Below are 68,689 nucleotides of genomic sequence, written 5' to 3' on the forward strand. Positions count from 1 at the left end.
CTCACTGCGTGTTTCTCTTCTCTCAGCCATCATGTTCCAACCAGTGGAGCATAGGACAGCAGATAGCCTTGATAAACTTATCCAAAGAATGACGCCAGCTTCTGGGTCTCAGCACCTCGCCTCAAAAAAAAAAAAAAAAAAAAAAAAAAAAAAGCCAGAATTGACATATGGAGACAAACATGATTGAGTTTGCTTAAATATACAGCCAATCTTTCTTTGTTTTGTGTGATCTTGACACTTGAAGAACGCGGGTAAAATATTTTGTAGGATGTCCTTGTCCCAATTCGTTTTTTTTTCCTGCTATTTTCTCATCATTACACAGGGGTTATGGGGTTTTGAGGAAGAATACTATGAATGTGAAATGCTTTCTCATTGTATCACTTCCAGGGATACCTGACAGCAATGTGTCTTAGAACTGGTGGTGTTAACTCATCTCTTGGTTAAGATGGGGGTCTGTCAGATTTTTCTACTGCAAAGTTACTGTTTTTCACTTTCCTTACTCTTGTCTTTTGATGCAAGTGACTGAGCCCAGCTTAGATTCAAGAGGAGGAGAATTAAGCTCCAACTCTTTTGGGGGTGTGTGTGTGGGGATCAAGTATTTAATAACAATTTGGGGGACACCTTGGTGGCTCAGTCAGTTAAGCGGCTGCCTTCAACTCAGGTCATGATCCCAGGGTCCTAGAATCAAGCCCCATATCAGGCTCCTGGCTTGGTGGGGAGCCTGCTTCTCCCCCTCCCTCTGCCTGCCTGCCTGCCACTACCCCTGCTTGTGCTCACTCACTCATTATCCCTCTCTGTCAAATAAATAAATAAAAATCTTTTAAAAAAATTTTGGAGTGATACTTTAAGGCCTTGCAACTATCCCGTTCACCTTAAAGTTTTGCCCACTAATATTTGCATTTAGTGGATCAGGTCCGCAGCAGTTATTACTGTGGTAGTTTAACAGTAATTTTCTATTTCCCTCATTCCTTCTATAATTATTATTATTTGGAATTCTTATGCATGGAGTTGTCCAGTAGCCAGCATTTATTTATTCAATCATATCACTGATTTATATAAGTGTGGCATCACAGATATTTCATTTTGGGGACTATAAACCAATACTATCATTATTTTTTTATTGCTCAAGCTGGGCCAGCTTTGGCCATTGGGATTTCAGGATGGCTCTTCTATCCTTAAGACATGTTCCTTTTTTTTCTTTCTGGTACTTCCTTACTCTGTGGGACTATAGGAGGCTCCTGTCCCATCCTGTACTTCCCTACCCTGGCCTTATGACCAGCCATTTCTCCAGGGATCCCTGGTTCCTTTTACTGGATACTGTCATGTAGAACCCAAGATCTGGGTACTAAAGATGCTCATTGTTTTTAGAAGAGCAGCTTCTAGCCCTTCTCTGCGGACAAAGCACGAAACTGTCAGAGGAAACCAAGATATGGCGGCTAAGTGCAATGCGGTAGGGAGCTGCTAAGATGGTCCCTCAGTGGTCCTGACCTACTGATATTCATGGTCTTTTGTAATCCCCTCCCCTGGAGGAACTTGATTCTAACCAAGAAAATGCCTCACCTTTGAGGAGGTGTCACTTCCTGTGATTACATTACAAGAGACTGCAACTTCCGTTTTGCTAGTTGACTCTCTTGCTGGTTTGACAAAGCAAACCACCATGCGTGAGCCGCCTCATGGAAGGAAAGGAACACATGTGAAGGACTGGGAGCTCCCCAGCTGATAGCCAGCGAGGAACGGGGGCGTCAGTTCAGCAGGCTACAAAGCTGAGGCCTGCCCAAACTCATGGGAGCTCAGACCAGATCCTTCCTTAGTCCCGCTTTCCAGAGGAGTCCTGAATCCTGCCCAATACCTTCCTTGATAGTATCCTCGGGAAAGCCACTGGAATAGAAGACCCAGCTAAGCCAGCCTGGATTCGTGACCCACAAAATCTGGGAGAATGTGAACATGTGTTGTTTTTAGCCACCAAGATTGTGGTAATTTGCTACACAGGAAGAGATAACAATTTCCTTACTTGGATCCTAGAACAGAAAAAAAAAAATTCGTGGAAAAAACAGTCAAATCCAAATAAAGCCTGAAAGTTGAGTTCCTGGTACTGTGCCAATGTTATTTTCTTAGCATTGATAAATATGCCATGGTTCTGTAGGATATTCACATTAGAGGATGCTGGTTGATGGGTCCGGGAACGTCAATGCTTTCGCAGCTCTTCCGTAAGCTCAACTTCCTTCAGAATACAAACTTGGAGAAAAACACTTCTGGGCGTTATGTGTTATGTTCACAAAATGAAAAAGAGAACACGGCAGATTCGAGGAGGAGGAAGTCCAGAAAAGATTATCAGGGAGCCATCAGTCTGGTGCCAGAGGCTCGGCAACCAGGCCTCAGTGGTCAGTGTGACAGGCCAGAAAGGAGTAGGAAGGGTGGTGGTCACAATTTGCTGGGGGAGATGCAAGGCCAGGCCTGATGCCCATCCTGGGAGTCAGAGTCTGGTGGAGGAGTTCCAAAAATAATATTTTTTCCCCAACTTTCAAGAAGAGTATTTGTGTTTGTTTACCTCCATTTAAATCCCCCCCCAAATGTCAACATTTGTCCCCAAACGGAACTGCTTTCCTGTCCCTCCACCCTTATGGTTTTTGTTTGTGCCCTTTGGACCATCTGGCAGACCTCTACCGCTTGCCAGGAGTTATCCTCATACGCTTCCTTATCGGTTTCCAAAAGTGAGCCTGCAGGAAAATCTTTGCTCCCTCTGCCCTCAGTGATGACATGCTTCACAGCAGATCTCTCGCTCTCCTAACTTCACCATTTAGCTCTTCATCCATCTACCAGCTGTGTATCCTCAGAGAGTTAAACTCTAGTTCTCAGCTTCTTCCAACATGGAATGGGACTAAGAAGCGGCACTTTCTTCATAATTAGTCCTTGGATTAAACAATTAGGGGAAACACTCATAACAGGAGGGTGCCTGGCAGGTAGTTAAGGACTGACTGCTTTTGCTCACAGGTTATTTTCCTCCAGCACCTCTAAGTTTAGTCCATCCCACATAAATCTGTTTCTTCCAAGAACCTTCTCCCTCCTGGCCAGCCCCGACCGTGCTCACTGTACAGTCAAAAGCAAGGATAGAAGACCCTCTGCCAAAGTTAAAAGCGCATCAAACACGCCTAGCATTTATTATTTTAATCACAAACCTACAGACCCCTTAGTACACCCTCCTTGGGGCTTGACCCCAAGGATCTGAAGCTGACAACCTTGGGTGTATGTGGTAGGAAGGGTGGGCATGGGCAGGGAGTGTCTCACAGCTCTGAAATGGGGAGGAGTCCTCCCAAATGGAGAACGGGGTGGATGGAGGCCAGAGATTGGAGGTGACCTAGCTTCTGAGAAATGGAGGGGGGAGGTCAGTAAAAAAAATCAGATAAAACAAAAGAGGCGTACATATGCTTTTGCAACCCTCCCTCCAAGCCTCTGCTTTGGTGGGATAGGCTTCCACTTTTCCCCGGGCTTGGGAACTCCCCAGAAAGGCCCCTTCCTTCATCCTGCTCCTCTATAGACTGCAAGAGTGCTGGGGTGCTGGTTCTGGGAACCTGGACTCAGTACCCCCTAATTCCTATCACCTCCCTAAACTGCCCTTCAAAGTAGGAGGCGGGACTCTACCCAAGAGTGAGGGTCTAGTTCTCCTGATCGAGGTCTGGAATGTCGCCCCACAAGATTTCAAGATCGGCCCTCTTCTCCAAGGGCAAGGTCGGCTCAGAGCCCTCCTGGGTTAGGTCCCATTGGTCCCAGGTTAAGGCTGGGGAGCTAAAGTACCACTCCCCCCCCTCCCTGCAGCATGGAATGCTCTGATGGGATGTTGCTAAGGGACAAGGTCTGTGATCTCCACATGGCCTGATCTCACGGACTCCTCCATGCCTGAAATACCTGCGCTCCGCAGTGCCTATAGGGAAGGGGCGGGGCCTGGCTCCCGCATGGCCGGAAGGCCAGGACTGCGCTCCCAGGTGAAGGGCTCTCTTCACGTCTGTTCCTTGGCTGGACAAGGCGGGGCTGAGGGGAAAGGGCAGGGCTTAAACCCCCAGGGTGAGACCTCTATTATTTTGACTCCTCTTCCTTGCCAGGATGGACTAGACTAGTGGTTCCAAGAGAGGGGGTAGGCCAGTATCTTGCTACCTCCTTACCCCAGGGGACCTGGCTAGGAAAGTCCCTAAGCAAAGGGGGGCCTAGCTCATCCTGCCTCCTTCCCTCACCTGGGCAAGTGCACGTCCCACGGGGCGGGGGCGAGACTGCAATCTCCAGGGGAACTACCCGAGGTTACCGCCTTCTCCATGGCTGAAACGCCTCACCGGCTGGTCTGGTGGGAAGGGGGCGGGGCCTCATCTGACTCCTCCTCCTTGCCTGGTTGCAGGGGTGGGACCTCATCACGTCTGCTCTTCCCCCCAACACCTGGGCAGGGCAGTCTCACGGGAGGGTGGGGGGGGAAAGGTGGGGCCTCATCCTGAGGCGTCCTCCTTTCCTGGGTGGGGATGTCCCAGGGGAGGGGTGAGGCCTGATCAGGACTCCTCCTCCATGCTGAAGCTGCTGCGGCGACTGCTGGCCTTGGAGACAGCGGGGGAGACCGACGAGAGCAGGGGGTCAGAGGCAGCCCGCAGTGGGGACAGGGCGCCCGACAGTCCCCCCGCCACCCCTTCCTCCTCCTCCTCCATCAGAATGTCCTCCAGCCCCAGGTGGAACGGGTCCCCCAGATCCCCCAGGTGGTCGCTGGGAAAGTGCAGGTCCAGAAGGGCATCCGAGGGTGGCGCTGGGGGCTGCTGATGGGGGCCACTCTGGGCAGATCCCTCCGCTGCGTGAAATGCTGCTGTGCCTGGCCTGCCCTCCTCCTCAATGTCCAGCTGCTCTGGCTTGAGGCTGTCAGAGGCTGAAGTTGTGGCCAGGGAGAGCAGCCCCGGGGTGGGAGGTACCGGCAGACCGTGGATCTGTGCCTGCAATTCTAGCTCCTGTGAAAAGTAGGGGGTGGGGGGCGGGATCAGATGGGGTTCATGGTTCCTCAGAGGCAGAGAAGTCTGATGGTGCCAAGGGCAGGCTGCTGCTCACGGGTTGTGTGACTTGAGGCAAGTTTTGCTTAACGTCGCTGGGCCTCAGAGTCCCACTCTGTAAAACGAGTGGAATAACGGTCCCTGCCTCACGGGATCATAGAGAGGGCTACCTTAGCAAATGGAGATAAGGCTCCTGTTGCCGTGCGCTGCACGAGACAAACACCATATACATTAGCCAGTATTCGTCGCTGTTCTCGGTAGAGTTATGATTGCTACTTGTCGTCACTGTCGTGTGAGTTGGGGAAGCCCAGGGATCCCCCAAGTAGGCCAGGAAATCCCGGCCTGCTCTTCCTCTGCCTCTGCCTGTAGGGAGCCCCCGTCCCCTCTGCCACGGCCTCCTTGTCCCAAACCTGAATTCGGAGCTGCAGACTGCGGTTGGTCTGTTCCAGCGAACGCTGCCGGCTCTCCAGGTCTTTCGAGCGTTGCTGCTCCTTCTGCAACTTGCGGATGTAATCCACAGAGGCTTTCAGGATGGTGCCCTTGTTCCAGCGCATCTCCCTGTAGGGCCCGACGGGAGGAAAGGAGGCAGTGTTGCGTAGGGGGGGCTCTCGGGAGCTGATGGGGCAACTGCACCAGTACAGGCCTAGACCAGGAGTTCAGGGGTGGGGCATACCTCAAGGGTATGGAATGCCCTTCCCAGTTGTTCTGGGGGAAGAGCAGATTCCTGCTCCTAGAACATGGAAAACCACTCCCACCTCAGGGCCTCCAGGCCAGCAGTGCCCTCCGCCGTGGACACTCTTCCCCAGATACCCAGATGGCTCCTGCCTCACCGCCAATGTTTGCTTGTCAGTCCAGGCCTGCCCTGTGCCCACCCTCCTCACCCTAAGTTGTAACCCTTGCCAACATTCCCCGATCTTCTATTCTTTTTCTAAAGTCACCTCTATGACCAACATGGGGCTTGAACTCACAAACCTAAGGTCAAGAGTCACACACTGGGGAGCCTGGGTGGCTCAGATGGCTAAGCGTTTGCCTTTGGCTCAGGTCACAATCTTCAGGTCCCTTGCATCGAGTCCCGCATCTGGCTCCCTGCTCAGCAGGGAGTGTGCTTCTCCCTCTCCCCCTGCTTGTGCTCTCTCTCTCTCTCTCTCTCTCAAATGAATAAATAAAATCTTAAAAAAAAAAAAGTCACACACTCTACTGAGCCAGCCAGGCACGCCCCCATCTTCTCTTCATTTTTCTCCACAACACTCCTCGTAACCACCCAGATTTTATTTATTTATCTTATTTATGGTCCGTCTGCCTCCACTAAAGTATCAGTTCCAGGAGCTCAGGGATTTTTGTCTGTTTTATCCCTCTGATATCCTCAAGGCCTAGCACAGTCCCTGACACAAAGCAGCTCGATGCGTCCCTTGAATGAAAATTAGGAAGCACTAAATGAACCCAAAATGAGTGCCTATGTCAAATGGGGACCAGATGAGGCACACGGACTGCAATGTCATGCACTTAAAATTGTAGGTTAGGGGCTACAAGGGGCTACGCCCCTATGCAGGGTCCTGAAAGCTGGATGGACCCGGAGCAGAAATGCCGGGCGCTTCCCACCGGGGAACAGGGCCCTCATCCCACCTTCTGCCAGCCCAAGGCCCTCCCCCCATCCTAGACTCACGGGTCACTGGACTTTGGGATGAGGGTACCCAGCTCCTTGATCCTGTCGTTAATGTTGAATCGCCGGCGACGCTCGACTTTGGGGGTGGGGTGGGGAGAAGAGTGGGAAAGCTGTCAACAGGCTGAGGAGGGAGGAGGAGCTGGGGATGGGGAGGCTGTTGCAGGGACAGGCCCCCCTCAAGGAAGGCCAGGGTGGGGTGTGAGGCAGGGCTGAAGAGCATGCTGGCAAGGGCACGGGAGCCCACTCACTTAGGTTGTGATTGTCTTTCTTCTGTCGTTCCTTCAAAAGGGCCTTGGCCTCAGTCTCTGGAAGAGAGGTGGGGGCAGCGGGTAGTCAGGACCTCTGGACGTGGGAAAGACAGAGGCAGCACATACGGCTGCCGCTGCCGGGGGTAGGAGCTGGTGGGTGGAGGCAGGGAAGTGACTTTTTTTTTTTTTAAGTGCCACTTTCATGACTTTTTAAAAAAGAGCCCTGGTGACTGGTCATTTGTTAAACCCAAGACAAGAGGAAATGGGGTGAAAGCTAGCCCATAGGCCATGTGGAAGGAGAGGGCAAACAGTCCCTTTCTGTCTGCTTAAGCCCCTTCCCCCAGCATCAGGCCCACCTGGTTGACAAAGGGCTCACCCGGGGGGTCCAGAATGGGCGCCTGGGGCCAAGACCCTGGCCCTTACCAGAGATCTCCCGTTTGATGTTGGGCAGCTCAGCTGGGCAGGAGTTGCTGACAGTGATGGCTGGCGTGGCCACGCCCTGACTACTGTACACATCAAGCAGATTCCCTGACACAGGCAGCTGGGGGCAGGGAGGGCAAAGAGATGACGGCTCGGAGCAGTCCCAGGCTTGGCCCCCTTCTCAGAACCTGGCCCCCACCCTTCCACACGCTCCACAGATGCCCTAACACAAGGACTGGCTGGCTCAACACAGGGACCCTTCCCTCTTGTTCAAGGGAACTTTGCAGGGCGACTCAGTGGGGAGGACAGGATCATGTGGACCCACCCAGCTTGGTCAGGGGACCGGAGTCTGCTGGACCCTTTCCTTGTGCCCCTGAGTGCCCCCAAATACCTCAGCAACCTAGGAGGCCCCTCTCCCCAACTCTGGGGTTGGCCCTGAGAAGTGCTGGAAAACCACTCCTCCTCAGGTCTTTGTCGGCTACGACGCAACCTTGCAACCTTCCAGCCCGTCAGCCCCTCCTAGCACAACGTTCCAAGTCGGCATTCTTGGAACACTCCAGCTCAATCTTCTCAGACCTTGGGAAATTGTCATGGTAACATTTTATCCAAAATATGGCCTTTCAGAGAGTTCCAGCCCGATCTCTAGCCTTCTGCCGTGGCTGTTGTGTTCCACCACCTTATCATGTACATGGTCATGCACCGAGCTCCTGACTTCTGGTATCTTCCTACGCATTCCAATCTCTCAGGATTTCTTGTCCAACTATTCAACAAGCACTGCTCTTTTATGCCAGCCTTGATTTTTTTGTTCTCTTTCCTTCACCCTCTCCTGGATATACTCCAGGGTAACACACTAAACCCTGAGTAATTAATCCCACCTCTTGATGAGTTATCATCTCTTGAAACCCCTGCTAGTCTGCTGGATCCACGTTAATATAAGGTCCCAGTCCCTAGCTGTGTCCAAATCAATAAATAGTTCTGATAAGCTGGTGCCATATTTATACATGCTTCTGTCCTTTTGGTGTGTTGGAAGGAAACAAAGCCACAGCCCCTTGGTATGTCCCAAAGCAACTTATAGAACTCCTGGAATGTTCCAGAACCAGAATTATATAATTTATTGGCACATCCCTTGCTCTAGAGAGTTTTACCCACTCTCCACGAGGATCCAGCCTCTTGGCATGGTTCACTGAAAGAGATGCTGTACTTTCCGATCACCCCGAGGTTCTACCATACCGGGTTTTTAAGACTTTTGATATGTTCCAATCGCTACATGGTCTGGCTATATCCCGATGACCTGAATCTCTTGCTACAAGAGTCCCATTCCTCGGTCCCTCCCACACTGCAGCTTGACTGCCTAGGTATGCCTGATTACCTCCCCGGAGTCCCTGCCCTTGTATCTCTCAGAATCCACCAGGACAACCTCTCCACACAGCCTAACACAAGGTACCAGGGCCCTAGTGTGCTCTCTTCTCATCCCCATGGCCTCCTTCACTATCTTCGTACAATCCAAAGTAAGGGTCTTATATACACAGCCAGCCTGGGTGTCGCATTAGGGACAGAGGGATGCGACTAAGCGTCAGCCAGCCTCCCATCTCAGGGCCTCACCGTGCTGGGAAGCTGCAGCCCTGCGGTGCCTCCTGGCAGATAGCTGAGCATCTCATCATTGTAACTGGATTCCAGGCTGATGATCTCATCAATGACATCGTCAATCTGAGGGAAGAAGGGAATATGGACGAGGGTTAGAGGAAGCTGGATGACGGGGAGTGTGGTAAGGTTGTCTGCAGCTACTGACCTCCTTCTCTGAGCTGGACCCAATGGTGAGGAGCGCCATGGGGCTATTGGGGGCGCTGCCTGTGGGGCCAGCAGCATGGGCAGCCTCAGGCGCTGGGAGTGGCTGGGCACCAGCAGCTCCTGGTGGTGGCGTGAGGGCCTGGGAAGCCAGCTTGGGGCCAAGTGTGGTGGACAGGTACTGTTTCACCTGCTGCCGGCGTGCCTGCTGGAGGTGGTAGCGCGTCGGGTTCTCTAGGTGGGTCTGCACCTGCGGGAAGGGGGCAAGGAGGGGTGGAAGGGGACAAGGTAGGATGGGCTGACTCTGTGCCCCAGGCTGACCCTCAGAGGTCACCTGTTTCTAGGCTCAGGCTGGCAAACCCGGCCCAGAATCAGAAACCCCTCCTACCTCCCCCAATACTGGGAAGTCTCCCCCAGAGACCCAAACTCTCTTTCTCAGAAATCCCTCAGTTTCTGGGGCACCCTGGCACAGGTCCCAAGACTCCCTCTCCAGTCTCTGACATCACCTAGGAGACGTAGAAGCCACACGTGGCTTCCCAAGTCACTCCGATGGCCAAACTCCTAATGTATGACATACACAGGAAACTCTTCCTATGAATTTCTTCCTAGGGTTACTTCATAGGAGGCCCTAGGGCCCACTCGAGGCACTCACAACCTTCCAGGGCCCACCCAGACATCCTGTGCCTCCTAATAACCCCTCACGGCTGCACGAGAATGCCTTGGAACCCCTAAATGTAACGGGACACTAACACAGCCTATTTGAACAGTAACTGGGACCTTCCTGAGAGCCCCTAGGACCTTGGCCCAAAAGCCACCACGACCACTCCTCAGTCACCGAGACCCCTCCCAGGGCCTCCGGATGTCACCTTACCTTGAGCACCTCCCTGGGCACCTGAGCAGGGGGAGGACGGCCCAGTGTGTGGCCCCCTGCAGAGACGCCCACAACTGAGATGGCAGGAGAGGCAGGGGCAGGGCTGGGGAAGGAAGAGGCTGCGGCCTGTTCCCGTCGCTCACGCCTCTCCTGCTCCTGGGCCTGGGCCCGCATGAGCTGCTGCCGCAGCAAGACCCGCGATGAAGAAGAGGACGACATGGCAGGGGTCCTGGAGCCCCCTGCAGAAGACGATGCAGAGAGTGGAGCTGGGGTGGCTTGCAGTGATATTGGGAGGCTGTGAAATGGGAAATATGGGGCCATAGGTAAGCTAAAAGTCTCGTCCTGAGCCTAAGGAGTCACCGTGGGAGGAAGCGGATGCTGGAATTAGACCCGTTTTCTGCCTTCAGGGGCCACAACGTGGAGGGGGACACCCAGGAAGCACACCTGCTCAGGGCTCTCTGGGTTCACAGTCTGACGGGGGAGACACTGGGACCAGGCCGAGTCCCAGCCCTTAGAGGTCACAGTCTGGTGGGGGGAAGGTTTAGTCTTCCATCCTTATGGTGAAGGCTGGATCTGGGCCTGTTCAAACACTGAGGAGAGATGCCATTGCTAGGTTGTGGGAGGGGGATCCATCCCATTTAAAGGAGAGCAGAAGGATGACAAATGGGGGCCATGGCAGTAGGTTAGGGTACAGAGGGCTCTTAAAGCTCCGTTTGGGGCTGAGGATGCTCAGCTTCTGGTCGTGGGCATCTGGCTACAGGGGCAAGCGCAGGGCCTTCCTCGGCCCCAGCCTGGGCCTCTAGACCCAGGAGCTAGGCAGTCTTGAAAATCTCAGAGATTTCACAATCCTCTCTTCCTGCCCCTCTTCCAGGTCCCCTCCCCTCTCTTAGAGCCCAGGCCGATGACTCAGCACATTTAGACTTCCAAGCTGGGGGAAAGAAGAGACCAGCAGGGGTTCCTCAAGGGCTGGGGGGCGGTGAGTTTGTTGAGTGGGGAAAGGGGTGAGCAGGGATTGTGGGTACAGCTCCGCCCACCTGGCAGCTGGGCACCCGCAGGCCAACCAAGGCTTCCAGCAATATTTGTGTATGAATGGGTGTTCGGGTTGGGAGGAGGGAGGCAGGGGAGGTCTGGTTCAAGCTAATGGAATCCCAGCGTGGCCACCTGCTTTCCTGTGTGACTTACGCTTTCAGGCCCTTAATTTTACCATCTGGAAAATGCACTCTGCCGAAAGGGTTGCCCTGGCACTGAGGGCCTCTGCCTGTCAAGAGGGGATGGAGGGGCCTGAGGAATTGGGAGGGGAGTCAGGGGAGACAGACCTTGAGCGTAGGGGTAGGGGCTGGCTTTTCAGCTCGTAGAAGCTGTCCGGATCGAGGACGCTTTCTAATTCGATGTCAGCAACAATCCCAGATTCCGGAAGCAAAGAGTTGAGGCTGAGGGTGTAAGGGAGGGAAGGATGATGGTCAGTGAGTATATGGAGACCTCACTCCCCTCCAAGAGAGAAAGAAAGAGTGGGAGGTGGGAAGGAGAGAGACACACATCAGGGGAGAGGGGAACAGAGCGCAGGCCGCAGAAGAGGCTACTCCTTGGGCACCACCATCAGGAATTCCCAGGTCTTCCTCTCTCCCCACACCCCTCTTCCCTCCGCACTTGCTTTTGCTGTTACCCATAGTCCCTTAGGATTCAAAATAGTAACAGTGCCTGGATCCCAACTCCTCACTCTAACACAATCACGTGTAATAACCTGGGTTGGAGGGAAAAGAGAAGCAAAGAATTTAGGAAGGGCAATTCACTTTGCAGGAGTCCTGACCTCGCATTCAGAGTTGTTCCAGCCCCCATACCCCCTCCTGGGGTCCTGGCAGCTGAATGTGAGCCCACGTTGGTCTACACACTTCCAGCACTGTGGGGGCACCCTTCGGCACAACAGTCCATTGTAACACAAACTAAATGCATCACAAAGAACTGGGGTCGATGATTCACTGGACGGAAGGATCCACCATTTTTGCAAATAAGTAACCCCCCCCAGCCAGAGTTCAGGGGAAGCCAATACACACCCCAAATACAAAATGGAAATATCAAGGGCTCCCCTCATTCCGGTAATTTGGATTTAAAAGAGGGAGCGCTGGGGTGGGTGATCCGCTTCCGCAAGCATTCTTTTCTTGGCGGGAGGAGCCTGTCCAGCGCTCTCCTGGTTTTTTGTGACCAAACACACACACACACACACACACACACACACACACACACACACCCCTCCCTCTAAAACCAACATCCACTGGCACAAAATAAAAAGCTGTACACCCCTCCCTTTCAACTATTCCCACTACTGTGATGAGCCAGGTTGTTTCGAAGGCGTCAGAAAATGGGCAAGCATTGGGTGCAAAGGCTCTCACTCAGTCCTCCAGGCCAGGGGCAAGACCCTAGTGTGTAGGGAGCATTCACATGCACGTGAATGGATATGCATCCTGAATCGAGTCAAAGACTTAGAATCCTGAAACGCTGTGGGTGACTTCGCTTAACAAGAACTCTCTCCCGGCTCTGAGGATCTGTCTTCTTCCTTCCTTTCCTCACCCTCAGATGGGGACCTAAAACCACCCAGGAAGTCGAGAAGAGGAAGCTTGGGGAGGTGCTGAGCTCAGCACAATCCCAGGAAGAAAGCAGGCAAAGCCCCATCCCTGCTCACACCCATTGCACTGAAGTTTGAAGAGATGGGCACTGGGGTGGGCAGGGTGAGGACAGAGTGGGCTGGCGCTTACAAGCCTGCTGATCTAAGTGAAGATGTGAAGAGGCCACAGAGGACCCACCCAGGCAGGGATGGTGAACCTGGCCCTCATTCCAGCTCTAGGGACAGATTTGAGATGACGGATTTCCAGGGTCTGACTGTCTGACTGGCAGGGGGAGAAAAAGAATCCAGGCACGTGCAGAGGGTGAGCCAGGCTGGCTGAGAGGCTAGGATGGTTGGCAGCAGGAACGAGACCCTCCTCTGGGTTCCCAAGTAAGGTCTGAGGCCTTCTCCAAGCTAAGAAGTAGGACCATCTCTGTTGCCTCTGTCTGCCTCACTGTCTCCCATTCAAGCCCCTGTGCGGGGTGTGGGAAGAGGGCTTTTCCACTATCCCTGGGATCTGACCCAGCTGGGTGGGTGGGCAGGGGTAAAGTGATTATTCTGGTCAAGCCTTGACGAATGTTGCTTCTCTTGCTCACTCACACACACACACACACAAAGCTGGTCCCACGTAGCATATCTGAGATACCCCCAAATCCCTCCAGATTCCTGTTATCCCCAAACATAGTCAAGCAACCGGCCACTGGGAATCATCCAGCTTCCAAGACAGCACTTCTGTCTTCCAGGACCCCTTCTCTGACACTGAGGGGAAAAGTCCCTTCAGATCAGTGCCTTGCCTACAGAGTACCCCCTCAAATTCATTCCCCTCACGCCTAACTCAAGGACCCCAAATTCAGCCCCAGTCCCCCAAGTTCAGTTGCCCCAGACCAGGCTCGGGACCAGTTAAGAGCCCCCCAAATTGAAACCAGGCCTCCCTTAAGGCACTTCCATGACTTCTTTAAGCCTCAGTCCAAGCAGGCCACCGGCGGATTCCTTAGGTACCCTCCCAAGACCGGCGCCCCGACGTCCTCCAAGCCTAGGCCGAGGGCCTGCAATCCCAGGCCCGGGATCCTGTTGTCCCCCCCAGATCAGGCCCCCCAGGAACCCCAGTCGGCACTACCGGTCCCAGGCGGCCCCGCACCTGAGCAGCTGGGCCGAGTCGGCTGGCCTGCGCTCCTCCAACAGCACGAACACGGCTCGAGGGCCTTCCGCGCTGGCCTCTACGCCGTCCCGAGCTGGCTCGGCCGCATGAGACATGACGCCCGGCCCCGGGCGAGCCCTGCCAGGCCGGTCGGGCCCCGGCCCGGTCCCCCTAACAAAATAAGAGTCCCCCTCCCCCGTTCGCCGCCGCCTCCTCCGCTAAGCCATGGAGCGAGCTCTGCGCGGGCGGGCGGCGTCGGGACGACGGGATGGGCCGTGAGTCATCCCCCGCCCTGAACGGACCAACCCCCCCCCCCCCCCACCTAACCCCGGACGACCGCCCTCCTCCCCCTCGTCCTCTTCCCCCTCCTCCCTGGGCTGGGGAAACTCCACAGGAAGTGACCGCACGGAGGATGGACGGCTCGCTGGCCCACCCCCTCTGAGTGAGGCGGCCAATCATCGAGGGGTGGCTCGAGGGCCCGCCCTAAACTACGCCTCCGATACAGCGGGAAAACTCGATTCGGCCGGCCCTCATTCCGAGAAGGACGCATCTAGGCCACGCCCCCAGAGACAGTGGCCAATCAGCGAGACAGACTTTGATTAAGCCACGCCCCCTCGCAAGCGATCCCTCCGCAGGATTTTTTTAAGCCGCTCCTTGCGTCCTCTGCGCCTGCGCACCGATGGCCTGTCAGCGCGCAAAGGGTCTCCAGGCCACGCTTCTAGCAGCAGGACCGCGCCCCCTCTTGGCCGATATTTGTAATGACAGCTCCCTAGATCGCGAGGCAACCTCCATCCAGCCGTGCCTCCTCAGCAGAAGCCTTAACTGGGAGGCCTAGGCAGCTAAGTTCCCCGGAGGTGCGAACCAGAAACCCCGCCCTTTCGGTACCCACAAACTAACCGCCCAGCTGGTCTTCCCGGGAGCATTCCGCCTACTCTGTGTCACCTAGAGCAGTTGCTGTACTAGGTCGTTGTACTACATAGTGAGTGCTTAATAAATCCCTGACAGACAAATGAATGAGTGAAAGGATGGAAATCTGGTCCCTTCAGTGAATGACTTCTAGAATAATAAAGATCCGGTTTGGATTTGAGCAAGGGACTGCCCCTCTCCGATCCTCAGCTTTCCTGGCCTGTCAGATGGGGGTCATAATTACCTGTCTGGCAGGATTGTTATGAGGATTAGAGATAAGTTATGAAAAGTGCTAGCAGGTTGTTTGGCATGCAATCGGCTCTCCAAAACTTGATTCACTCATTTGTGCACTGGCTGAACAAATATTTATTGAGCTCCTCTGTGTTACAGATACAGGCAAGCTGGCTCACACACAGCAGAGGATGCCCCAGCCATACACAGTCAGCTCAAAGAACACCTGGACCCGCACCCTTCCCTTCCTCCTTCCCAACATCCCAAGACCCTTCCCAGTTGTTGGACCTCAAATAACTTCACTGAGTTCTCATCCGTCTTGCGCGTTACTGTTTTGGCCCAGGACATTGGCTTAGTAAACACGCACATCCCCACATGCTCGCACAACCCCAACCCCATTATCCCCATAATAAAGATGACAATTAGCTCCCAAATTAATCTTTTTTTAAAAAAAAGATTTATTTGGGCGCCTGGGTGGCTCAGTAGGTTAAGCCGCTGCCTTCGGCTCAGGTCACGATCTCAGAGTCCTGGGATCGAGCCCCGCATCGGGCTCTCTGCTCTCTAGGGGGGCCTGCTTCCTCCTCTCTCTCTGCCTGCCTCTCTGCCTGCTTGTGATCTCTCTGTCAAATAAATAAATAAATAAATAAATAATCTTTAAAAAAGATTTATTTATTTCAGAGAGAGAGAGAGAGAGGGCACATGCGTGGGGCAGAGGGAGGGGGAGAGAGAGTCCCAGCTGGTCCTGGGGCTTGATCTCAGGAACCTGAGATAACAACCTGAGCCCAAACCAAGAGTCTGGTACTTAATTGACTGTGCCACCCAGGCCCGCCCCCTCCATTAATCTTAAAAAAAAAAAATCAACACATTACCAATAAAAATTCCAAAATGGAACTGGTAGACCTGTTGTTAAAGTTCTTATGGTGCCTTAAATATGTAAGAATATCTAATTTGAGGGGCGCCTGGGTGGCTCAGATGCTTAAACTTCTGCCTTCCGCTCCAGTCATGATCCCAGCATACTGGTATGGAGTCTCAGCGGGGAGTCTGTTTCTCCCTCTCCCCCTGCTTATGCTCTCTCTCTCTCTCTCTCTGTATCTCTCTGTCTCAAATAAATAAATAAAATCCTTTAAATAAAGAATATCTAATTTTATGAAAGAGGAAGAAAGGGGGAGGCATAGTCTTAACATATTCAGAGTATATCACAAAGCACTAGTAATTAAAACACTGTGATACGGGAGTTGGAATAGAAAATTAGATCGATGGCACAGGAAAAGTCCAAAAATCGACTTAGGTACTTGTGAGAATTAGTAAATGATATTTTAAGAACGATATTTCAAGTAACTGGGAGGGAGATGGACTAATTTATCTAAATGGGTTGGGGAGAAATGATTATCTTTTGGGAGAGGGATCAGACTCCTAATTTACACAATTCAGAAAAAAATAATTCCATGGGGCACCTGACTGTCTCAGTTGGTGGAGCATGCGACTTCTGATCTCAGGGTTGTGAGTTCGAGCCTCATGTTGGGTGTAGAAGTTACTTAAAACTAAAATCTTTTGGGGGCACCTGGGTGGCTAAGTGTGTTAAAGCCTCTACTTTCAGCTTGGGTCATGATCCCAGGGTCCTGGGATCGAGCCCTGCATCGAGCCCTGCATCGGGCTCTCTGCTTAGCGGTGAGCCTGTTTCCCCCTCTCTCTCTGCCTGCCTCTCTGCCTACTTGTGATCTCTGTCTGTCAAATAAATAAATAAATAATCTTTAAAATAAAACCTAAAATCTTCTTTAAAAAGGGAAAAGAAAAAGGAATTTCAGATTAGTTAAAGACCTAAACATAAAAAAAAAAAAACTATAAAAAACATCAGAACAGGGTCACCTGTGTGGCTCAGTCTGTTAAGCATCTGCCTTCGCCTCAGGTCATGGTCCCAGGATCCTGGGATCCAGCCCCACGTTGGGCTCCCTGCTCAGGGGGAGTCTCCTTCTCTCTTTGCCTCTGCTCCTCCCCTCGCTTGTGTTCTCTTTCTCTCTCTCAAATAAATAACATCTTTTAAAAAATACCACATCAGAACAGAATATTTTTGGAGAACGTGTTTAAAACCTTGGCAAAAAAAAGCCTTCTTGGGGCACCTGGGTGGCTCAGTGGGTTAAAGCCTCTGCCTTAGGCTCAGGTCATGATCCCAGAGTCCTGGGATTGAGCTCTGCTTCCGGCTCTCTGCTCAGCAGGGAGCCTGCTTTCCCCTTTCTCTCTGCCTGCCTCTCTGCCTACTTGTGATCTCTGTCTGTCAAATGAATAAATAAAATCTTTTTTTTAAAAAGCCTTCTTAAGATAGAAAAGGTAAAGGATACATTTTTAAAGATTTTATTTATTTGAGAGAGAAAGAGAGAGAGATCGCTATGCACAATCAGGGGGAGCAGCGGAAGGAGAGGGAGAAGCAGGCTCCCCATGCAGGGCTGGATCCCAGGACCCTGGGATCATGACCTGAGCCAAAGGCAGAAACTTAACCGACTGAGCCTCTTCCAGGCCCCAAGGCAAAAGATATTTAAAAAATAGCAATAAGCTGGGGGCGCCTGGGTGGCTCAGCTGGTTGAGTGACTGCCTTCAGCTCAGGTCAGGATGCTAGAGTTCCAGGATCAAGCTCCTCAATGCATCAGGCTCCCTGCTCAGCAGGGGGTCTGCTTCTCTCTCTGCCCTTCCCCCCTCAATCTCTGTCTCATTCTCTCTCTCAAATAAATGAATAAAATCTTTAAAAGAAAATAGCAATAAGCAACATTAAGTGGTCATTCTTGGTACTTTATCTGCATTAATTTGTTTTAATCCTTACAACAGAACCTCACAGGGGCGCCTGGGTGGCTCAGTGGGTTAAAGCCTCTGCCTTCGGCTCAGGTCATGATCCCGGGGTCCTGGGATCGGGCCCCTCATCGGGCTCTCTGCTCAGCAGGGAGCCTGCTTCCCTTCCTCTCTCTCTGCCTGCCTCTCTGCCTACTTGTGAACTCTGTCTGTCAAATAAATAAATAAAATCCTTAAAAAAAAAAACAAAAACAGAACCTCACAACAGTAAGGTTCCATTTATTATCCCAATGTCTAGATCAGGAAACCAGGGTACAGCTAGGTTAAGTCATTTGCCCTAGGTCACCCTAATCTATAAAACCTGGAATTAGAACCCAGGCGTTCTTTACCACCCTGCTGCACCGTCTCTCCAGTTTGATCCCATGGAAATATAAAACCGTAGTCCATTGCAAGATGCTACAAAGTTAAAAAAAAAAAAACTTGCAGCTGACTGGGAGAAAAAAAATCTACAGCATTAGACCCCCAGGTTAATTATCCTGTCACACACCCCAGTTCTACAAACACCAGCTTCATACGCAGACCCCAGATATGTCCATGACAAATGCTTCCCCATCAGCTGCACAATAAACCCATTCTTCATCTCCCTCAGTCTCTCTCTTAATCTCTTGCTCACATCTTTCCAACTTTTTCAACACCGCGCTTTCTCTCTCTCTCTCTCTCTCTCTGGTGCATCTGGGGTCTCATTGCAAGGCAACTGTGGAGTGGGATTAACAGAAAATATAGAGGGAAGAGAGAGGGCAATTGGAGGGTGACATTGGGGATGTTTAGAGACAGATGTGAGTGGAGATCAAAGGTGGCTTGGGGCGAGGTTGGGATCTATTACAGGACAGTTTGTACGCAACTAAAGGATCACGTGAAGGGCTTCAGGAGGAATGGGGCTGCTAGCCGCAAGTTTAAGAGTGCAGGCGGGAGCCACTGAAGGGTGAACTGGGAATACCATTGGAGGATTGGAAGGGACTATGGGAAGTTGGTGAGTGATTAGAGACAAAGTCCGGTCTTCTGTAAAGTTATTAAAGACAGAGCTGTTCACTCTCATAGGATGGTGTGGTCAGCTGACTAATGGCTCCCCAAAATACGTCCATGTCTTAATCCCTGGTACCTGTGAATCTTACCTTGTGTGGCAAACAATGCGTTGCAGATGTGATTTAATTACGAATTTTGAGATGGGGAGATTATCCTGGATTATCTTAATAGAATCTGGTTGTAATCTCAAGTGTCCTTATAAAAGGAAGGCAGAGGCAGCTTTGATAGAAAAGGAGAAAGCAAGGCGCTTGGGTGGTTCATTGGGTTAAGCGTCTGCCTTCGGGTCAGGTCATGATCCTGGGGTCCTGGGATCGAGCCCCGCATCGGGCTCTCTTTCTCCCTCTCCTTCTGCTGCTCCTCCTGCTCCCCCCCCCCAATAAATAAATGAAATCCTAAATAGAAGAGAAAGAAAAGGAGAAGGCAATGTGACCACTGAGGCAGAGATCTTAGCGATGTAGCCACAAGACACAGAATGAAAGCAGCCACCAGAAGCGGGAAGAGGCAACAAGAAGATTCTCCCCCAAAGTCTGCAGAGAGAGTACAGCTCTTCCGACACCTTGATTTTGACCCAGTGAAACTGATTTTGGGTTTTGGGCCCCCAGAACCCTGAAAGAATACAGTTCTTATATTTAAGCCATCAAGTGTGTTGTAATTAGTTATAGCAGCCACAGGAAATGAACACAGATTTTGGTGCATGCATGCACATGGATTGTGGCTTTGTCCTAGTCCGCTTTGGGTGTCCTAATAGAATATCACAGACTGGGCACATTAAACAACAGAAATGTATTTTCTCACCGTTCAGGAGGCCAGAAGTCTGAGACCAAGGTGTCATCTGGATTCATTTCTGATAAGGACTGTCAGTCTCACAGGCAGATAGTTGCTTGTTGTTGTTATTTATTCATTTGACAGAGAGAGAGAGAGAGAGAGAGAGCACAAGCAGGGGGGAGAAGCAGAGGGAGAAGCAGACTCCCCACTGAGCAGAGAGCCTGATGCGGGGCTCGATCCCAGGACCCTGGAATCACGACCCAAGCCAATGGCAGACGACCAACTGACTGAGCCACCCAGGGGCCCCCTTCCTCTTTTTTTTTTTTTAAATTTATTTGAGAGCGAGTGTGCATGCATCAGGAGGAGGGGCAGAGTGAGAAGGAGAGAGAAAATCTCATGCAGACTCCATGCTGAATGCAGATCCTGACCCGGGGCTCGATCTCACGACCCTGAGATCATGACCTGAACCAAAATCAAGAGTCAGATGTCCAACAGACTGAGCCACCCAGGCACCCCAATCCTTTTTATATGTATACAAGCAGAAAACTTAGTTGAACTGTGTCCTACAGTTGTGTGAAAAGCAGAGCTTCTCAGTGATGATCTTGGATATTCAGCTGAGGAGATTTCCAAGGAATGTGTCGGAGGTACTGCTTGATTCTTCATACTGCTTTTAGGAACATGTGAAAGGAAAGAGATAAATTGAGGGAAGAACTGCTATGCAAAATGGATCCAGGATTTGGTGGTCTGGAAACTTCTCTGGCTGTCCAGATTGCAGAAGATACAGAATTTAGGAGATTTACTTTCAGCAAAGTATGTTCTGGAGAGAGAGCCAAAGGTGTGGCTGGACAGCCATTTGCTAGTACTAAAGAGATTAGATGTGTGACTCATGGATCCTCTCAACCATTTCAGCGGAAGTCTGGAATGAGGAAGGAACCTTCCATGAAAGTTTTGTGGAAGACTCTTTGGTCTACTGGTGTAAATCCTTGGGACTTCCATGAAGACCCACAAAATTTTTGAGGATGAATGTTATACTGACAGAAACACTGGCCCAGTTGGCTTGCAAGAAATGGAGATAGGATGAAATGAAGGAAGGATGTTGGACTCCCAAAATTCTACTGGAAGGACACAGGGCTGAAGCTACTTAGCAGCAAACATGTGCTACCCTGCAAAAGAAAGGGTTAATGATTCTGAGGGCAGAGTGATGGGCCCAAAGGTGGAGCCCCACGTCACTGTGAATTAGTCCCAGGTCTTGAAACCTAATGGAACGAGCTCTGTTGGATTTCAAAATTACTTGGGACAGTGGCACCTTGTTTCTGTCCATTTTTTTCCCTTTTGGATTAAGAATGCCTATAACTCCTATCTTATGTCTGTCCCACCACTGTGTTTTGGGGACAGATAATTTACTTTCTAGTATCACAAGCCGGGTGATAGAGAGGAATTTTGCCTCAGGTTGGATCATACCCAGAGTCTCACTTATACCTGACTCAGATGATAAAATTTGGAACCTTTGGGCTGATGAAACTTAAGTGAGATTTTGAGGGGCTCCTGGGTGGCTCAGTCGTTAAGCATCTGCCTTCAGCTCAGGTCATGATCCCAGAGTCCTGGGATTGAGCCCTGCATGGGGCTTCCTGATCTGCAGGAAGCCTGCTTTTCCCTCTCCCACACCCCCTGCCTGTTTCCCCTCTCTCGCTGTGTCTTTCTCTGTCATATAAATAAATAAAATCTTTTGTTAAAAAAGTGAGATTTTGAAGTTGAGTTGATGCTGTAATGGATGAAAGTTGGGGGGTATTGGGATGAGGTACATGTATTTTGCATGTGGGGTAGATGTGTATCTTTGGGGACCAAAAGGTATAGTATTGAATGATTCCCCCCCCCCAAAGATATGCACATCCTAATTTCTGGAACATGTGAGTGTACTTTAGATGGCAAAAAAAAAAAAAAAAAAAAAGAAAGAAAGAAAAGAAAGGAAAGGAAAAGAAAAGAAAAGAAAAAGGACTTTGCAGTTGACAGATGTGATTATGGTGAGATTTTGAGATGGGGAGATTATCCTGGATTATCACTATCATGAGGACCCTAACTGTAATAACAAGTGTCCTTATAAGAGGGAAGCAGAGGCAGATTTCAGAGATGGAATGGATGGCAATTGCGACCAAAGCAGAGATTGTACTGATGTGGCTACAAGCCAAGGAATGCTGAGAGTCCCCATTGTAAGAAGTGGTGACAAACAGATTCTCCCCTAGAGTCTCTGGAGGGATTATGGCCCTGCTGGCACCTTGACTGTGGTCTTCTGGCCCCCAGAACTGTGAGAGAATACATTTCTTAGGTAGTAAGACACCAAGTTTGTGGAAATTCATTACAGCAGCCACAGGAAGCTAATGAAAATGGCTTGGGGTAGATTTGGTGATTGTTGGAGGGATGATGCTCAGAGATTATTAAAGACACTTTGAGGGACGCCTGGGTGGCTCAATCAGTTAAGCATCTGCCTTCATCTCAGGTCCTAATCTCGGGGTCCTGGGATCCAGCCCTGCATGGGTGGGGGGGGGGGAAGTCCCTGCTCAGCAGGGAGCCTGCTTCTCCCTCTCCCTCTGCCCCTCCCCCTACTTGTGTTCTCTCTCTCACTCTCTCTCAAATAAATAAATAAAGTCTTGAAAAGAAAAAGACAGTTTGAGGGTATAATTAGGAGCCATTGGAAAGTGTTTGGGTGTTGGAGCCATCAAAGGGAATACTGAAGGGTCACTGGAAGGTGGTTTGGAGGTGTAGTTGGGAGACTGGGAATGTAAATGAGGAATGTTTACAGATAACATTGGGGACTATTATAGGGAAGTTTAGGGTGTAGTTGGGAGTTTTTGGAGGGTGGTTTGGATGGTATGGAAAAAACTGTTAGAGTTTTTGTGGGTATGGTTGCATGTAATTTAAAACAAGGTTGGGTATAGTGATCATTGAAGAGTGGTTTGGAGGCATAGTTTTGTGCTGCAGAGTATGGTTGGGAGGATACATGGGGAGCGATTTGGGGTCCATGGGGGTGTTTTCGGTGCATACTGGGGGTGGACGGGAGAGTGACTTGGAAGTGCTCTTTGGAGGTTAATGGTTTCAAGGCTGATTGCAGATGATTTAGGGGAACGGGTTGGGGGGTAGTGAAGGGTAGTTTATTCCTACAGTTCGGGAGTCCACGGAGGTTGGATTGGGGGTACTGCTTGGGATCAGTGGATCATAGTTTGGGGATGCAGTTGGGGGGGATGATGGAGGGTGGTTTGGAGACACACAAGTTTAGAGGAGAGTTTAGAGGTGTGGTGGTCGCTGATAGAAGGCAGTTTGGGGTATTGCTTGGGGGTCCGTTGGTGGGTGACTTGGAGTGAGGGGCGCCAGTCTGATCGCGGAGGGGGTGTGGCCTCCGTAGGAGAGCGCTCCACCACCCCTCGAGAAAGAGTGTGCGCACGCGCTCCCAGCTGGTTCGCTCCTAGCGCTCCGAGGGCAGGAAAATCGAAGACCCAAACTGGCGCCTGCGCACTAGGTCTCCGCCGCTGCTGTGGTCTCGCGCCCCGCCCCCCGTCCCCCCACCTCCCCCAGGCTCGCGCTCAGCGGCGGCTGTGTCCGTGCCGCCGGGAAGGGACGGACCCGAGGTGAGGGTCGGGGGGGCCGGGGTCCACCGGCCGCGGCCGAGCCGGCGCGCCTCTCCCCCTCTCCCCGCGCCCCCCGTCTGGCCCCCACGGCTAACAGTCGCGCGGCCGAACGCGGCCCACGGGCAGGGCGCGGAAGGGGGAGTAAGCGCGAGGCCGGGACGAGCGGTGGGGGGGCGGCGAGGGAGGGGCGCGCCCACCACCCCTCCTGGCCTGCAGCGACCCCGCCTACGTCGCGGGACGCGGACCTTCGGTGAGTAACGCCCGCTTGGAGAAGGGAGGAGACAGGGCGGGGTGAGGGCTCGGTAACGCCAACAGGGGATGTACTTGCGCGCGCACCCGCGACCTCTGACCCTGTGGTCTCACTCCAGACCCCGACCTGACCTGACTACATCTTTTTTTAACCTCGAGCTCTGGCCAGTCTTGGCCCCAGGACCTCCGATCTCACCCCCAACCTAACCATATTCTGGCCTGGTGTGATCCTCAATCCGTTTTGTTCCCTTAAACCCAGCCCTGACCCCAAACCCCACCCAGTTCTGTTCTCGGGATCCTTGGCCTGCCCCTGCTCCATCTCTGAAGCTCATCTTGCCTTGTCCTGATCATCCCAGTTTCTGGCCTGATGCTTGACCTGTCTGTTCCCTAAACTCTTGTCCAGCCCCTGATCCCCTTCCAGTCATGTCCTGTCCCCCTAACCGCAGTCTGATCCAGGTCTGTCTGGATTCCTGATCTCTGATTTCTAAACTTTCTCCCCACCCTGTGCTATCCTCCTGGTCCCCTCCTGACTCCCCATCTCCCTCCTGGCCCACCCCCTTTAGACAGTCCCTCTGTTTCCTGCCCTGTCCCTGCCCCCACCCCTGTGCTGTTTTCCCCTGTCTTCTCTTGTCCTATCACTGTCCTCATTCCTCTCCTTATTCTGTCCCAGTCTTTTCCTGTTCCTTACCTCCATTCTGAACTGGCCTTTTCCCCTCTCCCCTTCCTTGACCACCATCTTGGCCTGTCCCCCATCATGTCTTCTGACTACCATTCTATACTGACCCTCCCCTGCTCTTTTGTTCCTTGCTGCCCCCTACGTTTTCCTCTGACCCTTGTCCACAACCTCACTCTATCCAATCCCCTGGCCAGTGTCTTGGCTCCTTCTCTGTCCTGCCTCCTGACCTCCATCCTATGATGACTCTGATTCTGTCTTGACCCCTACACTCCTTCCTGTTCTCTTCCTTCATCCCCTCCCAACTCCAGGCCCTTGTTCTACCCCTCACCACGCCCCTCCACCCTGTTCAGATCTCCCTCTTCCTAACACCCACTTTCCATCTCCTCTCAGCCCAGAACTAGGGTCCTGTTATACCCTGCCCCTGAACTTAGAGGTTCTACTATTTCCATGATTGCAAGTTCATCCCAAATGCTTCTCTTAGTATGAGCAAGAGCAAACAGCCTTGGCCCTGTGTGGCTAAGGGGGTTTTCATATGTGATGCCCTTCACCCTCACCCAGTGATCTCACACACAGCTTGCATTTGTCTCCCTGCCCCAGGAGGGCATGTAACTGTTCCTATGTCCCCCCACCCTACCCAAGTGTGAAAGAACATCCTAAATTATTCAGTGACTCTCTGGGAGTCTGTGAGGTCTGGATCATGTTTCCAGCCTGGCTAGGTTGGGGGCTGCCCCATGTCAAGGTGGGGGGGTGTGGTGAGCAAACATGCAGGGGTGGGAGACTCAGGAGTATGTGTGACTCTTCCGTGTCATGTTAACCCCCATCTGCCAGTCCTGATCCTGGGTGTGCATGATCTCTGCTTTCCTGGCCTGAAAAAATCCATTCCAGGCCAGAGGCTTCAGGGCTTGATGGGGGTGGGATGGGGGTTAGAGGGGTTCTATCCCCCTTTCTCTGCTGTAAGCAATACAAATTTCGGTGCTAAGTCCATCCCATCTGTGTGTGTGTGTGTGTGTGTGTTGGGGGCATGTGTGTCGCTGGGTGTTAGAATTAGTCCTATCCTGTATTGACAATAACAGCTAGAGCAATACAAGTTTCTTTCACTGAATCTCCTTGATTCTGAGGACAGGCAGGGAGAATTTGGATAGCAAGAAGGTAACGTGTTATTCAATTGTGTTTTGTTCCTGCATTTGTCATAGAGAGTTGTAACAGCTTGAATAATGAGATACTAGACCCCTCTCATTTATCTGAAACACTTATCCAAACCTATTTTTTGAGCCCAATGTGAGGCTTGAACTCATGACCCTGAGATCAAAACCTGAGCTGAGATCAAGAGTCAGACGCTTAACCAACTAAGCCACCCAGGCACCCCTGTCCAAACCTACTAATAACAACACAAGCGTTCATTGTTCCAGCGTCTGTCTAGCACCTGACTTCTGAGAGGGAGCACTTGGATAATCCAGACAGTGAAAGGTACCAAGTTATCTGAAGAGGTTTTTTGTTTGTTTGTTTTTGCATTTTACATAGTGGGGAGGGTTCAGATGATGAGGGATAATGGCTCCAACTAAAAGATATATTCAAATCGATTCATTTCCTTGAACTCTAGTGGCAGGAGTTGGAACAGTAAGAGGACTGTGTTGTGTGAATATATTTGGTTCCTGCATTTTGCCTGGTGAGTAAGGGAATCTCAGAGAGTATGGGATGCCAATTCTATCTCAAAGGTGTATCCAGATCCATTCAGTTCCTGTATGTGGATAGTGAGCTTTTGGAGAATGTGTCTGAATAGGTTTGGTTCCTGCATTTTTGATGTTGGGTAGCTAGAGGTCTGATAATGATGGAGAACAGCTCTGTTTCAAATATGTCTGGTTTGATATTTAGGGAGGGTTCAATGTCTGGGTGATAAGTGGGGAGGCTGTGGAGGCTGAGGTATACCAGCTCTGTCTCAGCAGTGCATCTGCATACATTTAGTTTCTGATTTTGGATAGTGAAGAGTTTGGACATGCTTATTTGAGGGAAAACAGCTCTGTTTGAAGTTTATCGGGTGGAGCTGGGGGTACCAGCTCTGTCTCAAACACACACACACACACACACACACACACACACACGATTCCCGAGTTTGGATTGGGAGGAATGTTGTAATTATGACGGCCAATATATATTGAGCACTTACTTACCAAGGGCCAGTTACTGTCCTAAACAGTCTTTAAGTGTCATAATTCATGTCACGCTCACAACAGCCCTGTGAAGTGCATATTGTTGTCATCACCCCTGTTTTATAGATGAAGACATTGAGGCACAGAGAGGATAAGTGACTTGTCTGGGCAGCTACATAGCCATAAGTGGCAGAGCAGGGTTGAATCCCAGAGCCATGGTTTCCTACCCCTACAGGAGGCCACATGGGGCTCAAGTCCCGGCTGTGGTGGGACCTGGAGGTTGGCCATCTTGCAGGACGACGATGTGTGTGGGTGATTCTGCCCCACCTGTTGGCCTGGCCCAAGAGGCCCAATTACCTGCTCTCCCCTCCTTACTCCTGCCCTAGCCCATCTCCACACGGGTTTATTATTGTTGTTATTAACAGACATTAATGACGTGGTGTGAGTTTCCTTGTACTTTGAAATGCCTTCCAAAGTGATTCTGGTCTCTGTTGGCCCTGGAAATGCTGTTTACCCATTTTACAGATGAGGAAAGCTAAACCTTGGTGCTCAGTCTGCATCGCCAGCCAGATACCCTTGGCCCTCTCAGCTCTGGTTTCATAAGTGTCCCTCTTCCCAGCGTTCTTGCTGTCCCCCAAGAGGCGGGAGAGAGGCCGTGGCTGAGGGGACACTCCCCATGGACACTCAGCCACCCACCTTATGGCTGCTGCCTCCACCAGCCCTAGGCAGTGGAGGCGAGGGAAGGGGGCGGATGAAAGGAACCTTTGTGTCCCGTGCCAGAAATCTCACTCCCAGGAAGAAAGGTGGGCAGGGTGGCAGGAGGCCTCGCATTGCGTGTCTACATACACGGGGTAGGGCATTGCTGGTACAGTGCTCCCCTCCAGGCTTGGCCCCCCCACCAAGTGGGGAGGGAGCTTTCCTCACTCTGCTCTTTCACATCACAGCATGGGCTGCTGCAGGGGCCCGGGTTGGGCTTGGGCCCTGAGGTCACAGAGCAGATGGTCCCAAATGGAGCACAGGATGTGTGGTATGTGCCGGGGCAGGCCAGAGCCCTCAATTTCCTTGACTCCTGGCCAGAAATGCTCAAGGGGGAGGGGTGGGGCAGAGCCAGCCTGGATGTGAAGAAGCATGAGCCCCCTCCCCACTTTTCCTCCCTTGCAGGAGTAGCCCCTGTCCACCTCCAGCCCAGGACCCGGCCCCCCAAGTTCTGAGTCCACCCGCTCTTATGCATCTGTGATCAGAATCAGGCCTCCTCACCTCTCCGAGCCCCAGCTTCCGCATCTACGAACTGGCTATGAAGAGCTGGGTCTGCGTCATCCTCCCAGGTTTGTAGGGAGCAGTAGGGGTGAAAATGTGCATGATGTGTCAGTTGGCTGGGATGATTTCTTCTGGAGATGCAGAAGGTGGTAGGGTCTTGACACCCCAATCTTTCCTTGGAGAAGCTGGCCTCCTCTGTCCTGAGTTTGGCAAACTGTTACCCCAGTGAGGGTGGCGGTTGCCCCAAGACCTTCTCCCACCTGTGCCTTGCCCTGGAAGGAAAGGTAGGGGCCTCAGGCACGTGATGCTTGCTGCCAAGAGATACACACCCGATTTATACCCATGTGCTTAACAAGTCCCTAGAACTCCGTCCTCAGCTCCCAGGCAATGCCCTTGGGTGGGCAGGGTCTGATGTGGGCTCCTGGGTAGCACTAGAGGCAGCTCCACTCCCACGACCCTTGGCCCTTCTTCCTTTGTTCTCTACTAGGTGACTGGGGTGAGTGGGGACATCTGGGCTCTTTTCTTGGTCATGCTGAACACCCTGAAGGGACCTGGCCCTGAGATTGTCCCTGAGGGTGTCCTGAGCCCTGGTGACAGGCAGGCAAGGGTTAAGAGGTATGGGCTGGCCCAGGCCCTGGCCAGGTAGGCTGGGCTATTGCCTAGTGGGAGGCGGCCTAGGCATCCGCCACTGTGCTCACTGCTCACTGCCACTACCATCTGGAACAGGGCCTGATTGAGACAACTATCTTTTTTTTGAGGTACCTGAGGCCACCCCACAGCACCTCTCCGGCGTTGGTGAGCACTTGGGAACAGGGGGCCCAGGGGCGGGGTGGCGGGGAGAAGGGTGTAGGGTGTACTGAGCCTTCCCCTGGGAGAAAGCCAGGTCTGTGTGAGGAGTACAGTGAAGAAGGAGGGCCTGAGTAGAGGAGTGAAGCCCAAAATGTTCAATTTCCTCTCGTGGCATGAAGCCGATTCCTTGCCGGAAATGAATGAGGAGAAAGGATGGGGGAGAAGAGAAGCGAGAGTCCTCCTTCTCCACTGTCCCCCCTACTTCCTCTCCCCCTTCCTCCCCTGGGGAGTAGCCTCTGCCTTCCTGCAACCCCGGGGCCCTGGGGGAAGCCCAGACAGGGCTATTGAGAAACTGCTTCCCGACACCTGCCTGCCCCTGATCTGTTCGCCCAGAGTGGGGGCCAGGGTGGGGGCTCTAGGGCAGTGTGGGGAGCAGTCCCAGACACTGGGAGTTTGTATTTGCCCCACTAGTGGCAAGATAGGGAAATGGGGGGTCCCCACTGAGGTGTTAGGGTGCCACCCAGGTGAGGTGTCTTGGTTGTAAACAGTCATTACGGCCAGGCCAGGAATTTCTTTCTCGGCTGTGGTGTCAGAAGGGCAGACCTGAAAAACCTGCTGGGCCCGCCTCTGGGTGTGTGTGGGGGGTACCCTCTCAGCTCTCCTGCTGCAGCCCAGCCTGGGACAGGACTCAGGGGTTGGGGGGAGGGAAGTTAGGGAAGGGGACTGCTGGGATCCCCCTTTGATCCCTGTCTAGGTGGGGACAGGGCAATTCTGGACCCCAAGGCAAATGTGCAGAGGGCAGGCAAGCAGAGGCTGAGGTTAGGGAGCTCTCTGTGGGGGTGTGGGGCATTGACCCTGTGTCTAGCCTACCCAGTGACCCCGTGACTCAGGCCCTAGCTATGTCCCCGAGGTCAGGCTGACAGGGTGGAGTCGGGGTTCCTGTCTAGACCCCATGTTGACTTCCAGGATGCCGTGAGCTCCCAGGGAGGGAAAGCTCAAGGCAGCCCAGCATGGGATGTGGGACCTATCCTGGTGAATGGGCCCACCGGGGAGGAGTTAAAGTTCCTGTTGGGGTGGAGCCCTGGGAGAGTGCCTCAGACTCAGCTGGGAGCTGTGGAGGAAGGAGCTCCGGGAGCTTAGGGGCCCAAGAGGTTGAGCCCGGACCTCAAGGAAGCCCCGCCATGCCGGGCGACGTCAGGCTGTTTCAGAGTACATGCTGCTGCCTGGCTGTGCAGAAAGGCTCTCAGGCCTGACCCCTGCCCCTGAGAGCGAGGACAGGGGGCCACCGTTTGCCGGGAGCCAGTAGCAGGCCTGGTGGCCCCATGTTAACAGTTTGGCCGCATTCCACAGCAGATAGATGGGGAGGGGGCTCGAACCCTCACCTCCTTGGCCGCCTTGGTCTCCACCACACCTGGCCCCTGCAGCATGACAAGCTGGGATGAGGAAGGGAGGGGACCTCTGTGGCCTCATGAGGCCCTCCCAGTTTACTGCCACCCGCCCGAGGTCAGGCCAGGTGGTGGAAGGTGATGTCACCTGGCTCCCCAGCTGGGGAATGAGCAGGATGTGGGAGGGAAGGAGCAAACTCCAGAGGAGGGGATGAGGGCAGGGCTGGCAGCCAGCCAAGGCAGGCTCTGTGGTCAGCCAGGGTGTTTGGGGGCAGAGAGGGAAGCAGGAGGCAGGAGGCTTGTTATCTGCAGCTGTGGACTTTGCTGCTCACAGTCCCAGCAGGGTGACTCCCTTCTGACTCCCTTCTGCCGGTACAGGACTAGAACTGACTGGGGTGGGCAGAGGGACTGGAGGGGTCACGGGGCTAAGTGAACACTCTCCCTGTGGCACCGGGGCCGCAGGATGGAATCAGGATGAGGAGAGACCCACAGATCTGGGCTAGATCCGTATCTCAGGTCCCTTGGCATTCTCTCACTTACGCGACAGCCATTCATTGAGTGCTCACTGCTGGCTCAGGAGTGTTCTGAGTGTCAGAGATACGGTGAAAACAGGACAGGTATGTTTCTTGTCCTTGTGAACATGCAAGGGAAGCACAATCTCTTGTTGGACAGCAGTTTTGAGGGGACCTGGGCAGGGGCCCACCTCTGGAAGTGACATGCAAGCCCCGCGGTGTGTAAGCTTGCCCCCCTGGGGCCGGAGGGGTGAGACGTGGCAAGAGTGTTCCAGATAGCAGCCACAGCCTGGGCAAAGACCCTGAGGCCTGCTGGGCTGGGAGCTTATGAGGAATTGATGGGCTTGGAGCAACTCCAGCCAAGGAGGGTCAGGCCCAAGGGGTGGGCCTGGGCCGCATCCTTAGCCAGTGGGCAGGTTATTTACCCCTCTGTGCCTTAGAGTCCTCGTCTCAGAAATGGGGGCAGTGATCACAGAACTGCCATCAAAGGGTGGTTGGAAGATTGGGTGTGGCAGGGAAGGTGAATGTTCCACGACCCAGGTGCTTTATCAGTGCCCACCGTTGTTAGAGTTGGTTGAATCTGTACAGTTCATTCTCCTTCCCTAGGCAGGACTCCTGACTGCGGCCCATGGGCCTCTGAGGAGGCGTCGTAAGTCCACCTAGCTCCCCACGTGCTGTGCGTCCACTCAATGGGAAGGGGACCAAGGTACTAGGGCCCAGTGGGGCCAGACGCGGATACGGATTCTGAGAGGGCAGGTTGATCAGGCGGGCAGGGTCAGGGTTCCCCTTACTCCCAGCTGGGGTGTGGGGCGTTGGGCAGGGGCAGGGGTTGGGGGAAACGCGGGATGCACTTCCTTAACAGCTCCTGTGCGTCACTGCCAGGCCTTGTCCAGCCATCAGCCACGGCCTCTCAACAGCACCAGGATGGAAGTCAAAGGTCAGCTGATCAGCTCACCCACCTTCAATGCCTCAGGTGGGTGGCTGGTTCCCCTTCTCTGCCTCTGCCCCCACCTCTGAGTCACCACCTGCCTACTTTGAAAGGGTTGGTCCTTGGCCGCACAGCTGCGCCAGGATGCCCTGACTGATCTTTGCCTGGAACTTTGCTCCCTCTTTGTCCAGCTGCCCTGTTTGGAGAGGCTGCCCCCCAGGTGAAGTCAGAGCGTTTGCGGGGGCTGCTTGACCGGCAGCGGGCCCTGCAGGAGGCCCTGAGCCTGAAACTTCAGGAGCTCCGCAAAGTGTGTCTGCAGGAGGCGGTGAGGGCCGGGCCCTAAGTGTCTGGTGGCAGGGCGCGGTGAGGACCTGGAGGCCCTAGGCAGGCAGGTTGGAGTGGCAAGTGCCGAGCCACCTGTCTGGGCGGTAGATTCCCTTTCACCTTCTAGCTCCTCAAAGCTCAACTTTGATGTGTTAGAGTCAGTAAAATATGGTGGAGCAGGCCCTCAATTCCCTATCAGCAATTTGAAATCCCCAAACCCTTCTAAACAATAGTCATTTCCAAAATCTGGCAGTACAACCTGGCTTGAACTGACAAGGGGTGAGTTACCGTTTTGATTTACCCCTCTTGGTGTGAACAGCTACGCAGTTGGCCAGAACCCATAACGCAGTTCGCAGCATACAGCCCCAGGCCCTGAGGGGAGCATGACGTCATATGCAGTATATAGACGTGTGGCCTTTATGAAAGATAAGAAGTTCCAGATTCCAGAGCAGGTCTCCCGACCTCCCATGCCCACTGCCCCAGGGACTTGGGCCACCAAGGGGCTGAGAGTCCACAGCACCCCTATTGGGTGGCAAACTGGGAGGGAGGAGGAGAAGCAACAGGCATGGGGTGCTGAGCATTACTGAGCTCCTAGTAGGACTTCTGTAGCTTCTGTAGTCATTCCTGCTGTGCCCCATTCCCCAGCTAACCCTCGGTAGTCTCTGACCCCTGCCCCTCCAGGAGCTGACCGGCCAGCTGCCCCCCGAGTGCCCGTTGGAACCTGGGGAACGGCCCCAGCTGGTCCGCCGGCGGCCCCCTGCAGCCCGCGCCTACCCTCCATCGCACCCCAACCCAGCACACCACTCCTTGTGCCCTGCTGAGGTGAACAGACGGGCCTGGGGGGCAGGATGGGGATGGGACAGGTACAGATTGCCGCCTCGGGGTTGCAACCAGGGGAAGGAGAGGCTAAAGTGAGAAGGGAATGGCTTGAAGAAGGTGGGTTCTGGCTCTGAGGGAGGAGGCTGGGCCTCGTGGTCGTAAGCCTCTCATTCCCTGGAAGCTGAATCTGTCTAGTCCCTCCCCGAGACGGCCCTGCCTGCTGGAGAAATGAGCTTCACCCCAGAACAGGCCCCGCCCCTGCGCTGGCTGGCTCTGTCCACACTTGGGCCCGGGCCTTGGCCCCCTCCAACACTGACACTGGGTCCTGTCCCACCCTCTTGCCCACCCGCAGGAGCTGGCTCTCGAGGCCCTGGAGCGGGAGGTGTCCGTGCAGCAGCAGATCGCAGCCGCTGCCCGCCGCCTGGCCTTGGCCCCTGAGCTGAGCATTGAGCAGCGCCGCCGGCGGCGCCAGGTGCAGGCAGATGCGCTGCGGAGGCTGCACGAGCTGGAAGAACAGCTGGGGGACCTCCGGGCCCGCCTTGGCCTCCCGGGGCTCCCCCCTCCGCAGCCCCTGGCCCTGGCCCCGGCCCCGGGGGCGCTCATCACCACCCAGGGAGTATGCCTGGGCACACGCCTCGCCCAGCTCAGCCAAGGTGAGCCGGCCCTGTCAATGCCCAAGTGTGGGCATTGGCCGAGCAACGTGGCAGGGAGGGGTGGATGGCCAGTGAAAAGTGGGAGCCAGGCGGAGCTGAAGGGACCCAGCCTGAAAGAGGAGTTGAGATAAATGGGCTCTACAGTGAGGGTGGGGCTGCTGGGAACTTGACCAGATGGCACCAAGAAAACCAGGAGCCAAGCCTCAGGTGGTCTTGGATTCAGGTAAAGGTGGGTTCTTGGGAAGGAACGGGCCGGGGAGGAGACCATCCGGGGGTGTAAGGGGACTGCACCTAGGCCTTGCCTTGATGGGCCTGGGTCTCCCCTTCTCGCCTGTAGAGGATGGAATCCTGCACTCGGAGAGCAGCTCCCTCTCGGAGTCTGGGGCCAGCCATGATAATGGTGAGGACCTCTGGCTCCCACACCCACCCTTGCTTTGATGCTTAGCCCCTCCACTCTCTCTTTAACCCCTCCTGAGCCATGCCCCGTCCTCACGTGGGGCCCCCATCTTTCTTGCTTCACACTGCCCAGCTCCTCATCCCCAGTTCCAGCCTCATGCTTTAGCTCCCGCCTTTCCTTCTGCTGCTCCCTGCTTCACTCCCCCTGCCCCTGCCCACAGCCCATCAGGCCCCCTCTCTTTGACTTCTCCCCAACTTTCCGCCTTCTTCCCAGAGGAGCCCCGTGGCTGCTTCCCCCTGGCTGAGCGCCCCTCACCACCCAAGGCCTGGGACCAGCTGCGGGCCGTATCTGGGGGCAGCCCTGAGCGGCGAACCCCATGGAAGCCACCCCCGTCAGATCTTTACGGGGATCTGAAGAGCCGGCGGAACTCTGTGGCCAGCCCCACCAGGTGAGGGTGAACCCCTTCCCTTCCCCGGGAGCCAGGAGGGGGATCCTGAGCCTGGGCGGGCAGGACAGCTTGCTGGTGGTTACGGTGTCTAACCTGGACCCCCACCTGGGCCTGTCTTTCTGCTCAGCCCCACACGCTCGCTGCCCAGGAGTGCCTCCAGTTTTGAGGGGCGAAGCGTGCCTGCTACCCCTGTCCTCACCCGGGGCGCTGGCCCCCAGCTCTGCAAGTAAGGGGACTCTGAGGGTGGGCTTGAGGACCGGAAGAAGTAACTGTTCATTCTGACGGGGGGGTGGGCATTAGTAAAGGGTGTGGGATGTGAGAGGCTGGGCTTTGAAAGGTATATTTGGAAGAAGTCACTTCCTTTCTCTGAATCTTGGCTCCTCATCTGTGAGATGGGTATGATATCTGCATCTGAAGGACACTGTGGGCATAGTAAGTTCTGGTTCACATGCACTGAGCACCTAACACCTGCTGGGAATCCGTGCTCTGCGAGGTATGACTCTGGTCATTGCCATAAGGTCTCGGCTAGGTAGATGCTGTTGTTATTCCCAATCTATGGATGAGGAGCCTGAGGCACAGAGAGGTTAAGTGACTTGGTAGTAAACAGAAGACCTGGTGTTCAAACCCAGGCTGGTTTGACTCTAGAGTCCATGCATTTAATCACTGCACCCTCCTACTTCTTAAATTCTTGCTAAGCACCTGCTTTTCCAGGCTGTGAGTATAACGAAGTCCCTATCCTTATGGCACTCACATCCTGTGAACCGTGGCTGTGGGGCTGATAGTTCAGGGTGGCTCAGACACGTGGGGGGTGGGGGAGGGCAGAGAGTTCAGGAGTTGGATTCCAGGCCCAGGGATTAGGACCCCACTGCGAAGGGGCCGAGGGGCCAGGAGCTCGGAGACACAGCCTCGCAGGGCAGGGGGCCCCACGTGTTGGGAAGAGCCCTCTGCTGGCCTTCCTCTGTCAGTTTTCCCCCTCCAGCCCTGCACACGCTTACATCTCCCTTAGCGCTAACACCCCCCCATACGTCTTCCGTCCCTCTGCCCCCCAGCGTGGGACAGAACCTCCACTGCCTTTTACATGCCCCCACCTGACCCGTTTGTACACGAGGTCTTTGATCCTGGGCCTCCTTCAGAGATGCGCAAGTGGAAGCTCAGGAAGAGGTGGGGCACGGCGGGCCAGGCACTCCGCCTGAGATTTCCGATCAGTCATACTCTCATCACCCCCACCTCTGTGTCCCCAGACCCGAAGGCCTCCATTCTCGCCAGTGGTCCGGCAGCCAGGACTCCCAGATGGGCTTCCCCCGGGCAGACCCTGCCTCCGACCGTGCCTCCCTCTTCGCAGCCCGCACCCGTCGAAGCAACAGCTCTGAGGCCCTGCTTGTGGACCGGGCAGCCGGTGGGGGAGCTGGCTCCCCGCCTGCGCCCCTGGCTCCCCCTGCTGCTGGCCCCCCGGTCTGCAAGAGCAGCGAGGTGCTGTATGAGCGCCCACAACCAACCCCTGCCTTCTCCTCCCGCACAGCTGGCCCCCCAGACCCTCCCCGGGCTGCCCGGCCCAGCTCAGCTGCCCCTGCCTCCCGTGGGGTTCCCCGGCTCCCACCTGTGTGCGGGGACTTCCTCTTGGACTATTCCCTGGACCGGGGCCTGCCCCGAAGTGCTGGTGGTGGGGCGGGCTGGGGGGAGCTGCTGCCTGCAGCTGAGGTCCAAGGACCCCTCTCCCGCCGGGATGGGCTCCTCGCTGTGCTCCCGGGCCCACCACCTGTGTACACAGCTGACGGCAGCAGCCCCCTCCTCCGCAGCAAGGACCCCCACTCCCGTGCCACCCGCACCAAGCCCTGTGGCCTATCCCTGGAGGCCACCGAGGGGCCTGAGGTGCATCCAAGCCCTCTGCTGTGGATGCCCGCCCCCACCCGTGTCCCCCCGGCCGGTGAGCGCAGCGGCCATAAGAACCTCGCCCTGGAGGGGCTGCGGGACTGGTACATCCGCAACTCGGGACTGGCTGCCGGGCCGCCGCGCCGGCCTGTGCTGCCCCACGTGGGCCCGCAGCACCCGCCCTTCCTCCATGCCCGCTGCTATGAGGTGGGCCAGGCGCTGTATGGGGCCCCCAGCCAGGCGCCGCTCCCGCACTCGAGGAGTTTCACGGCACCCCCTGTCTCTGGCAGGTATGGGGGGGGCTTTTACTGACGGGTAGGGGTCTCTGGAGGCAGATGGCAAAGGCATCCAGGCTGGGGAGCAGCCAGTCACGGGAGTTAGTGACTCCGACCGCGAGAGAACTAGCCGCAGCCTCGCCTCAGGGTCCTGGGCCCTGCCTGACCTGCATGAATCCGTGGGGTCTTGGTGGAGGGGTGTCTTGGGCCCTGGCAGCAGCAGCAGCTGTCTACCAAGCTGTAGAAGAATTCTGATATTTGAACAAAACAGTGCATGTCTGCTGAAAATGAGCCTTGAAAGCAGGGTGCTGGGAGGAAGGGCCTCCCAGGCCCCTCGCCTCTCTCTTCTTCCTTTTGCCGTGCCCCCATGCTTGTGAGCCTAAAGGTGCTGTCCTGTGCCTGCCTCCACCTCTTTAACGAGCCTCTTTTCCTCTCTCTATGTCTTGTCCGTCTTTCCCTCTCTTCTGTCTTGGCACCCTGTCTGGATTCCTGCTACCCCTTCTAAAGATACTACGCGGACTTCCTGTACCCCTCGGAGCTGAGCTCTCGTTTAAGTGACCTGACGCTAGAGGGGGAGCAGTCCTCCAGCTCTGACCCCCAGACCCCGGGGACACTGGTCTGACCCCTTGTTGTCCCAGGCATGACTTTAGTCTGGGGAACACACGGCTGACCTCGCTGAACTCCGGGGTGTGATTGCTCAGTCCTGGGGGGGTGCCGACCTGATCTTCCAAGGCCCCTGGCTCCTTGTGGACCCACGAAGGTGTCTGACTCCCTGCTTCCCCTCTTATGCTGTGCTGGGAACTGGGGCCCTCAGCCAGCTGAAAAAAGAGGGGATGGTGTAATGGGGGCTCCAGGCCCCTTCCTCTGTTTCTGTTTACACTTGTGATTTAGGTATTCACTGTCTTCCCCCAACACTAGACCTTTTATAAAAGGGAAACTGTGATCTCGTCCTGGTTGGGTTCATTCCTATTCCCATGCCCAGCCTGTTCCATTTAGGACCTCTCCCCCCGCCCCAAAACCCGGACAATATAGGGTCTCAGGGCCCTGTTCGGGGCAGCCAGGAGACTGGTGTGAACAGAACTCCCTGCCATCCCCCCCACCAGGGCAGTTCTTGGGGAGGTGGGCTCTCTGCCCACATTCGGAAGGACTGAAGTCTGACTAGGGGGCTTGGGTTCATTTTCCTACTCCCAGGTGTGCCCATGGGAGCCCCAGTCCTTATCTGCCTGTCTGTGCCCGCTGCCTCTGCCCACAGGTTGAGATGGCCCAGCCTCTGCCCTATCTATCCTGGTCAGGAAGCCAGCCCTGCAGGAGGGCTAAAGGGCAGAGCCGCCGGGTGTGTTGTGTCCTGGGATGCTGCGGTGGTGGAGCCTGGCATCGGCTCGATGCCAGGAAAATCCTCAGGTGACGTCTGGCCACAGGCTGCGTCACGTCTTCCTTGGCTTTCTTTCCATCCACCACTTTTTAAACAAATCTACACAAGCTGTGTTTTCTATGATACCTATCTGTGACTTTCTGGAGCTAGGGGTCCCCTGACCTCCTTTACCTGGTGTTAAACTTTTCTTTTTCTACCAATGGATCTGGGCCCAAGACACTACCCACACTGGAAGGGGATTTCTATAATAAATGTGTAAACCGAACCCATGTGTCACTCTGCTGTCTGCCTTGCCTTGGGGGCCACTCCTGTAGTTAAGACCAGGTTAAGATATTTTTATGATGCCAGATTATCAAACAAACACTGGGAACAGCCTAATGTCATCCACTTGGGCTTCACTTGCTGTGATGTGGGGCAACAGCTTCGCCTGTCTGTGCTCCGATTCCTCGCCAGCCCCGGACAGGAGCCGTCAGTAATACAAATGATAGGAAACACTCTGCCTTTAACTGCTCTGTGCTCTGCCCCAAAGGGAGCCACTTGGATGAAGGAATGCAGAGCTTCCCTGCTCAGTCCGCATACTCGACAGAAAGAGACCTAGTCAGAAAAAGTCCAGCAGAACTGAAAAGCAGAAGGCCACTACTGGCCACTGAAGCGCATGGACTTGACCCCAGAAGCCCACGTTGGCTTGAGCGATGTACCAGCCTTTATTGTTGCAGTAACACTGATTATAGATGCCCCATTCCGGGTCTACCCCCACCCCTCCCCACCATACCCCTTGGTCCTCATCACTGTGGAACTTTGGAGAGGAGGGCAGAACCCCTAAGCAGAGCTGGAAAGAGGCAAGTGGGACTGGTGTTTGGGTCACATGGAACCAAGGGTTCAACAGCGTCAGGATGCCTGAATTCTCTGTCCTGATGTGGGCTGGGAACACTGGGTCCCAGGTTCAAGATTTGGCAATGCCCTAACCTGGTTTCAAAGCCAGGGTAGGGTCTGGAAAAGCCTTATTAGTCCCGGGTTCAAGAGAATGCCTTGGTCCCAGATCCCAGCTTTGGGGCTGAGCATGGGAGATGGGTGGGTCCCAGATTGGAGGTGGGGGGAGTATCTCTGGGTCCAGAGTTTGAGGTTGGCCACGGATGCTCTGGGCTCCACGCCCCAGGTTCAGGGCTGGGGAAGTGTGGTCCCCTAGGTAACAGGCGCTGGGTAGCAGGGATATCCCAATTTCGGACCTGGGGCGGGGAGGGTCGCTGATGTCCTCTGCTTTTTGAACTGGACGGGGCCCTCTATTTCAAGGGCTGGGAAAGGGCTCTGGGTCCCTCTACAGGGCCAGGGTGGGGATGGCATTCTCCAGGTCTTGGGTACAGATCCCAGACCCCTAGGATCCAGCCTCCTGCTCTTGTCCCAGCGCCTCCAGTAGCAGGCCCATGGGCGTCCGCTTGAGACCAATACTCTCAATCTTGTTCTCGATCTTGTTCTTGAGGTTTCGCAGGCGCAGCGAGGCGTGCACCAGAATAACTGTGGGCAGTGCCGAGAGGAGCAGGGTCAGTGGGATGAGACCTCAGCTTTTAGCCAATGGGGGCCCACAGAGGAGAACTGGAGCACGGGCAGGCCAATAAAGTGGTCAGCAGCCAGGATGCCTGCGATCTGAAAGCGTGGCCGAGTAATGAGCCTTGCAACAGGGGCGTGGCCAGGGAGGGCTCAGGGTAACCCGGACGTGGCCTGGGGAGGACGCTCAATACTCGGAGCGAGGCCCGAAAGGGCGGTAGTAAGAGGGGCGTTCCTAGAAGAGGGAAGGCAAAGCCAGGGAAGGCGCTTTGCGAAGGCGGTGTGGCCACGCCCGCCTGGTGTCCCCGCCCCCTCTTAGGGCAGGGCTGGCCTGCCACTGTGCGCAAGCGCTGGCCGTTTATTGGGCTATCGACGGGTAGCGGATACTTACGAAGCACGGGCCCGGCGATGCTCAGCAGGAAGGTGCAAGCGCCGCCCACGGCCCAGAGAACAAGGAGGCCGAAGGCAAGCACTGCGGCCAGGCAGGCGGCGGGGTGGCTGCGGCGGCAGCGGCGCACGGCTGCTTGAGTCTCAGCCGCCCACACCAGCGCGCCAAGGGCCACCGTCACTACCAGCGCGCTTAGGAGGGTGTGCAGCGGGCGCACGTACCTGCGAGGACAATAGAACTGAGCTAGCCCGGGCGACGGCAAGAGGGCTGCCCAGCCTCCAAGCCTCCCCGTCCACCCCCGTCCAGCACCCCAAGAGCTTTGGTTCCCCCCTCTCAGGGACCTCTAGACCGGCAGACAACTCCTGCCAGCCAGTCTCCCGAAGGTTCCTCCCTCCAGGGCTTCCGACTCCCAGGAGCCCTGTAGGCCCTAATTTCCTTTCCGTCAATCCTACAGTCCCATCTTCCTTAGCTCTCCCGTTTCAGGTCCTCTCAACCCGCTAGGCCTTCAGGCTCCCAGACCTTAACAGCTCTTTTTCTTCCAGCCCTACCCCGGCGGGGCCCCTCTCCAACCCCTCAGACCCCACCCCAACCCGCCCCCAAATCCACCCTTTGGTCCCATCCCTGTAGATTCCTCTTCCAGGCCTTCTGTCTCCAGACATTTCCCTCTCCGCGGGCCCAGAGTCTTTACAAGACCCGTTCCAGACTTCCTCCCCTTCAAATTCCCCATGCAGGTTCCCACTCCCAGTACATCTCTCCCCCCATCATTGCTAGCACCCCTTCCATGCTTTCAGTACCACTCTTAACTTCCTACCCTGCCCAGGTTCCTCCAGGTTCTCCACCCTTCTCTAGTCTCAAGCCTTCCACCACTGGGTCCTCCCTCTCCGTTCAATTTCCCCAAGAGGTACATGCTCCTGGAATGTTCCAGTCACAACCAGGCTCCCGTCCACGCCTAGTGCCTCCTCAAGCCCACCCTCCCAACCCTTCAACTTGACCACATCCCTGTCCCTGTCCCTGTCTCTGACCGAAGTCCTCCAAGGCCGCTTTAATCTGGCCCCATCACTCACGTCCTCCCCCTCCACCCCCACTTTCACTTTCAGGCCCTCCTTATCTTCTGGTCCACCTCCTTACCCGGTTTCCTCTCCAGTCCCACATTCTCCATCCTCCCGACCCGCTATCCCCAGCCCGTATCCCACCCAAGGCACTCCTTATAACCACGTTCGACTTCCTTCAAGTCTCCCCTCCCAGGCCCCGAAGATTTTTCCATCTCTAATGAACTCGCCCTTCCAGCCTTCATCCCCCTCCCATTCCTCAAAACCCCACTGGTCCACCCTTCCTGCCCGCAGTCGCCCCCGGCCAACCGGCGTTCCCCTCCCTCCCTCACCCAGCCAGAGCGAGACCGAAGCCGAAGCACAGAAGGTAGTTGGTTTGGTAGTAGAGGAGGTTGTTGATGACGCGGTGGCACCATCGCTGCGGGTCGCACGGATCCGGAGCCGCCAGACGCGCGGACCCCAGAACGAAGTCGTCCAGGGCGCGTAGCGGTGGCAGCCGCACCTCCGACATCCTGCTGGTCGATGTAGCTGGACCAGCCAGAAGAGAGGCCGGACTACAACCCCCGTTGTACCCTGCGCCACCGCGAGGGACACCGGGAAATGGAGTCTGAGTCCAGCAGTTGCTTTCTCATCCACCTAGGCGGACTACGTAGCAACAATGCACGTGACCAGAAATGCCAGCAACACGCCGAAAGTGTAAGGCAGCAGGGGCTGCCGGGAAATCAAGTCTTCGCCGCCGGGCGAGGTTCTCTCATCCACCCCCAGGTGGGGGCGCCCAAGGGGCGGTTCCTAGCCGTGCTGACGGCTCAAGAACACAGTAATCCCGACCTTCCAGGACATGCAGTAACACATTCTGGGACATACAGATAGGGGCTGTCAGACTCGGGCAGGATTGCAGGATCCCACTGTTAGGGTCCAAGAGGGCCACACCTACTTGGAAACTCCCGCAGGGCTTTTTCAGCTGCATCTCCTCAGGCCCCACCCCTGCACCCCAGGTCCAGCCATAAATACTATCAAGGGCCTTTTTTTTATTCATATTCACCACATCAGAGATGTCTCTTTCTGGGAAGGTTTTTTAATCCCCACAGGTGAATTAGGGCACTCCCTCTAGGTCGCTAGCAGTCTTCAGGCTGGGAGTCCCAGGGGGGTCTCCTCCCTCCATGGGTCCCTGGCCTGGTCCTGCAGGCACACAGTCCCCAAGAAGTTTTTTGGGGGTAAGTGAGCTGTGTAGGCATTGCATTGCTGTTTGGAAGGTGGGCACCTGCCCCATTACTGCTTGCTGGCTGGTAGCTTCCACGGCACTCCTGACCCCCTGAAGGCTTTAATCTAGCACGGCAGGTCCCTCACACAACCCACAGTGTCCTCAAAAGTCATCGTCATCACAGATGTCAAGGTACACATCAAAAGCCTCTCTGTTGCAGTTTCCATCAGGAGTGAAGACATATTTGTGGAAGGTCCCATCTACACAGATGGCTGAAAGCGGAGAGGGTGGGGAGGGGGGGAGAACGGGTAAAAGGTTAAAGGCTGCCAAAGCCACCCACTCCAATCCTCGACAGTGTCCCATGGCCTACAGTCTACCTCCAGGCCTTTGTTCAGGCTGTCCCTCTGGTGATGGAGTTGAGCCGCCCGCTCTAGCTCTCTCCGGCTTCCCATGCCCTGAAATTCCTGCAGGTCCAAACTGCAGGACTTTGCCCATGCAGCACCCCTGGTCAAGAGGCAAGAGCTATTCCCACTCACCAATGACAGAGTTGACGTTCTTGGAAGTATTGCGACCGAAGGCGCAGATGCAGGCTGACTCGGCAGGCACGGTGAAGCTCGCCAGGCTCCACTGAGAGTCCACGTACTGCCCAATCATAGGCCCCACCTTGCCCACGCGAGCCAGCCTGCAGGCAGCACTGGCTGAGCCCAGGTGTGGGACACAGGCAGGGGGACGGGGGACAGGGTGGGGCCGGGCAGGGAGTACTCACGCGGAGCGGCGGTTGAGGCGGGTGTCCTTTAGAGCAAAGATATGGACTGTGCCCTTATCGCTAGAAGCGCAGAGGAACGAGGAGTCATGGCTGAAGTTGATGCTAGAAGACATATCGGCAGTGATGCACACAGGTCAGGTGGCAGAGGGTCATAGGGTCACACAGCCCGCCGCACATAACCTGTGCTCACCAGTAAAGGGTGGCAGGGTCAGTGCCTCGGCGCAGTTCCACCAGTTTCTCCTTGGACTGTGTGTCAAAAAGGCGAATCAGGGTGCCCTTCTGGGAGGCGGAGGCCACTACCGTGCCTGGCTGGTTCAGGGATACACAGGCTATATCGCTCTGATGGGCGTTGATGGTGAAGGGAGCAGAGGAAGTGCCAGGCTTCGTGCTCGCCAGGTCCTATGGGAGGAGGAGCAGTCTGGGCTTGGGGTAGTATGGAAGGCGGAGGCCAAGCATCCACAGAACAGGCCAGCCCAGCCGCCCACACACCTATACTTGCCCCCTGGATGGCTCACCACAAGTTGCAGGCTCCCACACTTGTGTCCAGGGAACACCAGCAGCTGCTTCTCCAGGCTGGGGCAGAGGTCACAAAGCCCTAGGGTGTGAGGACAAAGTGTTGGGGGAGGGGGTAGGCTGGTAAAGGGGAGGTAGGGCCGAGGTCATGGGCCCGGTGGGGTCTCGGAATGGAGGGAAGCTGGGTAAGGGCCAGGCTTTGGGACCTTCCACGATATATGGCCCCCAAAGAACTCTCAGGGGGGCCCGCCATCTGCCTGGCTTGCCACCAGTGAGGGCCCAAGGATCCCTGGCACAGCCATGAAATGTCTTTACTGGGTGCTCCTTCCCTGCTCTCTGGGGCCCCCAGGGGTGGGAAGACAGAACTGGCTAACGGATGGAAAGACAGACAGACTGGGAATATGAGCCTCTCTGCCAGGGACTCTCTCCCTGCCCCTTTCCTAGCTTCTCTGGGCGCCCCTGGCATTCTCTCACTTCCACCCTGTCCACTGCCTCCTGCCCTCACACCTGCACATCCGGGTCCTCTCACCCTTGGGGTTGTCTCGAGTGTCAAACTCGAACAGCTTTCGGGGATTGTCGGGGAAGGAGTACACGTAGATGCGGTTCCTCAGCACGATCACAATTCTGTGGGCATCACACAATGGAGGTCCATGAGGGGAGGGCAGGATGCCCATGGAGGACTAGCCCTCTTGCCTGCTGTGGGGACCTCCTACCTCCCCCACCCCATTCCCCTCAGGCTCACTTGTCATGGCGCATGCGCACAGCCAGCACTGGCTTGGTGAAGGTGAACTCCAGCACCAGCTTGTCCTTGGAGTCCTTGCCCTCCCGGGCATCGTCCCAGATCAGCACTGCTGGGCAGGTGGGTACGTTGTCGGGGCCAAGGTTTAGGGTGAGGGGCAGCCCTGGTGATACAAGACCCACCCCTACTCCCCATGGGACCTCAGCCCACTCGCTTAACCTTCTGCTGACACCAGTGTGAGCCTCATGCGGCATGAGCACCTGTGGGTGTGATTCCCGAGGGCGCAGGTTTCTCAGACTGTTATACTCATTTACAGATGAAGAAACCGACGCTCGAGGGGGCTGAGTTATCGGGCCAAGGACCTCACTGCCCGTCAGCAACCAAGCAGGGACTCACACCCGGGCCCGGAACTTGCCATCAGTAACTAGCTCTGCCGCCAGGCTCCCAGTCCATACCCCTGGAGACTTCCGCGATGAATCCTAGGGAACTGTGACTCGCCTAGGGCCTCTCCTGCCATGTCCCAAGGGGATTAGCAAAAAACCTTAGAGCAAGATGGCTCCTGAGGCCCAAAGCAAGAGGGCACGGCTGCGATGTCTCCAAGATTTTAAGACCTATTGGTTGTGTGACTTTGGAAAAGTCCCTTGACCTCTCTGGACGTCGGTTTCTTCATTGTAAAAATGGGGATAACAATACTTCCTGCTCCGTAGAGGTACCGTGAGGATTAAATGAGTTCGTATCTGTAAAGTGCTTAGAACAGTACCAGGCTAACAGCAAGTACTCTGGAGGGAAGGACAAGGCATACATGAGGCATTCAGTTAGTGTTAAGCAAAAGCAAAACACCAAGCTTCTCAAGCAATGAGCTCCGTGACTTCCAAGCTGTAGGCCTCACTGTGTGACTCTGAGGTGCTCTAACATCTTCATCTGCCCACGCCTTGGGGGTGCCTGGAGGAAGCCAGGATTCCGGGGAGTCGGGGCCAAGGGCAGGAGGGGATGAAGGCACTTACCTGAGATCTCTGAGAACTTGGGGCTGCTACCACCACCCACTAGGGCCAGCAGGTTGGAGCGGTGCAGCATTTCCACCAGGCCCATGCTGCCCACCTGCTCATGGTCTGGACAAGGACCAGGGTGTCAGTAGGGGTGGGAGCCAATGCCCGGCCCATCCCTTCTGCCCACTGCCCCTCCCCAACCAACAGCTCACCCAGATGCCCCTTCTCCATCAATGGCTCCACGTTGTAGATGCGCACACCGGTCTCCATAGCACAGCAAAAACAGCCTGGTGGAAGGGGGAAATTCGGGCTGCCTCGGCTGATGCTCAGGTGGAAGCCAGGGGCTTAACACCCACCTCTGACCATTCTTTCCCTTCCTCCCTCCCAACCACAAGGGTGAAAGCATGAGCCTCTCTCACTTTGGTCTTGGTTGAAACGTAGACTGGTCACTCCTCGAAGCGGCTGCTGAGTCATGGTCCAGGATTGCTTCCCTGAACACAAATGGGGATAGAGTTGGGAAGAGTCTGGTGTTTGCCCTCCAAGTCCTAGAACTCCTATCCCCAAATGATTTCTTCTTCTTCCTCCTCTGCTACTTACTGCCTCCAGTGGGACTACAAAGACAACAAAACTGGGGGATAGTTCTGGGGTCTCCACTCTATGCTCCCGAGACTCCAAAGGGCATGGCAGGAACTCCTCCATCTTCTCACACTTGGTTGACCCCAGCTCCAGGCCCACCTTGACTTGGCTGGACCCCCCACCTCCTTCTTACTCCATGGCCCTCACTGTGTGCCAGGAAGTAATGGGGTAGAAGGTGCCCTAGTGATATCTCCTCCCCACCGCCAGTCAACCCTGTCCCTAATGCCCCACATGGCCTGCAACCACCCCCCATTCGTTTCTCATCTTCACATCTGGACCTACCATCCAACTCCACCTGTCAATAAACAGAGAAAGGGGCTAGGACCCCGCACCTCCCTGACCTGGCCCTGAGACTTGCCATGTTTGGTCCACCACACACAGGCCTTCCCCTTCTCATGCCCTTCTGAAGCTCCCAACCTATTTCACCATCTCAGAGTCCTCTCACACCTTACCTCCTCCCAGGCTTCTCCAAACCCCTTGGGGACCCCATGCCTCGCTCCAGATGACCCCTTCTCGTGCCATGCTAATTTCTGCCTGACCAGGGCCAGCCTGGATGTCCTCCCAGACCTCCTTATGCCCTAATGACCCTACATCAGATTCCCCTATCACTCCAAATCACACACCCCGGGACATCCCCTCCTGTATGCTTTTCTGTCCCTGACTCCAACATCGACTGGCTTGAACCTACTTCCAGGAATCCCATTCCCTTTACATTCCTCCTCCAGATTCTCCACCCTCTTCCCCAAACACCCTGCCCCAGGGCAACCCCTCCCCATCAAGACTTGCCCAGGACACACCTCCCCAAACCCATACCTGGCACAGCTCAACCCCACCAAGACACCTGCCCCAGACCCCTCTAAGATTCCCGTCCTAGAGCACCCACACAGCCTTCAAACTCCCATCTCCCCAAGACCTTTGCCTAAGCACACCCCCTCCCCATCCTCCAAGAGCTCAAACCCACCTTCTCCCACTTTGTACCACCTCCACTGGACTGCCTCTGTCCCCAAAGACTCATTCTTTGGAGAGCCCCACCTTCCAAGACCCTTTTTTGGACGCCCATTCCAAAGATCTTTGACACTTAAGAACCCTGCCCCGGGATGCCTCACTTCCCTCCACTTCCTCAAGTCCAAGACCGCCCTCATACTACTTCCAACCCAGGCGCCCACTTAAGCTTCCTGTCTGAGCCGCGCTCCCATCTACCAAGATCTCTGTTCAAGGGCCCCTCCCGCCCCAACCCTCCCCCAGACTCCAACCAACTCTGGGATCATGCCCCAGTTCCCCACTGCCTGCACTGACCTGACCTCCGTGCGTTCCCGATCCCAAACCCTGCTGTCGGTGCCGCCCGCGGCCCGGTTTTCTGACCTCCCGGGCCCTGACGCCCGGCTCCGGTGTTTACATCAGGTCTCACTTCCGGGGGGAGGGAGTCTGTAACCGGAAGTGACTCATCCCGGCCGGAAAACGCTGCCGCAACCTTGCTCACCCGGTTCCCAGGCCTTTGGAGCAACGCGAGCCATAGCTGCATCTCCCGGCGAGGCTGTGCGAGGGCCTGGCTGTCTGAGGGAGCCGAGGCGGGTGGGCGACAGAGACTTGGCGTCGCTGAGCGGAATAGGGCCGACCATTCCCCAGCTCACTCCTGCTCTGAGAGCGAGAGGCGTTAACTTTCTGGGCTAACAAGACTTGGGCCTCCGAGGTGGGCTAGAGTGGCCTTTCTTGTTGGAAATACTAGTTCTTCCGGATTTCTAGAGAGGCGAGTGGGGGAGGCCGGAGGCGGGCGCGGACCTGGAGACCTTGAAAGCTGAAACTCTTTTGCCCAAGGGAAGTCAGCCCCTCCCCTCGCTTGATTTTGTTTACAGAATGAAAAATGAGGTTTTAATGGGGAGAGGTACACGTGCTTACTGCGGAAAAAAAGCCCAATGGTGTGCATACTGGAAATACTTTTTAATTCAGCTTTTAACTTTGGAGGTAACTGGATTCACACGTAGTTTTGAGAAATAATACAGAGAATTCAGATGTACTTTTAAGGGTTTCCCGCATTTACATTAAGATGTAAATGATGGTAAAATGTTACAATCAGGGTGTTGACATTGATACCGTCTACCCATGCTTTACTTTCTCTCAAGTATTGCTTTGATACTTTTTAAAGTTTCTATTAATATATAATGGATATCTGTTTCAATTCCAACCTTTTTAAAAAAGATTTATTTATTTGCCAGAGAGAGAGCACAAGCAGGCAGAGCGGTAGGCAAGGCAGAGAGAGAAACAGCCTCCCCGCTGAGCAAGGAGCCCTATGCGGGATTCGATTCCAGGATTCTGGGATCATGACCTGAGCCGAAGGCAGCAGATCCCCAAGATCTTTGCCTAACCAACTGAGGCACCCAGGCATCCCAACTTTCTAACTGATTCATGGCATTCCATGGAATAAATGTAGCATTGTTCAACTCTTCTCTTACTGATGGCCATCTAGGTGGTTTCAAGTATGATCTCAACATACTGTGAATTTGGGCTCCATATCCTGTCCTAGGCATGACTCCACTACTATGATCCTTGGCAAAGCCAGTTTTCTGGCTTTCTTCAGTCTCTACTTGCTCATGTCCCAGACCATATTTAACTTAATTCAGTTTGGGTCCTGCCACTCCCATGTCTCTGAGATTGCTCTTAACCAGATCACCCGTGAATAATAATCCTGTCAAACCAGCAGTCACTTCCTTATGGCAGGCATCCTCTCCTGTGACTGGTGCATTCCAGTTTCTTACTCTCACTCTCTTGGTTTTTCTCCTACATTTCTTTTGTTATTATTATTATTATGAACGTATGATCTATTATTTGTTTCAGGGGTACAGGTCTGTGAATTGTCAGGCTTACACAATTCACAGCACTCACCATAGCACATACCCTCCCCAATGTCCATCACTCTTCTATATTTCTTGCTACTCTTACACCTTTATCCAATTCCCAAATATTAGAGTATCCCTGGGTATGACTCTGGCCCCCTTGCCTTTTTAGGCAATATTCTTTCCCTATGTGACTTCATTTTGTCTCATAGCCTTAATTATTGCAAATATTTGGGGGATCCACTTAGTTAGGCCTCTAGCCTAGACCTTTTTGCTGAATGCCAGACTTACGTGTGTTGTGGCCTGTTTGACATCTTCCTGTGGATGTCTCATAAAGTATGTCAGACTTAACACATCCAAACAGATATCTCTGGGCGCCTGGGTGGCTCAGTTGGTTAAGCATCTGCCTTAGGCTCAGGTCTTGATTGCAGGGTCCTGGGGTGGAGCCCCACGTTGGGCTCCCTGCTCACAACAGGGAGTCTGCCTCTCCCACTCCCTCTGCCCCTACCCGCTCCCTGCTTGTGTTCTCTTTATCTCAGATAGGTGAAATCTTTAAAAAAAAATACAGGCCCTAAAAAAGTAAAATTTATGATGTCTGTTTTCCAAACAGACATGACCAGGCATAAAAAGAAGCAGAAGGTACATATCGCAACATGAAAAAACCTTGAAAATAGTTTGCTAAGTGAAAGAAGCCAGTCAACAAAGAACCTCATATTGTGTGATTCCATTTATGAAATGTCCCAAACAAGTAAGTTCATAGAGACTGAAAATAGATTAGTGGTTGCCTAGGGCCTATGGAAGCAGCGAAGGGGGCATGGGGGCAGGGGTGGGGCATTGATTGGGATGAAAAGGGCACTGATTGCTAAGGGGTATGGGGTTTCTTTTGTGGGGGATGAAAATGTTCTAAAACTGATTTTGGTAGTGGTTGCACAACAGTATACTAAGAGAATTGTACACTTTTAAATGAATTATGTGGTATGTGAATTACAGAAAAATACACTGAATAGGATTAATGACTAGACATAACAGAAGGAAAACATGGGTGACTTGAAGTCATAACAATAGAAACTAACAAAATGGAACAGAAAAATAAAGAATCTAGGGGCACCTGGATGGCTCAGTTGGTTACATGTCTGCCTGTGGCTCAGGTCATGATCCTGGGGTCCTGGGATTAAGCCCTGCATTGGGCTCCCTGCCGAGCAGGGAGCCTGCTTCTCCCTCTCCCTTTGCCTGCTGCTCCTCTTGCTTGTGCTCTCTCTCTTTCTCTCTCTCAAATAAATAAATAAAATCTTTAAAAAAATAAAAATAAAGAATTCTAAATAAATAAAGAGGGCATAAATAAGCTATGGGACAATTTCAAATGGTCTTATATGCAGGGAAATAGAATCCCCAAAGGAGAGGAGGGGGGACAGAAAAAATATGTGAAGTAATGTCCAAAGGGTGTGGTACATAAACAATGAATGTTGGAACACTGGAAAAAAAAACTTCCCCAAATTAGTGAAAAATATAAAACCACAGATCCAAGAAGTTCAAAGAACTCCACTATAAGAAACATTGAAAATATTACACAAAGTCACATTGTAATGAAATTATTCCAAACCAATAATAACAGAGAAAATCCTAAAAGCAGCCAGAGAAATAAGATGTATTACATAAGGGAGAAAAAAGAGAAGAATGACATCAGATTTCTTATTAGCAACAATGCAAACAAGAAGACAGTAGGACAATATGTTTAAAAGAGAATAGCACAGGGTGCCTGGGTGGCTCAGTCGGGTAAGTGACAGACTTTGGCTCAGGTCATGATCCTGGAGTCCCAGGATTGAATCCCACATCGGTCTCCCAGCTCCACAGGGGGTCTGCTTCTCCCTCTGATCTTCTCCCTTCTCATGCTCTCTCTTACTCACTTTCTCTCTCTCACTCACTTTCTCTCTCTCAAAATAAATAAATAAAATCTTTTAAAAATAAATAAAAGAGGATAGCACTTTCTGAATGGTAGAGTAAGGAACCCCCAAATCCGTTCCTCCTTACAAGTAGTGAAAACACTGGCCAACAATAGCAAAAGAAAATCCAAATTAACTTTCTGGGAGTTGTAGACAATTAGCCAATGTAGACATTAGCTGAAACAATCTGAGGAGCATTTATTCAAGAAAAGTGTCTGAATCTTGGTAAGGATGAGCTTTGTGACATTTTAATGGCTTTATTCCTGTCCTCCTCACCCCACTCCATCATACCAATGAAAACCAGCAGCCTAACAGGATGGAGGGAGGAAAATGGGCTCAGAGCTCCCCCAAAAGCTACATTCTTAAAGAACTGCCATCCTTTTTAGTTTTTGGGTTTTGTTTCTTTTTTTAAGATTTTATTTATTTGACAGAGAGAGAGAGAGAGGAAGCCCAAGCAGGTGGAGCAGCAGGCAGAGGAAGAAGCAGGCTCCCCACTGAGCAGGGAGCCTCATGCTGCTGGGCTCCATCTCAGGATCCCAGAATCATGACCTGAGCCAAAGGCAGGATCTTAACCGAATGAGCCACCCAGGTGCCCCGAACTGTCATCCTTTTTAAAAATCACATGTTGGGGTGCCTGGATGGCTCAGTCGTTAAGCATCTGCCTTTGGCTTGGGTCATGATCCTGGATTCCTGGGATTGAGCCCTACATTGGGCTCGCTGCTCAGGGGAAGCCTGCTTTCTCCCTCTCCCACTCCCCCTGCGTATGTTCCCTCCCTCGCTATGTGTCTCTCCATCAAATAAATAAATAAAATCTTTATAAAAATAAAAATCACGTGTTAACATAAACAGCATTTTCCAAAACAGAAAAAAAAAAATTTAGTGAGAAGAATGGCATCGTTTTACATATCTGCAAATCTCTTTAATGTCTGGTTTAATAGAAAACAGCTAGATTCTCATATACGTTCCTGAGTTCAATCTCTTGTGATATCACATATTTGATGTCCTCCCGAAAACTCTACTATGCATTTGTGAGAGAATGAGTGTGAAAAAGGCAAATAATGTCTTAGTATCGTGAAAACACTGCTGACCTCCAGACCTCTTAAGAGATTCTCAAGGACCTCCATCAGAGATCCCAGACCACACTTAGAACAGTTAATCAAAGCTGTTAAACTTTCTGGTTATAAAGGTATCAACCCATCCTCACCTCCACAATGAATGTTTAATCTCACCTTTACACTGAAGCAAATAGGGCTTTACATCTTATTTGAATGAAGATGGGTTCCTAAGTGTTTAAATCCTCTTCAGTTTGCTTCTCAAACCAGTGGTCTGTTTATTTTCTTAATGCTGTGTTTTAATCAGACAGTCACCAGAGAGTGAAGAATGAGGCACATTCCTGTCATACAAAGTTGTTATGAGGAAGGGTTTCAGGATCAAAAGGCCCAAGTTTCAATGACCAAGTAACCTGATGAAGAAATCCAAACTTGGATGAATGTTTAGGCATTCCAGATTTGTGGGACCAAGTTTTAAGTACTTACATCTCCGTCAACATCTTGTTCAAAGCGTGGATCTTGAAGCTAACATGACTGCTCGGATCCATTTGGGCCAACTTCAATATTAAGAGTCTCTCCTCCAACATTTCATCTTCTTTTGTGAGTGTGGCTCGCTGAATTCATCTTTCTCTTTAATGCATCCTGGAAAATGGATTGTTTGTGGCTTGAAGAATTGTTTAAGTTTTACTCTGGTGTTTTGAAAAGTAGCATCTTGATTTCCACAGGCCTCCATTTCACAACGAATCATTGAACATTTAGTCATTCATTTATTAAATCCCTACAACACATCAGGCACACTGTATGAAATGCTGGGAATAGAACTGGAAGCAGAACAATATCCTTGTCCTCTAAGGAGTAAACTGATGAACATATACTTAACTGCTAATGGAGGGAAAAAGGATTAGGAGATAGGAAGAGCTGGGGTAGAGGTAGAGGTTGCTACTTTATTTGGGGTGGTCAGAGAAGCTTTTGTGATAAGGCGACATTTGAGCAGAGACCTGAAGAGAGGGAATGAGTCATATGGAAATTTGGGGGAAGAGCAGTGTGGGCAAAAGGAACAGCAAGGATACAGCTTGAGAGAGGAGGTCACAGAGTTATGGAGTCAGGAGCAGATCATGCTAGGCTTCGTAGGTCAAAATTAAAAAAAAAATAAATGAAGGCTTTGGCTCCTGTTCTGAGTGAGATTGGGAGCCACTGGGGAGTTTGGAGGTGAGGACAGAGACATGACCAGGCTTGCCTTTTCTTTTTTTTTTTTTTTTTAAGATTTTATTTATTTATTTGACAGAGAGAGAGATCACAAGTAGACAGAGAGGCAGGCAGAGAGAAAGAGAGAGAGAGGGAAGCAGGCTCCCTGCTGATCAGAGAGCCCGATGCGGGACTCGATCCCAGGACCCTGAGATCATGACCTGAGCCGAAGGCAGTGGCTTAACCCACTGAGCCACTCAGGCGCCCCTAGGCTTGTCTTTTCAAAGAGTGTTGCCTGCTCTGTGAAGACTAAAGGAGAGCAGGGAAAAGGTAAGCAAGGAGGGCAGTTAGGAGGCTATTACAGTAAATCAGACAATGGTTTCTGGTGGCTTGGATACTGGGCAGTGGAAGAGATAAGATGCATTCTGGAATTATTTTGAAGGTAGAGCTGAAAGGACGTGTTGGACTGGAGATAGGGTGTGAGAAAGATAGGAGTTAAGAATGATTCAAAAGGCTTTAATTCACCTGGGAGTCAGCTGGAGAAGCAGATTTGAAAAGGGAAATTGGGAGTTTGGTTTTGTTTTTCTGGAGTCTGAAATACTTATGAGATAATCATGCAGAGATGTTGTGTAGGTGGTTGGAGATGACGAAAGATCAGGAAGAGAGCTACAGGCTGGAGGGAGATACACATATAGGAGCGGCCAGAATATCAATGTTATTTAAAGCATGAAACTAGAGAAGATACCCTAGGGAATGAGTGCAGATGAGGTCAGAGTCCTAAGCCCTCGGGCATTCCCAAGGTACAGGAGTCAGGGCAATGAGCAGGAGTCCACAAAAGACCCAGTAGGAGCAGTCAGTGAGGCAGGAACAGAACCCAGAAGGGATTCCTGGAAGTCAAGTGAAAAAGCACTTCAAGAAGGTGATGACGTGTCAGCCAAATGTGGCTGAGAGGGAAAGACGATGGGTACCCACTATACGCAGACACTGGGTATCCAAAGAATGCCAGGCACATGGGGCGCCTGGGTGGCCCAGTCATTAAGCCTCTGCCTCAGGATCAGGTCATGATCCCAGAGTCCTGGGATCCAGCCTCGCATCAGGCTCCCTGCTTGGTGGGAAGCATGCTTCTCCCTCTCCCTCTCCCACTCCCCCTACTTGTGTTCCCTCTCTTGCTGTCTCTGTCTTTGTCAAATAAATAAATAAAATCTTAAAAAAAAAAAAGAATGCCAGGCACAGTGTAAATGTTCATGTACTTTTAATTGTAAAATACACACAATGTAAATTTACCATCTTAAGCATTTTTAAGTGTACCGTTCAGTGGTGTTTAGTATTTTCTCATTGTTAGGAAAAAGTTCTCCAAAACAACAAGTCCCCATTCCCTCCCTCCTCCCCCCAGACCCTGGAAACCACCATTTGACTTTGTGTTTCTATGAATTTGACTACTCTCATAAGAGTGGGAACATACAATATTTGTCTTTTCATGATTGACTTCTTTCACTCAGCATCATGTCTTCAAGGTTCATCCATGCTGTAGCATATGCCAGTACTTCCTTCTTTTTAAGGCTAAATAGTATTCCATTGTGTGTGTATATATGTGTGTATGTATCTATATGAACACACATATAGATATGTACCGTGGGGAGTCTGCATCTCCTTCTGACCCTCCCCCACATCGTGCTCTCTCTCTCTCACTCTCTCAAATAAATACATAAAATCTTATTAAAAATATATACTACTTATTTATTGGACAGAGAGAGACACAGTGAGAGAGGGAACACAAGCAGGGGGAGAGGGAGAGGGAGAACAGGCTTCCTATGGAGCAGGGAGCCCAATGTGGGGCTTGATCCCAGGACTCTGGGATCATGACCCGAGCTGAAGGCAGACCCTTAATGACTAAGCCACCCAGGCGCCCCTAAATAAATAAAATCTTAAAAAAAAAAGAATACAGGCTTCACAGAATACCTTCATAAAAGTCACTAAACGAACAGCAGAAACAAAACCAACAAATAGCAGTCAAAACAAAGCCCAGGGAGGAAAGAATCTGAATTTCACATTATTTTAAATGTCCAGATTTAAAAATTGCAAAGAAACTAGAAAGTATGGACCATACATAGGCAAAAAATAAGCAATAAATAGAACGTGTCCCTGAGGAAGCCCAGATATTAGGCCGCACTAGACAAAGATTTTTTTAAAAGATTTTATTTATTTATTTGATGGACAGAGATCACAAGTAGGTAGAGAGGCAGGCAAAGAGAGAGGGGGAAGCAGGCTCCCCGCTGAGCAGAGAGCCCAATGCGGGGCTTGATCCCAGGACTCTGGGATCATGACCTGAGCCAAAGGCAGAGGCTTTAACCCACTGAGCCACCCAGGCGCCCCTGTACCACTTGATTTTTTTAGATGCCATATTTGTCTAGAATATTTTTAGTATAAATTTAAGATATTTTTATTTTTACTAACAATGTTTTGAGTAAATATACGTAATATATGCTTAATATAGATTAAGATCCTATAAATTATAATATTTAATAAAACAGGTATGCATAAACACTTATATCATAAATACAACAATCAGCCATTACAAATAGCAGAAAACTATGTACCCTATTTCCAGACAATGTTGGTGAGAAACAAATATTGAAAAATAATTTTTTGGGGTGCCTGGGTGGCTCAGTTGGTTAAGCATCTGCCTTCGGCTCAGGTCATGATCCCATGGCTCTGGGATAGAGCCATGCGTCAGGCTCCCTGCTCAGTGGAGAGTCTGCTTCTCCCTCTGTCCCTCCCCCTGCTCGTGGTCTCTCTCTCAAATAAATAAATAAAATCTTTTTTAAAAAAGAATAATAAATTTTAATGAAAGAATTTAATAATAGCAAACTTTCACTATTTTAAGTGAATAATGTATAAATGTTTCCTGGTCAATTATTTTTCCTGGTAAAAAATATTGTTTGTTCAGCAAATGTTTGATATTTGATCAGATTTAATTGGTGAAAAGTCAAATATATCAATAGATCAAATTTGTATTACTTTCCTAAGTGCTCTTAATATTTAAAAAATCACACAAGCATGTGTTTGTAATAAAACAGAACTTTCCCTTTTACAGTACAGTGCTGTAAAGGTATTTTTCTCCTCCTTACGATTTTCTTTTTTTTTTATTTTTGAAGATTTTATTTATTTATTTGACAGACAGAGATCACAAGTAGGCAGAGAGGCAGTCAAAGAGAGAGGAGGAAGCAGGCTCCCTGCTGAGCAGAGAGCCCGATGTGGGGCTTGATCTCAGGACCCCGGGATCATGACCTGCGCAGAAGGCAGAGGTTTTAACCCACTGAGCCACTCAGGCACCCCTAGACAAAGATTTTTAATCACTAGTATAAATATGCTCAAGGAACTAAAGGAAACCACGTATAAAGAACTAAAGGGAAGTTTAATAACAGTGTCTTACCAAATAGAGAATATCAGTAAAGAGATAGAAATTAAAAAAGGAATGAGGGGCAGCTGGGTGGCTCAGTCAGTTAAGTGTCTGCCTTTGGCTCAGGTCACGATCCCAGGGTCCTGGGATCGAGTCCCACATAAGGCTCCCTGCTCATTGGGGAGTCTGTTTCTCCCTGTCCCTCTGTTGCTCTCTCTCTGTGTCAAATAAAGAAATTATAGGGGCGATTATTACCTGGGGAGACAAGATGGCAGAGAAGTAGGAGGTGCTGTTTCAACCAGTCCTCTAATGTGAGCTGATTACCTACCAAAGAACTCTGATCACTCATGAAATCAGCCTGAGATTAGAATTATATACTTCTGGATCTCTATGGGGGAAGAAGATGCCAGTGGGCAGGTAAAGCAGAGTGGAAACATCAGACTGATGTTGGAAGATAAACAAAAGGGGGAGGGATCCACCAGAAGCGACCCATTGGAAAGTAATACCCCAATAAAAGAGTGCCCTGTGATTGGGGACTGTGGGGGCCAAGAAAAACAAGGCTGTACCCACCCCAAGCCTTGACATAAGTACAGCCATCTTGGCCCAGCAGCCATCTTAGGTCTTTGGGACTGGTAAATGACCCCTGGCTCCGGGAAGACTGACTGGAGCAATTACAATGAATAGGACAGCTCCAGGAAGACTGACTGGAGCAAACACAATGATCAATCAGGAATAGGATGGCTTATTGTTGTAATAACTCATGTCAGGAATAACATGGCTTGATGTTATAATAGATCATGTCAGAAAGAAAAAGGAAGAAACAGGAACAACATGGTTTGACGTAATAGATCATGTCAGAAAGAAAAAGGAAAAAACAGGAACATAGGGCTAGTAGTCGTGGCTGAATCACCTACTGACACCCCTGCTCTGCCTTTAAAAACTCTGACTGTAATCTGGTTTGGGGTCCAAGTCCCTACTCCACTGCATCGGGTATACTTGGGGCCAAGCTTAAGCATGTCACCTCAGGGTCCAAGTCCCTACTCTGTTGTGTCAGGTATACTTGGGCCCAAGCTTAAGCTTGTCAAATAAACCCTTGTGTGATTGCATCGGTGCTTGGCTCCTTGGTGGTCTCTCAGACACAAAAACTCGGGCATAACAGGGACCAGCATTAACTTGGAGTCTGGTTGAAAGCACTCAAAAAGAGCAAAAGAGGGCGCCTGGGTGGCTCAGTGGGTTAAGCTGCTGCCTTCGGCTCAGGTAATGATCTCAGGGTCCTGGGATCGAGTCCCGCATCGGGCTCTCTGCTTGGCAGGGAGCCTGCTTCCCTCTCTCTCTCTCTCTCTCTCTCTGCCTGCCTCTCCGTCTACTTGTGATCTCTCTGTCAAATAAATAAATAAAATCTTAAAAAAAAAAGAGCAAAAGATCTTAAGGGGAAATTGGTGGAATTGGGTGGTTAGGGACAGGGACTTAAGCCCACGGACCCAGGATGGCCCCTGAGCCACAGGCATGCCTGACAGTGTCTGGGTGGTGGCGCCCATGAGGGAGTCTGGGGTGGACGCTAGCCAGCAGAACCACAGCATTTTGCAGTCTGCACGCTCGCTGCACGACCAGAGTCTGAGTCGCGCCCCACACCGTCCCCTGAGAGAGGTGTGGGCAGGCGCTAGCCGGCGCTCTCTCAGACCCGGAGAGTCTGAGCACTCCCAGCCTGGGCCAGCCAGAGGGAAAGTCTCAGTGCACTATATGGCTGCTTGGGACCTCTCTGGCGGTCTGGACCTGCCCAGACAGCCCTGGCTGGGATTTCTCGTGGTTTTGAGTACAAGTGGGAGTTCCTGTGACCCCAGAGATCATGACTGGGGATGTGCTCTGCCAGCGGCCGAGGGGGAATTTATGTGCTCTGGTACACCCAGAGGGGAAAGACCGAGGCTTCTCTGAAAGGGAGGTCTGGGTGCAGTTTGCTTTCCTCTGAACCTCCAAAGAACCACCAAAAGCCACCAAGGGGGGAAAAAACAAACTAACAAACAAACCAAAAAACCTCCAGAGAACAAAAGCCTGAAAAAACAGTTTCTTCAGAGTCCAGCCCCTTGATGGGGGCGGGAGGACTTAACTCTAGCAAGACTCCCTGAAAAACCACATGGCAGGCCCCTCCCCCAGAAAGCCAGCCAGAAAAAACAAACAAACAAACAAGAAGACAACCACCACTACTTCATAGATGCAACTTTTATTTTTAATTCATTCCCACTATTCTTGTTCTTTTCATTTTTTATATAACTTTTTAACCTATTTACCATCACAATGAGATGTTCAGTACATCATGTTCCATAATAACGTTTTAACCTGAACGTTTTGAGACTTATACCTGTGTTTTTCTTTTTCTTTTCTATTTTTCTATTTATTTTATTTCATTTTTAATATTCATATAGAGATAAGTTTCAAGGTCCCCTTTCCCCAATCAATGCTACCCCTATATATAAACCAGTTTTAATCCCCCTTTATCTCAGGAAAGTTGAGTCCTTTAACAAAGATATCAAGATACATCCAGGAAGAATCAAAATAACCAACCTTGCCCACACTGAGAATTTATAACCACTCTCCCAGCTTTTTCTTCTGTCAGTGTTTCTGTGTATGTTTTTGTTCTGGTAGTATATAAATCTTATACTTGGGGTTCATTTTCTCTGTGTTCTTTTATTTATTTATTTATTTATTTATTTTCTTGTCATCTACTTTTGTCGGTCTTTTTGTTTGTCTGTTTTTGTTTGTATACTTCATAAATCTTACCTTTGGGGCCCATTCGGGCTAGGCCTTCTCTTTTATTTTTTCTTTCTTTCTTTTTCTCCTGTCTCTCTCTTTTTTTCTTTTTTCTTTCTTTTTGGTGGGGACTCTTGATTGCTCAGAAGCGTTCCAGAGGGCACCTTGCCTGCACCATGGTTGATACATTGAGCTACACAGCCATTCAGCCATCTCTCACCAAAATGACTAGTAGGAGGAATGCCCAACAGAGGAAAAATTCAGACTGGGCCCTCTCCATCAGAGCTCTTGGATATGGACATAAACAGTATGTCGGAAAGGGAATTCAGGCTAAAAATTATCCAGGCAACAGCTAGGTTGGAGAAAGCCTTTGATGACAAAATGGAATTGATTGGGGCAGAAGTGAAAGCCACCAGGGATGAGGTTCACAATGTTCTCAATGAGTTCCAATCTAATCTAAATTCTCTATAAGCTAGAGTAACCGAGGCAGAAGATAGAATTAGTGATCCGGAGGACAACTGATAGAGAAAAAGCATCAGGAGGAAGACTGGAACAAACAGCTTAGAAGCCATGAAAACAGAATTAGGGAAATAAATGATGCCATGAAATGTTCCAATGTTAGAATTATTGGAATCCCTGAGGGGGAGGAGAAAGAAAGAAGACTAGAGGACATAGTTGAACAAATTCTCCATGAAAATTTTCCCAATCTGGCGAATGGAACCAGCGTTCGTGTGCTAGAGGCAGAAAGGTCTCCCTCCAAGATCATAGAATCTAGAAAGACCTCGAGACACCTGATGAATCATAATTTTAGACAGGAGCTTTTGAAAGCAGCTAGGAGGAAGAGATTGCTTATGTACAGAGGAAAGCCCATCAGAATAACGTCAGACCTGTCCACAGAAACCTGGCAAGCCAGAAAGGGCTGGCAAGATGTATTCAGGGCACTAAATGAGAAGAACATGCAGCCAGGAATACTTTACCCAGCAAGACTGACATTCAAAATGGATGGAGAGATAAAGAGCTTCCAAGACTGGCAAGTTTTTTTTTTTTTAAGATTTTATTTATTTATTTGACAGAGAGAGATCACAAGCAGGCAGAGAGACAGGCAGAGAGAGAGGGGGAGGCAGGCTTCCTGCAGAGCAGGGAGCCCGATGTGGGACTCGATCCCAGGACCCCAGGACCACGACCTGAGCTGAAGGCAGAGGCCTTAACCCACTGAGCCACCCAGGTGCCCCAAGACTGGCAAGGTTTAAAAGAGTATGTGACCACCAAGCTGGCACTGCAAGAAATATTAAGGGGGGTTCTACAAAAGAGGAAATAATCCAAGAATATCATTGAACAGACATATATGGAGACAATCTATTGAAACAAAGACTTCACAGGTAACAAGATGTCAATAAAAACTATCTCTAAATAATCACTCCCAACATGAATGGCCTAAATGCACCCATAAAATGGCACAGGGTTGCAGATTGGATAAAATGACAGAACCCATCCATATGATGTCTACAAGAGACCCATTTTGAAACTAAGGATACATCCAGACTGAAAGTAAAGGGATGGAGAAGCATCTTTCCTGTCATTGGGCCTAAAAAGAAGCCTGGGGTAGCGATTCTCATATCAGATAAATTAGATTTTAAACTAAAGACTGTAGTCAGAGATAAAGAAGGACACTACATAATTCTCAAAGGGACTATCTACCAAGAATATCTAACAATTGTAAATATTTATGCTCCCAATATGGGAGCAGCCAATTACATAAGAAAACTGTTAATCAAGATAAAGAGTCATATTGAAATGAATATATTAATAGTAGGAGAACTTAACACGCCACTCTCAGTAATAGTCAGACTATCCAAGCAGAAAATCAATAAAGAAACAAGAGCATTGAATGACACATTGGGTCAGATGGACCTCATAGATATATACAGAACATTCCACCCTAAAACGACAGAATACTCATTCTTCTCAAGTGCACATGGAACCTTCTCCAGAATAGACCACATACTGGGCCACAAATCAGGGTTCAACCTATACCAAAAGACTGAAATTATTCCCTGCATATTCTCAGATCACAATGGTTTGAAACTGGAGCTCAACCACAAGGAAAAGTTTGGAACGAATTCAAACACCTGAAAGCTAAAGACCATCTTGCTTAAGAATGCTTGGATCAACCAGGAAATCAAAGAAGAACTTTAACAATTCATGGAAACCAATGAGAATGAAGACACTTCCATCCAAAACCTATGGGATACAGCAAAGGTGGTCCTCAGGGGGAAATACATAGCCATCCAAGCCCCACTCAAAAAAAACCCTGAAAAATCCAGAATATACCAGCTGTCTTTACACCTTAAGGAACTGGAGAATCAACAACAAATTAAGCCAACTCCACACAAAATAAGGGAAATAATCAAGATTAGAGCAGAGATCAATGAGATAGAAACTAGAGATACAGTAGAATGCATCAGTGAAACTAGAAGCTGGTTTTTTTGAAAGGATCAATAAGATTGATAAACCATTGGCCAAACTAATCCACAAGAAAAGAGAGAAGGCCCAAATTAATAAAATTATAAATGAAAAGGGAGAGATCACAACTAACACCAAGGAAATAGAAACAATCATCAGAAATTATTATCAACAGTTATACGCCAATAAGTTAAGCAATTAGATGAAATGGATGCATTCCTGGAAAACTATAAACTTCCAAAATTGAACAAGGAAGAAATTGAGAACCTGAATAGACTGAAATCTAGTAATGAGATTGAAGCAGTGATAAAAAAACAAGAGCCTAGGACCTGATGGATTCCCTGGGGAATTCTACCAAGAATTCAAAGAAGAAATAATACCTATTGTCCTGAAGCTGTTTCAAAGAAATTGAAGCAGAAGGAAAACTTCCAGACTCATTTTATGAAGCCAGCATTACCCTGATCCCCAAACCAGGCAAAGACCCCACCAAAAAGGAGAATTTCAGACCAATATCCCTGATGAATATGGATGCTAAGATTTCTCAGCAAGATCCTAGCTAATAGGATCCAACAGCACATTAAAAAGATTATCCACCAGGACCAGGTGGGATTCATCCCTGGGTTGCAAGGGTGGTTCAACATCCGCAAATCAATCAATGTGATAGAACAAATCAATAAGAGAAGAGAGAAGAACCACATGGTCCTCTCAATTGATGCAGAAAAAGCATTTGACAAAATCCAGCACCCGTTCCTGATTAAAACACTTCAAAGTATAGAGATAGAGGGAGCATTCCTCAACTTCATAAAATCTACCTATGAAAAACCCACAGCAAATATCATCCTCAAAGGGAAAAAGCTGAGAGCCTTCCCTCTGAGATCAGGAACACGACAAGGATGCCCACTCTCACCATTCTTTTTCAACATAGTATTAGAAGTCCTAGCAACAGCAATCAGACAACAAAGAGAAATAAAAGGTATCCAAATTGGCAATGAAGAAGTCAAACTCTCTCTCTTTGCAGATGACATGATTCTTTATATGGAAAACCCATAAGACTCCACCCCCAAACTACTAGAACTCATACAGCAATTCAGTAACGTGGTAGGATACAAAGCCAATGTACAGAAATCAGTGGCTTTCTTATACACTAACAATGAAAATACAGAAAGGGAAATTAGAGAATCAATTCCATTTACTATAGCACCAAGAACCATAAGATACCTGAGAATAAACCTAACCAAAGATGTAAAGGATCACTACTCGAGGAACTACAGAAGACTCATGAAAGAAATTAAAGAACACACAAAAAGATGGAAGACCATTCCATGCTCCTGGATCAGAAAAATAAACATTGTTAAAATATCTATACTGCCTAGAGCAATCTATACTTTTAATGCCATTCTGATCAAAATTCCACAGGCATTTTTCAAAGAGCTGGAGCAAACAATCCTAAAATTTGTATGGAATCAGAAGAGACCCCGAATTGCTAAGGAAATGTTGAAAAAGAAAAACAAAACTGAGGGCATCATGTTACCTGATTTCAGGCTTTACTACAAAGGGGTGATCACCAAGACAGCATGGTACTGGCATAAAAACAGACACATAGACCAGTGGAACAGAGTAGAGAGCCCAGATATGGACCCTCAACTCTATGGTCAAATAATCTTCGACAAAACAGGAAAAAATATACAGTGGAAAAAAGACAGTCTCTTCAATAAATGGTGCTGGGAAAATTGGACAGCTATATGTAGAAGAATGAAACTCGACCATTCTCCTACACCATACACGAAGATAAACTCTAAATGGACAAAAGACCTCAACCTGAGGCAGGGATCCATCAGAATCCTAGAGGAGAACATAGATAGTAACCTCTTCGATATCAGCCACAGCAACTTCTTTCAAGATATGTCTCCAAAGGCAAAGGAAACAAAAGCAAAAATGAATTTTGGGGACTTCATCAAGATCAAAAGCTTCTGCACAGCAAAGGGAACAGTCAACAAAACAAGAAGTAACCCATGGAATGGGAGAAGATATTCGCCAATGACAGTACAGAAAAAGGCTGATATCCAGGATCTATAAAGAACTTTTCAAACTCAACACACACAAAACAGAAAATCATGTCAAAAATTGGACAGAAGACATGAACAGACACTTCTCCAATGAAGACCTACAAATGGCTAACAGACACATGAAAAAATGTTCATCATCACTAGCCATCAGGGAGATTCAAATCAAAATCACATTGATATACCACCCTACACCAGTTAGAATGGCCAAAATTAGCAAGACAGGAAACAACGTGTGTTGGAGAGGATGTGGAGAAAGGGGAACTCTCTTACACTGTTGGTGGGGATGCAAGTTGGTACAGTCGCTTTGGAAAACAGTGTGGAGATTCCTTAAGAAATTAAAAATAGAGCTTCCCTATGACCCTGCAATTGCACTACTGGGTATTTACCCCAAAGATACAGATGTAATGAAATGAAGGGCCTTCTGTACCCCAATGTTCATAGCAGCAACGGCCACAGTCGCCAAACTGTGGAAAGAACCAAGATGCCCTTCAATGGACGAATGGATAAGGAAGATGTGGTCCATATACACAATGGAGTATTATGCCTCCATCAGAAAGGATGAATACCCAACTTTTGTATCAGCATGGATGGGACTGGAAGAGATTATGCTGAGTGAAATAAGTCAAGCAGAGAGAGTCAATTATCATATGATTTCACTTATTTGTGGAGCATAACAAATAACACGGAGGACATGAGGAGATGGGGAAGAGAAGGGAGTTGGGGGAAATAGGAGGGGGAGACGAATCATGAGAGACTATGGACTCTGAAAAACAATCTGAGGGTTTTGGAGGAGTGGGGGGTGGGAGTTTGGGTGAGCCTGGTGGTGGGTATTATGGAGGGCATGTATTGCATGGAACACTGGGTGTGGTACATAAACAATTAATTCTGGTACACTGAAAAGAAATTTAAAAAATAAATAAATAATGTTTTAAAAAAAGAAAGAAAATATAGAGGCACCTGTGTGGCTCAGATGGTTGGGTGCCTGCTTTTGGCTCAGGTCAGGATCCCAGGGTCCAGGGATCGAGTCCCACATAGGGGCTCCTGGCTCAGCATGGAATCTGCTTCTCCCTCTCCCCCTGCTCTTGCTCTCTCTCTGTATCTCTCTGTCTCGAATGAATAAATAAAATCTTTAAAAAAATCTTAAAAGGGTGCCTGGGCGGCTCAGTGGGTTAAGCCTCTACCTTCAGCTCAGCTCATGATCCCAGGGTCCTGGGATCAAGCCCTGCATTGGGTTCTCTGCTCAGCAGGGAGCCTGCTTCCCCCTCTCTCTCTGCCTGTCTCTCTGCCTACTTGTGATCTCTCTCTGTCAAATAAATAAATAAAATCTTTTAAAAATATTTAAAAAAGAATGAAACAGAAATTCAGGAGTTAAAATAACTAAATACTAAAATAATATACATGAAAAGAAAATTTGAAATAACTGAAATGAAAATTCGCTAGAGTGGCTCAACAGAAGATTTGAGCTGCCAGAAGAAAGAATAATTGAACTTGACATCGATCAGTTGAGACTATATAGTCTGAGACACAAAAAGAAATGAATGAAGAAAATAGAAATAGGCCTCAGAGGCTTGTAGGACACCATCAAATGTACCTATGAATGCATAATGGGAGTCCCAGAAGAAGAGATGAGAGAAAGGGAAAGAAGAAATACTGGTCCAAAACTCCTAATCAATGAAAAACAATCTATACATCCAAGAAACTAAAGAGCTCCAAGTAGGATAAATTTAAAGAGATCCATACCCAGACACCTCATAAGCAAACTTTCAAAACACAAAGAAAAAGGATCTTGAAAGCATCAAGAAAGAGAATCTGAAAAGTGGGACATACAAATGATCTTCAATAAGATTGACTGTTGGTTTCTCACCAGAAACCAGGGAGGCCAGAAGACCATGGGATGACATATTGAAATACTGAAAAAGAGGAGCGCCTGGGTGGCTCAATGGGTTAAGCCTTGCCTTCGGCTCAGGTCATGATCTCAGGGTCCTGGGATCAAGCCCCATATCCGGCTTTCTGCTCAGCAGGGAGCCTGTTTCCCCCTCTCTCTATGCCTGCCTCTCTGCCTACTTGTGATCTCTCTCTGTCTGTCAAACAAACAAATAAAATCTTTTAAAAGAGAGCTTGTGCTCTCTGTCTCTCCCTTAAATAAATGAATAGATAAATCTTTAAAAAAGAAATAAGTAATAAACTGTCTGTTAACTAACTGTAAGTTAAATCAGTATACTATAAGTTAAAGATGTATACTATAAGTTAAAGAGGTATACTATAAGTGCTAACTCAACCAATAAAATAACAAATCCAAGACATATAAATAACAAACTAACACAGGAGAGAAAAAGAAATCGACAAAAAAATTTGATTACTCCAAAAGAAGGCAGAAGAAGTAATAAAAGGGAATAAAGAAGAGATGGAACAAATAGAAAACAGCAGGATGACACACTCCCAACTTTGTATCACCTTATCCTGTTTATCATATTAAGGCAAATGACCTAAATATCCCAGTTAAAAGACAAAGATTGTCAAACTGCATAAAAATCAACTAAATGCTAATACTAAACAAAGATATGCTAAAAAAAGATATGCTAAAAAAAGATATGCTAAAATAAAGATTTTATTTACTTTGACAGAGAGAGACACAGTGAGAGAGGGAAAACAAGCAGGGGGAGAGAAGAAGCAGGCTTCCCTCCAAGCAGGGAGCCTGATGCAGGGCTCGAACGCAGGACCCTGGGATCATGACCTGAACTGAAAGCAGACACTTAACCACTGAGCCACCCAGGTACCCTAACACTAGCTTTTTTTTTTTTTTTTTTTAAAGGTGGGACTGCTATACTGATATCAGACAAAGTAGGTTTCAGACTAAAGGCTATTACTAGGGATAAACTTTTATCTGAAGCATTCATACACATAATAACAGAGCTTCAAAATACATGAAGCAATAATTGATAGAACTGCTAAGAGAAATGGACAAATCACAATTACAGTTGCAGACTTCCTTATTCCTATCTACATTATTCGTAGAAAAAGTAGGCAGGAAATCAGCAGGAATATGTTAGATTTAAAACAACAGTAGCAACCAACTTGACCTCACCAATATTTATAATACATTCCATCCAACACCAGCAGAAAACAGTCATCTCAAATGCACACAGAACATTTGCAAGGCTGAAATATTTGGTGAGTCAAGAAACAACAAACCTTTGCTAGATTCAGACAGTTTATTACTTACACGGATTGCAAAAAAAGAGTAGCAAAGATGTCAGCTCCCCTTATCTTTTGGCCCATAGGACAACATCAAAACAAAAGGGGCCAGATGATTTGCAAGAAAGACTTTATTCTAGGCCCCCAAAATTAGTCTCAGTAGATGCAAAAGGGTTCAGGTTATACAAAGTATTTTCTCTGACTACAGCGGAACTGAATTAGAAATCCATAACAGGGGGCGCCTGGGTGGCTCAGTGGGTTAAAGCCTCTACCTTCATCTCAGGTCATGATCCCAGGGTCCTGAGATCGAGCCCCGCATTGGGCTCTGCTTAGCAGGGAGCCTGCCTCTCTCTCTCTCTTTCTCTCTTTGCCTGCCTCTCTGCTTACTTGTGATCTCTGTCAATAAATTAAAAAAAAATCTTAAAAAAAAAAGGAAATCCATAACAGGAAGATGTCTGGAAAATTGCTAAATATTTGGAAATTAAGTAACATGCTTCAGAATAACTCATGGATCAAAGAAGAAATCGAAATTGGTCTCAGAAAACATCTTGAACTGAAGGAGACTGAAAAGTGAACATATTAGTATTTGTGGGATACAGCTAAAGCAGTACTTGCAGGTGAATTTATAGCGTTAAATGCCAATATTAGAAAAGAAGAAAGGACTAAGTAAGAAAGGTCTAAAATCAATTACCTCAGCTCCCACCATAAGAAACTAGGAAAAGAAAAAAAAAAAAAAAACGGAACTGGGAAAAGAAGAGCGAAGTAAATGTAAGGTAAGCAGAAGAAAGGAAGTAATAAAGATCAAAGTGGAAATTAATGAAAATAGAAAACAGGAAAACAATGGAGAAAATTAATGAAACCAAAAGCTGGTTAGTTGAGATAAATAAAATTGATAAACATGAAGACTTAGAAGAAAGAAAAGAATGAAGACACTACTTACCAATATCAAGAATGAGAAGTGACATCACTACAAGTTCTACAGAAACTGAAAAGTATAAAAGAATATTTTTAGAGGCACCTGGGTGACTCAGCTGGTTAAGCAGTCAGACTCTTGATCTCAGCTCAGGTCTTAATCTCAGGGTTGTCAGTTCAAGACCCATGCTCAGCTACCTACTGAAAAGAAATAGACTATTTTTAAAAAACCTTATATCAGTAAATCCCACAACTTAATCAAAATGTACAAATTCCTTGAAAGATACAAATTACCAAAGCTCACTCAAGAAGACATAGATAGTTGCGATGGGGAAGGAAAGAATGAGAACTAATTAATGGGTACAGAATTTCAATTTTGCAAGTTGAAAAGAGTTCTGGAGATGGATGGCAAATGACGGCTGTTCAACAGCATAAGTGTACTTAATGCCACTGAATGGTACACTTAAAAATCATCAAATGGGAAACTTTATGCTATGCGTATTTTGCCACAATTAAACAAAAGAAATAGATAACCTGAATAACCCTATATCTATTATAGAAATGGACTTTACAGTTAAAATCCTTCCTACAAAGAAAATTCCAGGCCTAGAAGTTGGTGAATTCCATCATTGGTGAATTCCATCAAGCATTTTAGGGAAGAAATAGTAACAACTCTACACGAACTTTTGCAAAAATTTGAATACTTCCTAGCCATTCGATGGGACCAGCATTACTACAATACCAAAACCAGATAAAGACATCACAGAAAAAGAAAACTAAAGACCAATATCCCTTATGAACACAGATGCAAAATTCTAAACATTATTTTAGCAAATTTATTCCAACAATATATTAAAAAGATAATAAATCACAACCAAGTGCCATTTATTCCAGCAATGCAGGTAGCTTTAACTTTCAAAAATCAGTCAATGTAACTTCCCATACTAACAAACAACAAAAGAAAAAAAACATATGATCATCTCAATAGGGGTAGAAAAAGAAGCTGATAAAAGTAAACATGATTTCCTGATAAAACACTAAGGGAAGTAGGAATAGAAAATAACTTCCTTAACCTGAAGGAGAGGATCTATGCAACAGGTACATGAAAAAGTACTCATTGCCACGCATCATTAAGGAAATGTGAATCAAAACCATAATGAGGTATCACTTCACACCTGTCAGAATGGCTAAAATTAAAAAAAAAAAACCACAAGAAACAACAAGTGCTGGTGAGGATGTTGAGAGAAAGGGGAACCCTCATGCACTGTTGGGGGGGAATGCAAACTGGTGTAGCCATTGTGGAAGACAGTATGAAGGGATCTCAAAAAATTAACAGTAGAACTACCGTATGGTCCAGCAACCCCACTTCTGGGTATTTATCCAAAGGAATTGAAATCAGGATCTTGAAGAGATATACGCATTCTGGTGTTCCTTGCAGCATTACTTATGGTAGCTAATATGTGGAAACAACTTGCGTATGGGTTGTCAGATGAATGGATAAAGAAAATGCAGCACATACATACGATAGAATACTATTTAGCCTTAAAAAAGAAGGAAATACTGCCATATACGACCATGTGTATGGGCTTGAAGACATTTGCTAAGTGAAATAAGCCAGACATAGAAAGATACATGATTCCACTTATGTGAAGTGTGTAAAATAGTGAAATTCATAAAATCAGAGACTGGAATGGTGGTTATCAGAGGTTAGGGGGTGGGGGAGTTACTAATCCACAGGTATAGAGTTTCAGTTAGGTTAAGATGAGTAAGTTCGGGGCACCTGGGTGGCTCAGTGGGTTAAAGCCTCTGCCTTCGGCTTAGGTCATGATCCCAGGGTCCTGGGATCGAGCCCTGAATCGGGCTC

At 50.4% G+C, this 68,689-nt stretch overlaps 4 protein-coding genes across 7 annotated transcripts; 1 reads left to right on the forward strand and 3 right to left on the reverse strand.

Moving 5' to 3' along the window:
- Window positions 1-3,123: 3,123 nt before the first annotated feature.
- LOC111150460 (transcription factor binding to IGHM enhancer 3) lies at window positions 3,124-13,995 on the reverse strand. The gene is made up of 10 exons (XM_022507934.1): window positions 13,737-13,995; window positions 11,316-11,429; window positions 10,000-10,294; window positions 9,133-9,378; window positions 8,946-9,050; window positions 7,347-7,464; window positions 6,924-6,980; window positions 6,676-6,751; window positions 5,423-5,570; window positions 3,124-4,973 (listed from the first exon to the last, which is right to left on the reverse strand). The coding sequence occupies exons 1-10, from the start codon at window positions 13,850-13,852 to the stop codon at window positions 4,530-4,532; spliced, it is 1,719 nt and encodes a 572-aa protein (XP_022363642.1). The 5' UTR covers window positions 13,853-13,995; the 3' UTR covers window positions 3,124-4,529.
- Window positions 13,996-25,376: 11,381 nt separating this feature from the next.
- On the forward strand, window positions 25,377-37,479 carry LOC111150436 (coiled-coil domain containing 120). Of its 3 annotated transcripts, XM_022507897.1 has the most exons (12): window positions 25,377-27,516; window positions 28,207-28,243; window positions 30,741-30,840; window positions 31,017-31,071; window positions 31,254-31,387; window positions 32,068-32,208; window positions 32,558-32,858; window positions 33,196-33,258; window positions 33,529-33,703; window positions 33,831-33,929; window positions 34,945-35,862; window positions 36,355-37,479. In XM_022507897.1, exons 4-12 carry the CDS (start codon window positions 31,059-31,061, stop codon window positions 36,467-36,469), a joined length of 1,959 nt encoding a protein of 652 aa, XP_022363605.1. In that variant the 5' UTR covers window positions 25,377-27,516; window positions 28,207-28,243; window positions 30,741-30,840; window positions 31,017-31,058; the 3' UTR covers window positions 36,470-37,479. The 3 variants fall into 3 exon arrangements, with proteins under 3 accessions (XP_022363605.1, XP_022363606.1, XP_022363607.1); XM_022507898.1 differs by having other exon boundaries at window positions 31,017-31,107; window positions 34,945-36,429; XM_022507899.1 differs by having other exon boundaries at window positions 34,945-36,429.
- Window positions 37,480-37,904: 425 nt separating this feature from the next.
- LOC111150471 (PRA1 domain family member 2) lies at window positions 37,905-40,791 on the reverse strand. The gene is made up of 3 exons (XM_022507945.1): window positions 40,531-40,791; window positions 39,153-39,370; window positions 37,905-38,731 (listed from the first exon to the last, which is right to left on the reverse strand). The coding sequence occupies exons 1-3, from the start codon at window positions 40,707-40,709 to the stop codon at window positions 38,592-38,594; spliced, it is 537 nt and encodes a 178-aa protein (XP_022363653.1). The 5' UTR covers window positions 40,710-40,791; the 3' UTR covers window positions 37,905-38,591.
- A 415-nt stretch (window positions 40,792-41,206) lies between these two features.
- LOC111150412 (WD repeat domain 45) lies at window positions 41,207-46,541 on the reverse strand. 2 transcript variants are annotated; one of them, XM_022507833.1, is made up of 11 exons: window positions 46,520-46,541; window positions 44,823-44,894; window positions 44,616-44,690; window positions 44,422-44,526; window positions 43,421-43,529; window positions 43,208-43,302; window positions 42,681-42,760; window positions 42,356-42,564; window positions 42,166-42,267; window positions 41,936-42,081; window positions 41,207-41,671 (listed from the first exon to the last, which is right to left on the reverse strand). In XM_022507833.1, the coding sequence occupies exons 2-11, from the start codon at window positions 44,875-44,877 to the stop codon at window positions 41,562-41,564; spliced, it is 1,086 nt and encodes a 361-aa protein (XP_022363541.1). In that variant the 5' UTR covers window positions 44,878-44,894; window positions 46,520-46,541; the 3' UTR covers window positions 41,207-41,561. The 2 variants fall into 2 exon arrangements, with proteins under 2 accessions (XP_022363541.1, XP_022363542.1); XM_022507834.1 differs by lacking the exon at window positions 46,520-46,541 and adding an exon at window positions 46,336-46,435 and having other exon boundaries at window positions 43,421-43,526.
- Window positions 46,542-68,689: the final 22,148 nt, after the last annotated feature.

Source organism: Enhydra lutris, unplaced genomic scaffold (assembly GCF_002288905.1).
Source record: "Enhydra lutris kenyoni isolate GAN:26980312 unplaced genomic scaffold, ASM228890v2 scaffoldscaffold23, whole genome shotgun sequence".
Taxonomy (NCBI): domain Eukaryota; kingdom Metazoa; phylum Chordata; class Mammalia; order Carnivora; family Mustelidae; genus Enhydra; species Enhydra lutris.

Coding starts and splice junctions, on each gene's coding strand:
- LOC111150460 (XM_022507934.1), bottom strand. CDS start 13,852: ATGTCTCATGCGGCCGAGCCAGCTCGGGACGGCGTAGAGGCCAGCGCG. Junction 7,465..8,945: donor GGCTGCAGCTTCCCAGCACG/GTGAGGCCCTGA, acceptor CCCTGCCCCCAG/CTGCCTGTGTCAGGGAATCT. Junction 6,752..6,923: donor GAAAGACAATCACAACCTAA/GTGAGTGGGCTC, acceptor CCACCCCCAAAG/TCGAGCGTCGCCGGCGATTC.
- LOC111150436 (XM_022507897.1), top strand. Junction 31,388..32,067: donor AAGTGTGTCTGCAGGAGGCG/GTGAGGGCCGGG, acceptor CTGCCCCTCCAG/GAGCTGACCGGCCAGCTGCC. Junction 32,209..32,557: donor ACTCCTTGTGCCCTGCTGAG/GTGAACAGACGG, acceptor GCCCACCCGCAG/GAGCTGGCTCTCGAGGCCCT.
- LOC111150471 (XM_022507945.1), bottom strand. CDS start 40,709: ATGTCGGAGGTGCGGCTGCCACCGCTACGCGCCCTGGACGACTTCGTT. Junction 39,371..40,530: donor TTCGGTCTCGCTCTGGCTGG/GTGAGGGAGGGA, acceptor TTGTCCTCGCAG/GTACGTGCGCCCGCTGCACA. Junction 38,732..39,152: donor CATCGCCGGGCCCGTGCTTC/GTAAGTATCCGC, acceptor CACTGCCCACAG/TTATTCTGGTGCACGCCTCG.
- LOC111150412 (XM_022507833.1), bottom strand. CDS start 44,877: ATGACTCAGCAGCCGCTTCGAGGAGTGACCAGTCTACGTTTCAACCAA. Junction 43,303..43,420: donor GTGCGCATGCGCCATGACAA/GTGAGCCTGAGG, acceptor TGATGCCCACAG/AATTGTGATCGTGCTGAGGA. Junction 42,268..42,355: donor GACCCTGCCACCCTTTACTG/GTGAGCACAGGT, acceptor TATGTCTTCTAG/CATCAACTTCAGCCATGACT.